Here is a 69916-nt window from a genome sequence, read left to right as displayed (position 1 = left end):
CTCTCAGCCCCACCCACCTCACAGGGTGTCTGTTGTGGGGGGAGAAGATATAGGAGATTGTAAGCCGCTCTGAGTCCGATTCAGAGAGAAGGGCGGGGTATAAATCTGCAATTCTTCTTCTCGCTGGGTGACCTGGGGCCAGTTGTTCTCTTTTTATTTTTTTATTTTTTTAAAATTTACATTAGACTTTTATCCCGCCCTCTCCACAAGCGGACTTTTAGTCTGTACTGTGGATTTGAGGAGAAACTTGGGCTGGGTTCCCCTCAACTCAGACAAAACAGAACAGTTAGAGCAGTTCCTCAGTGGAACAGGCTTCCTCGGGAGGTGGTGGGCTCTCCTTCCTCGGAGGTTTTGAAGCAGAGGCTAGAGGGCCATCTGACAGCAAGGCTGAGCCCTCTGCTCACGACCTGAGTTCGATCCCAGCAGAAGCTGGTTCAGGTAGCCAGCTCGAGGTTGACTCAGCCTTCCATCCTTCCGAGGTCAGTCAAAGGAGTCCCCAGCTTGCTGGAGGGGAAGTGTAAAAGACTGGGGAAGGCAATGGCAAACCACCCAGTAAAAAGTCTGCTGCGAAAACGTTCTGAAAGCAGCGTCACCCCAGAGTCGAAAACGACTGGTGCTTGCACAGGGGACTACCTTGACCTTTTCTATTTGTGAATTTCCTGCATCGTGCAGGGCGTTGGACGAGATGACCCTGGAGGTCCCTTCCCGCTCTGTGATTCTATGAAAAAGGTGTTAGGGGCTTTGCGAAATGGGGGCTCCTTCCTGTTCCACTTGGACACCTGGACTCTCTTCCCCGCAGGTGCCAGGAAAGCCTTGGTTCTGAAGTCATAGGAGAAAAGCACTCTTCACACGTTCAGAGGAAAACTGATTTGGGGAGAAAGATGAGGAAGGAAACAAACGCCAGGGTTGGCAGGAATGAGGACTGGGGGTTGCTGGGAAGCGGAGGATGTTTCCAGGCAGGTTCTGAACAAGCTCAGGAGTCTTTGTGGGCCAGGAGTCTTCCTGCTTCGCTCTTCGAGTTCTTTTCGTGAGCAGGGGGGAGAAAGAGGGAGGAACTCTTGGCACCTCCGAGTGACTGACTTTCCCTTCCGCGGCTTCTCCTTCGCAGGGAGCCGGAGCAGTGGCTCGAACCGCAGCGACGGCGGCGGCCGCGGGGCCAGCAAGCAGCAAGAGGAGAAGGCGGGGGCGGATTCCAAGTCAGGCAGCGGGAGCGAGTCTGAGTATTCGACGCGCGGCGGCGGCGGGCAGCGTGGAGGGGCCCTGGCAGGGCCCAGCGGGGAGGCAGCTTCCCAGCGAAGCCAACACAGCCTGCACTCCCACCCCTCTCTGCACGCCGCCTACGCGGCCCCCGGGGGCATGCCGCTGGCCTACAACCCCATGGTGGTGATGATGGTCCCGCCCCCGGGCCCCCCTGCCGCTGCGGCCGTGCAGCCCCCCGGGGCCCCCCCCGTGCGCGACCTGGGCTCGGTGCCTCCGGAGCTGACAGCCAGCCGCCAGTCTTTCCACATGGCCATGGGCAACCCCAGTGAGTTTTTCGTGGACGTGATGTGACGCAGAGGTCGCCTCCTGCCCCCCCCCCCCCGCTTCCCACTCCCCGCCTGCATTTCGTGGGCTCCAGCCACGGAGATTTCCAGCTCCCAGGCTGAACGAAAACTTGAGGTTACCTGACCCCTTGCTCTTCCAGTCCCCCAGCCAGCGGCTGGGCGCTCCTTCTCCCGTCTCTCACCCTGGCCTCCGATTTGGCCTTAGAGCTCCTGCCACACGTACAGCCCGGCAAGCTCCGTCCTCGGCCAGCAGAGATGCCCGCCTCCGTGCAGTGGCGTACCCCTTATGGCCGCCCAACAGCATCACACGTGGCTCCTGCCGCCTTCCCAGATTGCTCGGCCGATCGCCCTCAGTTAATTGCCTTCGACTGGCTCAGCTCGTCACCTGGTGACTTCCGATTCTTGAGCCTCGTTTTTTTTTTATATATCCCAAGGCCTGCTTGGCCACTCTTTAATCATGTGACTCAGGTCTCTAGACTCATGTGACCTCTGCCTTCCTGTTTCCTGTCTGCCTTGACTTTGAATGACCTCCGTGGCCTCTGAACTCTGGCCTCTTGGCCCGCCGGGGCCCTGGGCCCCCTTTCCGGTACCAGATGTTGGACGCACACCACAGCTGCCTGTTTTTCCCTTCCCTTGTCACATGGCCAGGTCACTGTAGGGTTTTTGTGATGGCGGGGGGGGGGCCCTCTTTGCCTTACCTAGTTTCCACTTTAACAGTCCTTTTCTTCCCGTCTCGAGAAGCCGGGGGGAGTGAGAAGTTGACCTTTGGAACTTCTGATTCCCCCCTCCCCTTTCCTGCTCTCCATGGTCACGAAACCGGTATCAATGAAGGTAGGAAACGTATTTGTTTTTTTTTCTAACAGTTTTTTTTTTAAAAGAACACCTTTTTTAAAGTCATGATGTTTTCAGAGTTAAGTTGGTTCAGTTTTTTTTAAAGAAACTTCCTTTTGTATTAAAAAACCTTCCCCCGGTAGCTTCCTTTGAACACTACATTCCCTCTCCCACCCCCCCCCCCACCCTACCCCTCTGGCAACTGGAGTCTGCCTCTTTGCCCTCGAAGGGCCCAGAACCAAAGTCTCACTTGAAACGGCTGACTCCGGGATCACCCGTACGGACCTTCCCACCCACCCCTCCTTTCTCTGATGCCCCTGGCTGCTTCCTCCTGTGTTCTTCTTGGGGGCAAAGGTCACTCAAGGCCAAGTTCCAACACCACCAGCTCTGACCAACGACTTGAGGCGGTTGACGTGGTTGAGGTACGACTGAGACTCTTGGGAATGGAATTCCATGTCTGCAAGAATGGCAGGGTGGAGACTGTCTCGTGCAGCCTCTTGGGGAGGGGCCTCAGCAGAGAAGAAGAAGATATTGGATTTATATCCCACCCTCCACTCTGTAGAGTCTCAGAGCGGCTCACAATCTCCGTTCCCTTCCTCCCCCACAACAGACACCCTGTGAGGTGGGTGGGGCTAAGAGGGTTCTCACAGCAGCTGCCCTTTCAAGGACAACCTCTGCCAGAGCTCTGGCTGACCCAAGGCCATGCCAGCAGGTGCAAGTGGAGGAGTGGGGAATCGAACCCAGTTCTCCCAGATAAGAGTCCGCACACTTCACCACTACACCAAACTGGCTCTCCAAGAGGGACAGAGTTTGTGCTGGGTGCGTTCCAAGCATTGCATGGAAGAGTAGTAAGGAAAGCTCCCCCCACACCTTGACCACTGCCAGTCAGAGAAGGCATTTTTAAACATGGTGGACGAATGGTGACAGGCGGCTTTCGGGGACCCCGGAGGAGCCATTCTGCCCGGGGTGGGGGAGGAGTCTGCCTAGCTTTCACAGCCAGTTTGGTGTCGTGGTTAAGTATGCAGACTCTTATCTGGGAGAACCGGGTTTGATTCCCCATTCCTCCACTTGCACCTGCTGGCATGGCCTTGGGTCAGCCAGAGCTCTCTTATCTGGGAGAACTGAGTTTGATTTCCCACTCCTCCACTTGCACCTGCTGGAATGGCCTTGGGTCAGCCAGAGCTCTGGCAGAGGTTGTCCTTGAAAGGGCAGTTTCTGGGAGAGCTCTCTCAGCCCCATCAGAAGAGAGCCAGTTTGGTGTAGTGGTTAAGTGAGCGGACTCTTATCTGAGAGAACTGGGTTTGATTCCCCACTCCTCCACTTGCAGCTGCTGGAATGGCCTTGGGTCAGCCAGAGGTCTTGTAGAAGTTGTTCTTGAAAGGGCAGCTGCTGTGAGAGCCCTCTCAGGCTCACCCACCTCACAGGGTGTCTGTTGTGGGGGGAGAAGATCTAGGAGATTGTAAGCCACTCTCTGATTCAGAGAGAAGGCGGGGTATAAATCTGCAGTCGTCTTCTTCCCCAGAGACAACCCCCCCCCCCAATGTTCCAGGGAACTGCTAACCTGTTTCCCATGTCCTGATCTAGAAACATTGCCCTGATGGGGGTGGGAAACAGTTGTAGGGGAGTGTGCTCGTCTTCCCTTCAAAGCCAGATCCTTAAAACAAAAGAAACTTGTTATTGGGGAGTCTCTCTTTGAAGGCTCTAATGCTGGCATTGCACTTGGGGACTCTTAACAAAATGTGAATCTCTTCTACGAAGGCAGCCCCATCGGCTCATTTCACTCGGTTTGGCCGGTCCCGATGAGCAGTCGCTCTCCAGGATCTCGGGCAGAGAAAAAAGCCTTTCCCAGCCCTTCTGGCCTGAGTTCTTCAAGACAGGCCATGATGCTGTAAGGGAGGCCTCTTCAGCAGTCAGACAGGTTCCCCCTCCCCAGGGCAGAAAGATGGAAAAGGAGGGACGGTGGCTCAGTGGCAGAGCATTGCTTGGTAAGCAGAAGGTCCCAGGTTCAATCCCCGGCATCTCCAACTCAAAAGGGTCCAGGCAAGTAGGCATGAAAAACCTCAGCTTGAGACCCTGGAGAGCCATGAATGGGCCTGTGGCTGAGTGGCAGAGCATCTGCTTGGTAAGCAGAAGGTCCCAGGTTCAATCCCCGGCATCTCCAACTCAAAAGGGTCCAGGCAAGGAGGCATGAAAAACCTCAGCTTGAGAGCCATGAATGGGCCTGTGGCTGAGTGGCAGAGCATCTGCTTGGTAAGCAGAAGGTCCCAGGTTCAATCCCCAGCATCTCCAACTCAAAAGGGTCCAGGCAAGGAGGCATGAAAAACCTCAGCTTGAGACCCTGGAGAGCCATGAATGGGGCTGTGGCTCAGTGGAAGAGCATCTGCTTGGGAAGTGGAAGGTCCCAGGTTCAATCCCCAGCATCTCCAACTCAAAAGGGTCCAGGCAAGTAGGCATGAAAAACCTCAGCTTGAGACCCTGTAGAGCCATGAATGGGGCTGTGGCTCAGTGGTAGAGCATCCGCTTGGGAAGCAGAAGGTCCCAGGTTCAATCCCCGGCATCTCCAACCAAAAAGGGTGCAGGCAAATAGGTGTGAAAAACCTCAGCTTGAGACCCTGGAGGGCCGCTGCCAGTCTGAGGAGACAAGACTGACTTTGATGGACCCAGGGGGGTCTGATTCAGTAGAAGGCAGCTTCGTAGGTTCATATGACTTCTCACCCAAACGTGATGCTGGAAAGGGTCACCAAGTGACAGCCCACTTCTGGCAACGGCTTCTGAGGTAAAAGATGAGCAGAGGTGGTTTTGACAGTGCCTGCCCCTGCGCGGCAGTCCGGGTCTCCCCTCGAAGTACTGACTGGGGCCAGTCCGGCTTAGTTTCCCAGATGCGATGAGATCAGGCTAGCCGGGGCCATCCAGGTGAAGGCAAGAGAAGGGGGCGGTTTCTCATCTCCTGCTTCTGCGTAGTAAGTCTGGACTTCCTTGGCGGTCTCCCCCCCATCCAAGTACGAACTGGGGCTGACCCTGTTTACCTCCCAAGACCAGGCTAGCCGGGGGCCCCCAGGTCAGGGAAGCCTCTAACGGTCGTGGCAGGCGCCGTCAAGGTACAGCTGCCACATGGCGATCCTGTAGGGCAGGGGTGGGGGACCTTTTTTCTGCCAAGGGCCATATGGATATTTATAACATCATTTGTGGGCCATAAAAAATGATCAACTTAAAAAACAGTGCTCCGCCAAGGGAGAACGATTCAGGCCAGGAAAGGTTAATGCAAATGATTGTTTTTCTATTTGAGGTCGTGTGGGGAGAGGCTAATCTTGGCGCGCACACGCGCACACACACCTGGCCCGCCACCCTAGGCAAATGCATAGGCTAAAAAACTGGCTTTTTTGTAGAAAAAGCCCAGCAGGAACTCAGCAGCATATTAGACCACTTCCCCTAATATTAGCATATTAGGCCACACTCTCTGGGATAATCAAGTGCAAACTGAACGGTGACAGTAACTTTTCCAGGCCCTGCAGCAATTCTGGCCGGACGGCCAGGCCTCAGGGAGGCTGCTGCACAGTACATCTGGGCCCTGTGATCCCTGCCTGGCCCTGGGGAGGCTGCTGCACAGCGCGGCTGGGCCCCACGATCCTCGCTGGCCAGCCAGGCCCCAGGGAAGCTGCCACATGGCTCGGTTCAGTCCAGCAGTCCCCGAGGGCCACACCAAGTGACATACGGCCCTGGGGACGGAGGCGCCCCAACCCCGCTGTAGGGTTTTCAAGGCAAGAGACGTTCAGACGTGGCCGGCCATTGCCTGCCTCTGCAGGCAACCATGGATTTCCTTGGGGGTCTCCCATCCAGATCTTCACCAGTGCTCCCCGTAAGCTGAGTCAGTGTGAGGCAGCTCACAGTTTTTTAGCCTCCAGCTCACGCATTTTGGCCTTCGCTCAGGAGAAGTGGTCCCAGAGCGAGCGGGCGAATGCAGCAGCTTGCAGGTTTAATGCCAGGAGCTTCCAGAGTAGAACTTTTGCTCCCAGGACTCCACCGTTTATAGGGAGCATTTGGTCCAAACCTGCCCAGCTTCCAAGACCTGGCCAGATTGGGCTAGCTTGAAACATCCAAATGTACTCTAGTGAATTTATAAAGCGGGAGAAAATGGTCAACTTCCTACATTGTGAGAGGGAAATCCCAGACGTTGAGGGGGGTAAAGGGGGGCTCTAAGGAATATTTTAGAGGGCGTGGAGGTTATTTTTGGCCAAATTACCCGAGCGGAGTAACTGTTTGAGGCTTTGGGATTTCTTTAGAATTCTCCTTGAAACGCCGAAAGGCAAGTGGGGGGCGCCCGCAGGAAACGGACTCCCAGTCCTACTGTTTCCGCTCCTGCTCCGTCCACGTCGGTGCCGAATAGTATCGAAAGCAGAGCAGATGTTGCCGTTTCCGGATGGCCTCTTGGTCAGCTCTTGGCATTTGGTCTTGAGTGCTTTTGGTTCTGGGTCTCTTGAGGCCCCAGGGCAGCTGCAGCCATGCCCCCCCCCCTTTTCTGGGTCCTTCCAAGTGTCGCCTGGGGGGGGGGGCGAGCGTGGAGAAAGGAGCACGCATTTCCCTCCCATCAGCAGGGTACGATCCCTCTCCCAAGGTGCTATATGTTCCCCACCCAACACACCATCCCAGAAGCAGGGAAGCCGCAGGAGTTTCCCTTCACGATCGGGGCCCTGAGTATTTAGCGCTCCCTTTTGCTTCCCGGGTGGGGGGTGTGGGGATGTGTGTGGGTGAATGTTGTGTGATCTGTAGCAGATAACTATTTTGTAATAACATATTTATTTTTTAGCTCTTCTTATGTACAAAAAAAAACATTCAATAAAAACGATCTAATAAAATCTTACGTGGGTGATTCTGAGTTACCAGGAGACGAGGGTTGCGGACCAGAATTTCGGTTCGGGGTGGGGTTGGGGAGGAGATCATCGCGGGAGCAAACTGGCCGAAGAAGTTCCTCTTTAATGCTCTTGGCTGTTTGCAACGACTGGGCTCCGATAATGCGGGCAAAGGATTTGAGCCGTGAGTATTTAGCGCAGAGTGGTAAAGCAGCAGTGCTGCGGTCTGAACTCTCTGCTCACGGCCTGAGTTCGATCCCGGCGGAAGCTGGGTTTTCAGGTAGCCGGCTCGAGGTTATCTCAGCCTTCCATCCTTTCAAGGTGGGCAAAATAAGTACTCAGCTTGCTGGGGGGGAAAGCGTAGATGAATGGGGAAGGCAATGGCAAACCACCCCGTAAAAAAGTCTGCCGTGAAAACGTGAAAGCAACGTCACCCCAGAGTCGGAAACGACTGGTGCTTGCACAGGGGACCTTTCCTTTCCTTAACTCTGCATCGGAGACTCAGAGCGGCTTACAATCTCCTGTATCTTCTTCCCCCACAACAGACACCCTGTGAGGTGGGTGGGGCTGAGAGGGCTCTCACAGGACAACTCTTGTGAGAGCTATGGCTGACCCAAGGTTGACTCAGCCTTCCATCCTTTCGAGGTTGGTAAAATGAGTCCACAGCTTGCTGGGGGGAAAGTCTAAAAGACTGGGGAAGGCAATAGCAAACCACCCCATAAAAAAGTCGCGTGAAAACGTCGTGAAAGCAGCCTCACCTCAGAGTCGGAAACGACTGGTGTTTGCACAGGGGATCTTTCCTTTCCTTTGCCTTATCGAAGAGCCCCATGGCGCAGAGTGGTAAAGCTGCAGTACTGCAATCCAAACCCTCTGCTCACGACCTGCGTTCGATCCTGGTGGAAGCTGGGTTCAGGTAGCCGGCTCCAGGTTGACACAGCCTTCCATCCTTCCGAGGTGGGTCAAATGAGTCCCCAGCTTGCTGGGGGAGGGAAGTGCAGATACTGGGGAAGCCAAGGGCAAACCACCCCGTAAAAAGTCTGCCGTGAAAGCAACGTCACCCCAGAGTTGGAAACGACTGGTGCTTGCACAGGGAACCTTTCCTTTACCCCCCCCCCCTTTTTTTTTGGCCTGATCTGTATACTAAGAATTATAATGAGACAAATCAAGACGGGTCACTGTGTGAGTCTGTCTGTAGCAGTAGAGAAGAATGAGAGTCGAGGAGCACCTTCAAGACTCACCACGTTTGTGAAATTGGAAGTTCCTCCCCCGGCACGAACCTGGTTAGTCTTTAAGATGCTCCTCGACTTTTGCCCTTTTCTAATGAAACCGAGTTTGCGTCCAGTGGCACCTTTAAGACCAACAAAGCTCCCTTCCGGGTACCAGCTTTTGTGTGCCCGCAGAATGAAGCTTGGCTAGTCTTAAAGACGTCATTCAGACCAACACGTTTGCCCACCTGAATCTAAGAATTGCGAGATTTCTTAAGTGTGGTGCTGGAGTGACACTGCAGTTGCTGTGCTTTTGCCAAAAACGGGTTCTGGAGGTCTGGTCGGGGTCAGTTCAGTGCAGCCTGCTGTCACACGGCAACAGTAGTCGTGCGTATTGATTACGATATAATGTGTGCGCATGAAAGGGAGGGGGTTCCAAAGGAGGCTGTTAACAGCTGGCAGCACAACAGCTCCAACCAAGGCTGGTGGGAGCGAGGAGGACTCTGTGTTCCCAGTGGCTGGCATCTAGGGTTGCCAACTCTGTCCTTAGCTATTCCTGGAGTTTTGGGAGCAGAGTCTGGGGAAAGGATTCCATAGAGCGCGTCCCTGACCTTTTTGAGCCTGTGGGCACCTTTGGAATTTGGAAGAAGACGACTGCAGATTTATACCCCGCCCTTCTCTCTGCATCAGACTCAGAGCAGCAAACAATCTCCTTTATCTCCCCCACAACAGACACCCTGTGAGGTGGGTGGGGCTGAGAGAGCTCTCACAGCAGCTGCCCTTTCAAGGGCAGAGTCGCAGAGCGGCCTACAATCTCCTTTCCCTTCCTCCCCCACAACAGACACCCGGTGAGGTGGGTGGGGCTGAGAGAGCTCTCACAGCAGCTGCCGTTTCAAGGACAACCTCTGCCAGAGCTCTGGCTGACCCAAGGCCATTCCAGCAGGTGCAAGTGGAGGAGTGGGGAATCAAACCCCGTTCTCCCAGATAAGAGTCTGCGCACTTCACCACTACACCAAAATGGCTTGAGAAGGTGCAGTGAGCGCCACCCCAAAATGGCTGTCATGGGCGGCAGATGGCAGCCAATAAAGAACCCTGCCTTACAAAGCCTCTGTCCACTTTCTGAAAAGCTGACCAGGTGCTCACGGGCACCAGGTTGGGGAAACCAGAGTCCACCTTTTGAAAGAGCCCTGTAATTCCAGGACTCCAGGCCCCACCTGGAGGATGGCGACCCTGCGAACGGCATCTGCTCTGGGCCCCATGTCACTGCCAGGGCTTGGCTTGGAGGGAGGGGATTTTGTCTCTGCCTCCCCACAAGTGAAGGGGGGAGAGGGGTGCTTTATCAGAGAGACGCCAGCAACAGGGCTGAAGCAGACGGAGATTTTTATATTTTGTCCAGTCATTCTTTGCTGAGACTCACGGTGGATTCTGTGGTGCAAATCAAACGCGGGCTACAGGATGGTGCATCCAGGGAATAGGGCGATTGGATTTGGACAACAGGAACTGGAAAACAAACACCTCAAAGAGAGCTGGAGCAAAACGTGAGCTTTTCAACATGGGGACAAGGAGTCTAGAGCAGACTTAAAGTGACAGGGGGTAACCCAGAAGCACAGGCCGGAGTCCCTCTCCCTTTGCCCAAGGCAGCTTTCGGAACCGTTTCATTACAGCACAGTCCTTTTTTCCTTGTCTAGTTGCAGCCGCCTTCGGGTAACCCAGCAGGGTTTTCAAGGCAAGAGATGTTCCGAGGTGGTTTGCTTCTGCGGAGCGACCCTGGACTTCCTCGGCGGTCTCCCGGCTGTGAACTGAGCCGCCGTGGCTTCCTGCGATTGATGCAAAAAGGCACAAAGTTGGACGTCGGGCGGCAGGAGCACCACCTTTCATACTGGGCAGAGGCTTCGCGGTGCGTGCACCCTAGGGTTGCCAATCCCCAGGTGTGGGCAGGGCAGGGTAAAGGTACGCAAACCTCCACAAAAACCAACCTCAACATTTTACAAAATTGAACGGAGCTATAAGGAAGAGAAGTGTATTTATACAAAACGGGGAAATCAACCACATTTAAAGATACAGAACACTGACCACGCCTGTATCCAAAGTACTAACTGTGAAAAAATGCTGAATGTCTCAAGTTGAGGGTCAGGCTGCGGTAAAGAAGGTCAATTCTCAAAGGGAGTCCAGCGCTACAATCTTTCTTTGTAGAAGAAGGGTGCGATGATACATTGCAGCAAGGCACAAAGGAGACGCAGCAGGGTTGTATGTGAGTCCCTGTTTCACCCAGAGCTTTTACAAGCTTCAAAATGCCATTATACAACTTTCAAAAGAGAGCAAAACTTCAGAATTCTTAGCAATCAATTCGACAATTGGAAGCGGTAATCACATGATTACATAAAGGTATTACATCACAGCGTTCCTTGAAGTAGCAGACAGCCTCAGACCAATGGCCCCTCCAGTTCAACACTCTGTGTCACATAAGGACAGAAGAGAAGCAATGTTGGATCAGGCCAATGGCCCCTCCAGTCCAACACTCTGGGTCACATAAGAACATAAGAGAAGCCATGTTGGGTCAGGCCAAAGGCCCCTCCAGTCCAACACTCTGTGTCACATAAGAACATAAGAGAAGCCATGTTGGATCAGTCCAATGGCCCATCCAGTCCAACACCCTGGGTCATATAAGGACATGAGAGAAGCCATGTTGGATCAGGCCAATGGCCCATCCAGTCCAACACTCTGTGTCACACATAAGAACATAAGAGAAGCCATGTTGCCATAAGAACATAAGAGAAGCCATAAGAACATAAGAGAAGCACCAAGAAGACAGTGTCTGTGCCTCAGTCATAAGAACCTAAGAGAAGCCATGTTGGATCAGGCCAATGGCCCATCCAGTCCAACACTCTGTGTCACATAAAAACATAAGAGAAGTGACACAGAGTGTTGGACTGGATGGCCCTTTGGCCTGATCCAACATGGCTTCTCTTAGGTTCTTATGACTGAGGCAGTGACGCTCTGTCTTCTTGGTGCTTGGAGGGGGCACAGTTGGAGGGCTTCTAGTGTCCTGGCTCCACTGATGGACCTGATGGCACCTGGTTTTTTGGCCACTGTGTGACACAGAGTGTTGGACTTGGATGGGCCACTGGCCTGATCCAACATGGCTTTTCTTATGTTCCTTTGTCTGGGGCAGTGATGCTCTGTATTCTTGGCGCTGGGGGAGGCACAGTGGGAGGGCTTCTAGTGTTCTGGCCCCACCGATAGACCTCCTGATAGCACGAGTTTTTTTGGCCCCTGTGTGACACAGAGTGTTGGACTGGATGGGCCACTGGCCTGATCCAACAGGGCTTCTCTTCTGTTCTTATGTTCCGTTATACCCTATAGGAATCGGGCTCCATAGGGAATAATGGAGTGCCCCGCAGACCCTGAAGCGCGGTAGTGGGGAGGGCGTCCAAACCGGGGGCTGCCGGCACCGCAAAGCCTCTGCCCGGAATTAAAGGGGGTCGATCCGCATTGCTGCAGGGTCTCCGTTTCTGTGCCGCTTTGCATCGACTGCAGCCGGCCAAGCTGGACTCCTGCGCAGAAAGCGGCCTCGGGGCGGCGGCGGGGGAGCCTGCCAGGAGAGCCACGTCGGCGCCCGGGGAAAACTACAACTCCCAAGATGCTGCGGGGCGGGGGCGGGGCCCGGCCTGGGGGCGGGGAGAGGCGAGGCGGCTGCGGCAGCAGCGGAAGAAGCGGCGACAGAAGCGGCCGGTTCCCGTCCAGTCTCGCCATGCACGCTCTCCGGCTCCCCGCGCCCGCCTGCTGGCGCCTCCTGCTGCGCCCCGCCCCAAGGTGAGTGGCAAGGGGGTTGTGCCCTCTGCAGGGCCTGGGCGGTGGTGGCCCCAGACCAGGAAGGGGCGCTCTGCAGGGCCTGGGCGGTGGTGGCCCCAGAAGCAGACCTGGGGGTGGGAGGGACGCTCTGCAGTGCCTGGGCGGTGGTGGCCCCAGACCAGGAAGGGGCGCTCTGCAGGGCCTGGGCGGTGGTGGCCCCAGAAGCAGACCTGGGGGGAGGAACGTTCTGCAGGGCTTGGGCGGTGGTGGCCCCTGCGGCAGACCTGGGTGGGAGGGACGCTCTGCAGGGCCTGGGCGGTGGTGGCCCCAGCAGCAGACCTGGGGGAGGGGTGCTCTGCAGGCCCTGGGCGGCGGTGGCCTCAGAAGTCGACGTGGGTGGGAGGGACGCTCTGCAGGGCCTGGGCGGTTGTGGCCCCAGCGGCAGACCTGGGTGGGAGGGACGCTCTGCAGGGCCTGGGTGGCGGCGGCCCCAGCAACAGTCCTGGGTGGGGGGAGGAGCTGGGGGCCAAGCCTGGGAATTAAACTCGGGGTGGGGTTCCCTTTGCGCCCCTGGGACTCTTGCAAGGTGGGATGCGAGAGGCCGAGCCTCACCTGTCCTGTCTCCAACTTGCAGGTCCTTGGGGGTCCCTGCTGGGCAGCTCCCGCCTCTGCAGCAGCCGCTCGGGAGGAGGCTCTATGCGGCGCAGGCTGCGGAGGTAAGTGGGAGGGAGTGGGGGGTTGGGTCCCTCCCTGGCCCTTGGCTGCAGGGGAGCCGATTCCTGCCCCAATCCCCTCTCCTTCAAGAGCTCCCTCAGCCCCACTCACCTCACAGGGCGTCTGTTGTGGGGGAGGGAGATAAAGGAGATTTTAGGCTGCTCTGAGGTCGCTTCGTTCGGCCTCCCAGGATAGGCTGACTGTCCCCTGCCCAAAAGATGCCCGTCTTGCCTCTACCGGGGCCAGGTCCTTTTCGGTCGTGGCCCCAACCTGATGGAATCAGCTCCCTATGGAGATCCGGGCCCTACCTGGCTTGCTAGCCTTTCGTAGGGCCTGTAAAACGGATCTGTTCCGCCAGGTCTTCAGGTGAGGTATAAAATTTGGTATTCCGTAAAATTTGTTTGTGGAATAATTGTAATTGCTTTTATTAATATACGGTTTTAATGTGATTTTATTTACGTTGTGCTCCGCCCTGAGCCCCCACGGGGGAATGGGCGGAATATAAATAAACTATTAATAATAGTAACAATAACTCCACACATTACTCAGGATATATATCCTCAGTCCCCAAGTTGTGTGTGTGGAATGCGCCCTCAAGTGACTTAGAGCAATCCCTTAGGATTTTCAAGGCAAGGGATGAACGGAGGTGGTTTGCCTTTGCTTGCCTGTTTGACGACCCTGGACTTCCCGGGGGGTCTCCCAGCTAAGTACTAACTACGGCTGACTCTGCTTGGCTTCTGAGAGCTGATGCGATCGGGTGAGCCTGAGCCATTCAAGCCAGGGGGAAAGACATTCGGAGGTGGTTTGCCGTTGCCTGGCTCTGCACAACTCTGGACTCTCTCGGTAGTCTCCCGTCCAGGTACTGAATGGGGCGGCCCTTCCTAGTTTCCCGGAGCTGATGAGATCGGGCTAGCCTGGGACATCCAGGTCAAGGCAAAAGACAGGCAGAGATAGTTTGCAACCTCCTACCTCTGCGTAGCAACTCCTTTGCAGGCCGGGGTGGCCAAACTGTAGCTCTTTCACACATATTGTGTGACTCTCGAAACCCCCTTGGGCCAGCTTGGAAGAGGCATTTCTCTCTTTACATCACCTCTCCAAGCCAAGTCAGCCAGCAGCTTGGAGAATGCATTTTAAAGTTAAAGTTGCTTTCTTTGCACCATCAATCTTCCTTCCTTCCTTTCCAGCTTCCTCGGGAGGTGGTGGGCTCTCCTTCCTTGGAGGTTTTTAAACAGAGGCTAGAGGGCCATCTGACAGCAATGAAGATCCTGTGAATTTAGGGGGGGGGGGGTTGTGAGTTTCCTGTATTGTGCAGGGGGTTGGACTAGATGACCCTGGAGGTCCCTTCCAACTCTATGATTCTGATAGAGCAGTTCCTCAGTGGAACAGGCTTCCTCGGGAGGTGGTGGACTCTCCTTCCTTGGAGGTTTTGAAACAAAGGCTAGAGGGGCATCTGACAGCAATGAAGATCCTGTGAATTTAGGGGGAGGGGTTTGTGAGTTTCCTGCCTTGTGCAGGGGGTTGGACTAGATGACCCTAGAGATCCCTTCCAACTCTGATTCTATGATACAATGGGTTGAAATTAAATCAGAAGAGTTTCCCACTCAACCTTACGAAGAACTTCCTTGGGAGGTGGTGGGCTCTCCTTCCTTGGAGGTTTTTCAACAGAGGCTAGATGGCCATCTGACAGCAATGAAGATCCTGTGAATTTAGGGGGAGGTGTTTATGAGTTTCCTGCATTGTGCAGGGGGTTGGACTAGATGACCCTGGAGGTCCCTTCCAAGTCTATGATTCCTTCCTTCCCTCCCTCCCTCCCTCCCTCAAACATCTCATGTTGATGTCTTCTGGCTCTCAAACATCTGACATTTATTCTATGTGGCGCTTACACATAAGTTTGGCCACTCCTGTTTGGGCGTCTCCCCTCCAAGTACAAATCAGGGGTGCTGCCCCTGATTACCTTCTGAGATGGGCCTGGCCTTGGCCGGCCGGGTCAGGGCCCCGTTTTGTGCCGTCATTGCTAAAAACAGAAGAGCCCGCAGTGATTTCCTGTGGTCCCGGATGCTGCCGCTTGGGGGGCCGGGTCCAAATGACAGCTGCGCCGGAGCGTCTCTGCTCTTCCGATGAATGAGTCTCTGCCCCCTCCCCAGATGCGGTGCCCCCTAAGCCACGGCTCCCCCCCAGCATCAGCTGCTCTCAAGCATGACTCTCTAGGGTAAAGTTCATGTTATTCCAGCCGTAAGTAGGGCAAAGGTACTGGCAGGAAGTTTGGCAGGTTTTTCCTAGGGAACAATGGCAGCCCGCGGCCTCAAATATCCCAGTCCCGGGATCTTTGCCAGGATCTCAAATACTTTTTTAGTAATCGTGCAACCCCCTCCCCCAGCTGCTGCGGCCTGCCAGAAATTTGGATTGGAGACCTAGATTCTGCAGGACGGTTCTCCATGCCCTGGCAGTTGCTAGATGGGCCCTGCTGGATTAGTGTTCCAAGGTAGACAGTACTAAGCCCTGGAGGCTTCATCTATCAGTGTGGGTGGGGTGGGAGCCACTGATAAATCCATCCTCTGTCAGTTCAGAGATCCAGTTTGGTGCGCGAACTCTTATCTGGGAGAACTGGGTTTGATTCCCCACTCCTCCACTTGCACCTGCTGGAATGGCCTTGGGTCAGCCATGGCTCTCTTATCTGGGAGAACTGGGTTTGATTCCCCACTCCTCCACTTGCACCTGCTGGAATGGCCTTGGGTCAGCCATAATTCTGGCAGAGGTTGTCATTGAAAGGGCAGCTGCCGTGAGAGCCCTCTCAGCCCCACCCACCTCACAGGGTGTCTGTTGTGGGGGAGGAAGGGAAAGGAGATTTTAGGCCGCTCTGAGACTCTGTCCTTGAAAGGGCAGCTGCTGTGAGAGCCCTCTCAGCCCCACCCACCTCACAGGGTGTCTGCTGTGGGGGAGGAAGATAAAGGAGATTGTGAGCCGCTCTGAGACTCTTGAAATTCGGAGTGGAGGGAGGGATATAAGTCCAGCGTCGCCGTCGTCTTCTTTAGTGTCTCTGGCTGTCCTCGTATCATGTAATAATGAGTTCCGTAAGCTGCTTCTGCGCTGTCAGGAAACTGGGTTTGGGGTTAGAACGAAGTAGGAGTCAAGTGGCATCTTTAAGACCAACAAAGTTTTATTCAGAACGGAAGCTTTCGTGTGCTCTGGCCACACTTCATCCGACGAGGAATCAGGTACAGTGAGCAGAGCTACACATAGCCAGTAGGCAGTGGTTTAGAATGCAAAATGGTACAAATTTAAGATCCAGTGACAGAATAGTAAAAATTAACAAATTGAGCAAACCTTTGATCTGGGTAGCATGAGGGTGAGAAAGCGATAAAACAGCAACGTGTCAAAATGTGAGAATGTCTGTTAATCGCGTTATTGCAGGGGTGGCCAATGGTAGCTCTCCAGATGTTTTTTCCTACAACTCCCATCAGCCCCAGCAAGCATGGCTAATGGCTGGGGCTGATGGGAGTTGTAGGCAAAAAACATCTGGAGAGCTACCGATGGCCACTCCTGCTCTATTGAATAAGCCTGGGCCAAAAAGAGGGTGTTCCTTTCTCAGAAGTTTTCCCCATCCAACTAATTCACCTTTTAACATGTAACAAACATATAGTTTGCCATTAGAAGAAAAATGCATTAAAATATAGTGGAAGATGGGTTTAGTATATGTAATGAGATAACAGCCAATATCCTACTTGAATATGTCAGTACAGCTAAAAGAGAAACACTTTGGATAGTGACGTTCTTGTCCACCTAATTTACTTTCTAACATGTAAACATCATCCTAGTTTGCCATTAGGGAAAAAGGAATACAATAAAATATAGTGAAAATGAGTGAAGTATATGTAATGGGATAAACAGCCAATATCCCTATTTTGAGTATGTCAATACAAAAAATTAAGAACATAAGAGAAGCCATGTTAGATCAGGCCAATGGCCCATCCAGTCCAACATTCTGTGTCACACAGCGGCCAAATATATATATATATATACACACACACACACAAAATGTGGCTAATAGCCACTGATGGACCTCTGCTCCATATTTTTATCTAAACCCCTCTTGAAGGTGGCCATGCTTGTGGACGCCACCACCTCCTGTGGCAGTGAATTCCACATGGTAATCACCCTTTGGGTGAAGAAGTACTTCCTTTTATCCGTTTTAACCTGTCTGCTCAGCAATTTCATCGAATGCCCGCGAGTTCTTGTATTGTGAGAAAGGGAGAAAAGTACTTCTTTCTCTACTTTCTCCATCCCATGCATTATCTTGTAAACCTCTATCATGTCACCCCTCAGTCGACGTTTCTCCAAGCTAAAGAGCCCTAAGCGTTTCAACCTTTCTTCATAGGGAAGGTGTTCCAGCCCTTTAATCATTCTAGTTGCCCTTTTCTGAACTTTCTCCAATGCTATAATATCCTTTTTGAGGTGCGGCGACCAGAACTGCACACAGTATTCCAAATGAGACCGCACCATCGATTTATACAGGGGCATTATGATACTGGCTGATTTGTTTTCAGTTCCCTTCCTAATAATTCCCAGCATGGCGTTGGCCTTTTTTATTGCAAACGCACACTGTCTTGACATTTTCAGTGAATTATCTACCATGACCCCAAGATCTCTCTCTTGGTCAGTCTCTGCCAGTTCACACCCCATCAACTTGTATTTGTAGCTGGGATTCTTGGCCCCAATGTGCATTACTTTGCACTTGGCCACATTGAACCGTATCTGCCACGTTGACGCCCACTCACCCAGCCTCAACAGATCCCTTTGGAGTTCCTCACAATCCTCTCTGGTTCTCACCACCCTGAACAATTTAGTGTCATCCGCAAATTTGGCCACTTCACTGCTCACTCCCAACTCTAAATCATTTATGAACAAGTTAAAGAGCATGGGACCCAGTACCGAGCCCTGCGGCACCCCGCTGCTTACCGTCCTCCACTGCGAAGACTGCCCATTTATCCTCACTCTCTGCTTCCTATTACTTAGCCAGTTTTTGATCCACAAGAGGACCTGTCCTTTTACTCCATGACTCTCAAGCTTTCTAAGGAGCCTTTGATGAGGAACTTTATCAAAAGCTTTCTGGAAGTCAAGGTAAACAACATCTATCGGGTCTCCTTTGTCCACATGTTTGTTCACCCCCTCAAAGAAATGTAACAGGTTAGTGAGGCAAGATCTTCCCCTACAGAACCCATGCTGAGTCTTCCTCAATAACTCGTGTTCATCAATGTGTTCATCAACATAAGAGAAGCCATGTTGGATCAGGCCAGTGGCCCCTCCAGTCCAACACTCTGCATCACATAAGAACATAAGAGAAGCCATGTTGGATCAGGCCAATGGCCCATCCAGTCCAACACTCTGGGTCACATAAGAACATAAGAGAAGCCACGTTGGATCAGGCCAATGGTTCATCCAGTCCAACACTCTGTGTCACATAAGAACATAAGAGAAGCCACGTTGGATCAGGCCAATGGTCCATCCAGTCCAACACTCTGTGTCACATAAGAACATAAGAGAAGCCATGTTGGATCAGGCCAATGGTCCATCCAGTCCAACACTCTGTGTCACATAAGAACATAAGAGAAGCCACGTTGGATCAGGCCAATGGTCCATCCAGTCCAACACTCTGTGTCACATAAGAACATAAGAGAAGCCACGTTGGATCAGGCCAATGGCCCATCCAGTCCAACACTCTGGGTCACATAAGAACATAAGAGAAGCCACGTTGGATCAGGCCAATGGCCCCTCCAGTCCAACACTCTGGGTCACATAAGAACATAAGAGAAGCCACGTTGGATCAGGCCAATGGCCCCTCCAGTCCAACACTCTGTGTCACATAAGAACAGAAGAGAAGCCACGTTGGATCAAGCCAATGGCCCTTCCAGTCCAACACTCTGTGTCACATAAGAACATAAGAGAAGCCACGTTGGATCAGGCCAATGGCCCTTCCAGTCCAACACTCTGTGTCACATAAGAACATAAGAGAAGCCCTGTTGGATCAGGCCAGTGGCCCCTCCAGTCCCACACTCTGTGTCACACAGTGGCCAATGTGTGTGTGTGTGTGTGTATATGCACACACACACATACATATATATACACTGTGGCTAATAGCCACTGATGGACCTCTGTTCCATATTTTTATCCAACCCCTCTTAAAGCTGGCTATGCTTGTAGCTGCCACCACCTCCTGTGGCAGTGAGTTCCACATGTTAATCATCCTTTGGGTGAAGAAGTACTTCCTTTTATCCGTTTTAACCTGACTGCTCAGCAATTTCATGGAATGCCCACGAGTTCTTGTATTGTGAGAAAGGGAGAAAAGGACTTCTTTCTCTGCTTTCTCCATCCCATGCATAATCTTGTCAACCTCTTATCATGTCACCCCGCAGTCGACGCTTCTCCAAGCTAAAGAGCCCCGAGCGTTTTAACCTTTCTTCATTTGGAAAGTGTTCCAACCCTTTAATCATTCTAGTTGCCCTTTTCTGCACTTTTCCCAATGCTACAATATCCTTTTTGAGGTGCGGTGGCCAGAATTGTACACAGGATTCCTGCAGCCAAGTCACGCTTTTGGAGGCGGGGCTGTAGCCGGGACATCTGGCAGGATCCAGAAGCTCCTATTCAGACCCTGCCAGCCTATCCAGAAAGATGCCATGGCTGGTGTGACAGGAAGCCACCAAGAGGTCCGGCAGAATCAACCGGGTGGCACTCTCCCAGTGCCCGAATTTTTTTTCATACCAAACCCTGAATCTGGATTGAAAAGGAGCTAGATGTTTCATCTCTTCTGGGAGCACAAAACCGCCACCACCCTTTCAAGCGTTTCGCCCAAGAGTGGAGTGTCGACCGCTAGGGAGTAATTACGCAGGTCACTGAGATCCACAAACGTGTTCTTCAGGAACTGTCTGTGGACCACCTCTTTATAAGTGCCTTCCCACAGGGAGGTGTTTAAGGTCCCTGCCCTGCCAAGACAAAAATGCTGCTTGACTCTGCTTTCTTCTACTGCCAAATACCTTCTGCCCCCAGCCTTGTCTGATCATCCGGCCTCACCAACTGGAAGGGATCCAGATTGCATTGTGTGCAGTCGTTATGAACCAGCTTGGTGTGAGAGCCAGTATGGTGTGTAGTGGTTAAATGCACGGGCTCTTATCTGGGAGAACCAGGGCTGACTCCCCCCTCCTCCACTTGCACCTGCTAGCATGGCCTTGGGTCAGCCAGAGCTCTGGCAGAGGTTGTCCTTGAAAGGGCAGCTGCTGTGAGAGCTCTCTCAGCCCCCCCCCCCCCCCGCCCGGCCTCACAGGGTGTCTGTTGTGGGGGAGGAAGGAAAAGGAGATTGTAGGCCGCTCTGAGACTCTGTCCTTGAAAGGGCAGCTGCTGTGAGAGCTCTCTCAGCCCCACCTGCCTCACAGGGTGTCTGTTGTGGGGGAGGAAGGGAAAGAAGATTGTGAGCCGCTCTGAGACTCTTCAGAGTGGAGGGCGGGATATAAATCCTATATCTTCATCTGCCTCACAGGGTGTCTGTTGTGGGGGAGGGAAGGGAAAGGAGATTGTGAGCTGCTCTGAGACTCTTCAGAGTGGAGGGCGGGATATAAATCCTATATCTTCATCTGCCTCACAGGGTGTCTGTTGTGGGGGAGGGAAGGGAAAGGAGATTGTGAGCCACTCTGAGATTCAGAGTGTAGGGTGCGGTATAAATCCAATATCATCATCATCTTCACATGAAGCTGCCTTATACTGAACCAGACCTTTTTAGTCCATCAGGGTCAGTACTGTCTACTCAGACTGGCAGCAGCTCTCTCTCCAGGGTTTCTGACTAAGGTCTTCCATGTCACCCTGTGAGATCCTTGAAGTGGAGATTCCAGGGATTGAACCTGGGACCTTCTGCATGCCAAGCAGAGTCTCTACCACTGAGCCACAGCCCTTCTCCTTTAGTCTCCAGGGTCTCAGGCAGAGGTCTTTCCCATCACCTCCTGCCTGGTCCTTTAACTGGAGATGCTGGGGATTGAACCTGGAACCTTCTGTATGCCAGGCAGAGGCTCTGCCACTGAGCCACAGGCCATCTCCTTTAGTCTCCAGGGTCTGAGACAGAGGTCTTTCCCATCACCTCCTGCCTGGTCCTTCTAAGGGGAGATGCTGGGGATTGAACCTGGGACCTTCTGCACACCAGGCAGAGGCTCTGCCACTGAGCCACTGCAGCCCCTTTCTTTAGATTGATTGATTAAATTTAGGGATTGCCCCATCCCTGCCATAGCAGGGCTCTGGGCAATGTACAAATTCGACAGTTTCAGTAAGACAGTTACAATAAATACATAATTAAAACATAGAAAAGATTAGAACAATGTAAAACCAGATGGCCATTGATATATCCAGTTAAACTGCAGGCTGCCAGCTACTCCATGGGCAAGGTGGGAGGGGGAAAGTGAGCTGAATCGAACAAACGGGCGGCCAGTTTGAGATGAAACCATCACTGTCCTCGGTGTGAAGCACTTTTTATTTTAGCAACATATGATGTTCAATTTCAATAAAACATTAATAAACTCACTAGCTATCTCGTACATTGCTATTTCCCCCCCTTCCTTCCCCCCTATAGCTTGACTCCGGCCGGTGTCATTTGATTAAAATATAAAAAGAAGGTAACCTTATCTCTTAAGAATCTTATAACATAAAAATAGAAAAGAAAAATATAAAATTGTTATTTTACAAAAAAAACATATTTCTAATAATACTAATACCTAACCCTAACTTCATTGTTATAGTACACCTTCGTTCTTCGTTTTAATATTTTTAACACTGAATTGTTATCAAAAATTGCCCAATGTCCTTTTATCTTCCATTCTTTTTCTATATATCTTCTGTATTTTCCCTAGTCCATTTTAAATCCATCCAACTCATAGTCTTTTAAGATTCTTGTCCCGTCACTGTTCTCAGTTGAAAGCCCCTCTCTTGTAAAGATTGTTGGTGTTGAAAGACATAAGAATATAAGAGAAGCCATGTTGGATCAGGCCAATGGCCCATCCAGTCCAACACTCTGTGTCACATAAGAACATAAGAGAAGCCATGTTGGATCAGGCCAATGGCCCATCCAGTCCAACACTCTGTGTCACACAGTGGCCAAAATTTTTTTATATATATATACACACACACAGACACTGTGGCTAATAGCCACTGATGGACCTCTGGTCCATATTTTTATCTAAACCCCTCTTGAAGGTGACCATGCTTGTGGCTGCCACCACCTCCTGTGGCAGTGAATTCCACATGTTAATCACCCTTTGGGTGAAGAAGTACCTACTTCCTTTTATCCGTTTTAACCTGTCTGCTCAGCAATTTCATTGAATGCCCACGAGTTCTTGTATTGTGAGAAAGGGAGAAAAGCACCTCTTTCTCTACTTTCTCCATCCCATCCATTATCTTGTAAACCTCTCTCATGTCACCCTGCAGTCGACTGGGTGGAGCTTCACCGTTATGACTTGGGGCTACTGCTCTGACTTAGCAGTGGTTTCCAGAGGGAATATTTGTTCAAGGGTGATCAATGCTGTAGACCAGGGGTGGCCAACGGTAGCTCTCCAGATGTTTTTTGCCTACAACTCCGATCAGCCCCAGCCAGCATGGCCAATGACTGGGGCTGATGGGAGTTGTAGGCAAAAAACATCTGGAGAGCTACCGTTGGCCACCCCTGCTGTATAAAAAGAGCATGAGCATTGGAGGCCTTCTGAGCACCCTCTGCTACAAAGCAGCCGCGCCCCGTGACTTTATCTCAAGCCTTTAATCAATGAAACGCAAGAAAGGTGAGCTACACCCTGTCAGCATTTGCTGTGCCCAATAGACAAATGTTGGGTTGTCAGATCTGGGGATTCCTTCAAACAGCACCTCAGCAGACAGAAATTCAGCAGGTGAAGTTATTTTCCCCATAGAGATGGAGGCAATACAGAGAGCTTCCCTGTTAGACTTTCTAACTGTGTGCAGAACGAAGGTCAAGTCCAATGGTCCTTTGTTTAAGACCAACAAAGTTTCGTTTGGTGTAGTGGTTGAGTGTGTGGACTCTTATCTGGGAGAACGGGGTTTGATTCCCCACTCCTTCACTTGCAGCTGCTGGAATGGCCTTGGGTCAGCCGTAGGTCTCGCAGGAGTTGTCCTTGAAAGGGCAGCTGCTGAGAGCTCTCTCAGCCCTTCCCACCTCACAGGGTGTCTGTTGTGGGGGGAGAAGATATAGGGGATTGTAAGCCGCTCTGAGTCTCTGATTCTGAGAGAAGGATGGGGTATAAATCTGCAATTCTCCTTCTTGCAGCTGCTGGAACGGCCTATCAGCCGTAGCTCTCATAGGAGTTATCCTTGAAAGGGCAGCTGCTGTGAGAGCCCTCTTATCCCCACCCACCTCACAGGGTGTCTGTTGTTGGGGGAGAGAAGATATAGGCGATTGTGAGTCGCTCTGAGTCTCTGATTCAGCGAGAAGGGCGGCGTATAAGTCTGCAATTCTTCTTCTTTTATTCAAGTTATGAACTTTCATGTGCACGCACTCTTCCTCAGATACATCAAAGTGGAAGTTACCGGTACATATATATAGGCGGAGGGCGAGCAGCAAATTAGCACACTGCATAATAAAGGTGTTTACCAGATGCAAGAACCAAACAGGAATAACAAGCTTAGTTGATGTGGTCACCATTTGTTTGGGATTAATTAATTTTGAGGCAAGCCATAGTGATATTTGCTCCTCATGGCAGAGATCTTGGTGCCCAAGTTAGGAGATCTCAAGAGGCACGCCCCTCATGGAGGTGAAAATGTATGAGTGAGTTTAGCAATTGATAGGACCTTCAAGGGACTCCAGAATCTGCAGCTCAAGGTCGGGTTGCATCATTCCGCCCAGTGGTAGAGTCAGCACTGCCAGAAAGAGAGATGGTGCAACTGGATGAGCCAGGCCTGCATTATCTGCCCTGCATTATCTGCCCTGCCTCTCAGTCGAAACCCAGCAAGTTACCGGACAATCAGAAGTGGTCCATCAAGTCTAGCCACTGAGACTCTTCGGAGTGGAGGGCGGGATATAAATCCAATATCTTCATCTACCTCACAGGGTGTCTGTTGTGGGGGGGAGGAAGGGAAAGGAGATTGTGAGCCACTCTGAGACTCTTCGGAGTGGAGGGCGGGATATAAATCCAATATCTTCATCTACCTCACAGGGTGTCTATTGTGGGGGAGGAAGGGAAAGGAGATTGTGAGCCGCTCTGAGACTCTTCGGAGTGGAGGGCGGGATATAAATCCAATATCTTCATCTACCTCACAGGGTGTCTGTTGTGGGGGGGAGGAAGGGAAAGGAGATTGTGAGCCACTCTGAGACTCTTCGGAGTGGAGGGCGAGATATAAATCCAATATCTTCATCTACCTCACAGGGTGTCTATTGTGGGGGAGGAAGGGAAAGGAGATTGTGAGCCGCTCTGAGACTCTTCGGAGTGGAGGGCGGGATATAAATCCAATATCTTCATCTACCTCACAGGGTGTCTGTTGTGGGGGAGGAAGGGAAAGGAGATTGTGAGCCGCTCTGAGACTCTTCGGAGTGGAGGGCGGGATATAAATCCAATATCTTCATCTACCTCACAGGGTGTCTATTGTGGGGGAGGAAGGGAAAGGAGATTGTGAGCCGCCCTGAGACTCTTCGGAGTGGAGGGCGGGATATAAATCCAATATCTTCATCTACCTCACAGGGTGTCTGTTGTGGGGGGGAGGAAGGGAAAGGAGATTGTGAGCCACTCTGAGACTCTTCGGAGTGGAGGGCGGGATATAAATCCAATATCTTCATCTACCTCACAGGGTGTCTGTTGTGGGGGAGGAAGGGAAAGGAGATTGTGAGCCGCTCTGAGACTCTTCGGAGTGGAGGGCGGGATATAAATCCAATATCTTCATCTACCTCACAGGGTGTCTGTCGTGGGGGAGGAAGGGAAAGGAGATTGTGAGCCGCTCTGAGACTCTTCGGAGTGGAGGGCAGGATATAAATCCAATATCTTCATCTACCTCACAGGGTGTCTGTTGTGGGGGAGGAAGGGAAAGGAGATTGTGAGCTGCTCTGAGACTCTTCGGAGTGGAGGGCGGGATATAAATCCAATATCTTCATCTACCTCACAGGGTGTCTGTTTTGGGGGAGGAAGGGAAAGGAGATTGTGAGCTGCTCTGAGACTCTTCGGAGTGGTGGGCGGGATATAAATCCAATATCTTCTTCTTCTTCTAACTAGTAGTCAGGGGCCCACTGCCTTCGAATGTGGCAGCTCCTTTTACCTCTAAGCAAATAAAAATAAATTCTCCCCTGTGAGCCTTGCCTAGTCTCCTTTTAAAAATGCTGTGACAGTCGCTACAACCGGTGTTTATTAATCCAACAAGCAAATTACTTGTGGGCTGATAAAGTGTCTGCGTTCCAGTCTTGTAAGAGAGCGAGGAAAAGTTTGTTTGCTTAAAGCATTTATTATTCACCTTCTTTTTGGTGCTCAAGGGGGCTTACAGTGTAGCATAAAGCATATTAAAAACATAAAAATCAATATTTTAAATCACCATTTTAACCAAGTGCAGCCTTAAATAATACTGTCTTCAGATGCCACCTAAAAATCAAAAGGGAGAGGGCCGGCTGCACCTCCCTTGGGAAGTTCTTCCACAGTTACGGGGATGCCACCAAAAAGATCCTGTCTCATGTACCCACCAAACAAGTTGCCTCAGGCCAGCTCCTCCCTGTGATCGTATTCCTGGGCAGAAACAAATAGGACAGGGGTATCAACCATGCTGCCGAGGGGCTGAATCAGGCCCCCAGAGGGCTCCAATCAGGCCCTTGAGCAACTGGCTCTTGTCCGCTTCCTTCTCCCTCTCTCTTGCTTCCTTCTGCATCTCAGCTGGCTTTGCAAGGGTTGCTCAGTCGCACAGCAGAGCTACAGAGCAAAACCTCAGTTTTCTCCATTGATTGAGGCTCCTCCACCACCTGGTCCCTGTCAGAACTCAAGAACTTCAAACGGATCCCATACTTAGTTACAAAGCTAGGATTTTATTGAAGAGAACTAGGTGCTGGAAAAGGCAAGATAACAGTAATGGCGAGAGCCAGCATCAGCTTGATTTTATACACGTAAAGCAAACATCTCACAAAGCCACAATTCACATTGTAGGGCGCAGCTGTCTTCTCACCATCACTATCAGTAGAGAGGATGCCTCCCTACTCCGAAGGCCATGCTGTTCGGCTTCAAAGGGTCTCAGTGTGAGAATGTGCAGAGACAAGACATAATTCATTCTACAGCCCCAAATATTTTGGATACCAGTGGGGCAAGGTTAATTACTATTCAGGCACTCTGGGTTAAGCAGAGGTTACAACATGGAGTCAGTTTGGTTCAGTAACAATACAGCTCCAAGCCACAATAAAACTACCATACAGCATTGGTCACATTATAGAGGACCAGCAGCAAAGATACAAGTTCTGACATACTGCCCCCCCTAAGCGCCCCCTCCCGCGGGGCCGGCCTTGGGCTTGTGCGGGTACAGTAGGTGAAACTTTTTCAGCAGTTGCGGTGCCACTACATTCTGAGACTCGACCCACTCGTCACAGCTCGGGGGGAAGTGTTTCCACCTGATCAAATAATACAGTTTCCCCCGTTTGACTCTGGAGTCCAGTATCTCCTGGACTTCATGGTGACTCTGACCCCTCACTGTCGTCGGAGGGGGCGGTGGGGCCCTGGGATGGAAGGACGTAGCACCAGGGTCTTTCCGAAGCAAGCTGCAATGAAAAACAGGATGGATCTTACTTAGTGATTTGGGTAGTTCGAGTTCTACCGTTACTTTATTTATCACCCTTTTGATTTTGAAAGGTCCTAGGAACTTCAGTGCAAGTTTGCGGCAGGACTGGGGAAGGGGAAGGTTCTTTGTCGACAGGAAAACTGTATCCCCCACCTTCAGATCCCACTCCGGGGAGTGTTTTTTGTCAAACTGTTTTTTGTAGGCTTTTTTCGCTTCCTCCAGGTTTTCCTGAATTCCCTTCCAGCCTTCACGAAGTCCCTCCCACCATTGTTGGCATGATGTTGGCTGGGATGGGCTGGCTGGGAGGGCGAGCGTAGGGAACGGCTTGCCCTCGTAGCCATTGATGATTTGAAAAGGGGAGGTTTTGGTTGAGCTATGGAGGCTATTGTTGTAGCCGTATTCTGCAAAGGGGAGGAGATCTACCCAGTTGGACTGTTGGAAATTAATGAAACAGCGGAGGTATTGCTCTAGAAGGCCATTAACCCTCTCCGTCTGTCCGTCCGACTGGGGGTGGTAGGCAGAACTCAGTCCTTGCTCAATGCCAGCTAGTTTGCAGAACTCCCGCCAGAAGTTGGCAACGAACTGCGTTCCGCGGTCACTAATGACCTTGTCTGGGAATGAGTGTAGGCGTACAATGTGAGTAAAAAAGAGCTGGGCAAGTTTTTTGGCTGTAGGTAACTGTTTGCAAGGAATGAAGTGAGCCTGCTTTGAAAAGGTGTCGACTACGACCAAGATGACTGTCTTGCCCTGTGAGGGCGGGAGCTCTACAATGAAGTCCATGGAGACTACCGACCAAGGTCGGGTGGCTGTAGGGAGGGGAACCAGGTGGCCCGGAGGTTTGCCCCCCCTTCGTTTTGCCATGAGGCAAGTGGGGCATGAGAGTACAAATTCTGAAACATCTTTTTTCATTTTCGGCCACCAAAATTGGCGGGTGAGCAAGTTGAGTGTTTTGACATAGCCAAAGTGGCCGGCCAAGCGACTTGAGTGGCAGCGGTCCAAAACCTCCTTCCTGAGGGGATCGGGCACATAGATTTTTTCATTATGTAACCAGAGCCCGTTCTCGGCCTTGACCAAGTTGGGGGGGCGGTCAGTTTCTTGTTTGTACTCTGAGAGGAACCGAGAAAGTAATTCTAAGTCCGGTGGGTTGGTCTGTTTACCGGAGCGGGTGGTGACCCCCCCCGCGATGGCTGAGGGGGAAATTAGTGAGTCCACCACCTCCTCCCTGAGACTGTCGTGTTGGGGCAGGCGGGAAAGGGCGTCCGCTAAAAAGTTCTTTGAGCCCGGGATGTGTTTCAACACAAAATCAAACTTAGCAAAGAAGCCTGCCCACCGGATCTGTTTTGCAGTCATTTTGCGACGCCCAGTGAGGGCTTCCAGGTTTTTGTGATCGGTCCAGATTTCGAAGGGGACTCTCGCTCCTTCAAGCCAGGAGCGCCAGGTTTTTAAGGCAAACATGACTGCAAATGCCTCTTTGTCCCAGACCGACCAGTTTCTTTGTTCATTGGAAAATTTCCTGGAAATATAGGCACAGGGTCGGAGCGCCCCATTTTCTCCCCTCTGCATTAATATGGCTCCTACAGCGGCGTCGGAGGCGTCGCATTGGACCACAAAGGGCTTAAGTTCGTCAGGATGAGCCAGCACAGGTTCGGAGGTGAAGAGGCGTTTTAGCTCAGTGAAAGCTTTTTGACAGTCAGGCGTCCACGTTAGGCGTGCGCCGGGTTTTTTAGCCTCGTCACCCTTCCCTTTAGTTTTGAGGAGTTCTGTAAGAGGGAGCATGACCGTGGCGAACCCCTTTATGAAGTCGCGGTAAAAATTAGCGAACCCGATAAAACTTTGTAACTGCTTGCGGGTTCGAGGGGGTTCCCAGTCTAACACCGCTTGGACCTTTGCGGGGTCCATGGACAATCCCTCCCCCGACACCCGGAAGCCCAAGTAATCCAGTTCGGTCTTGTGGAATTCACATTTTGACAATTTGGCATACAGTTTGTGTTTACAAAGGGTGCTTAACACTTTTCTGACCAAAGGCACATGAGACTTTAGATCTTGTGAATAGATAATGATGTCATCAAGGTACACCACCACCCCCTTGAACAGGAAGTCCCGCAGCACTTCATTAATAAAGTTCATAAAAACACCCGGGGCTCCCTGTAGCCCAAACGGCATGACAAGGTACTCAAATTGTCCCAGTGGGGTGTTGAAGGCTGTCTTCCACTCGTCCCCCTCTTTGATGCGGACGCGGAAGTATGCGTCTCGGAGGTCGAGTTTGGTAAATACTTTCCCCTTTGCTACAGTGTTTAATAAGTCCTTTATCAACGGGATCGGGTAGGCGTTGGACATGGAAATCCCGTTTATCGCACGAAAATCTGTGCAAAGCCTAAGAGACCCGTCCTTCTTCTTTCGGAACAGGACAGGGGCGGCATGGGGAGCTGTGGCGGGTCGAATAAAGCCACGCTTTAGATTTTTGTCCAAAAACTTTCGGAGTTCAGCTTTCTCCGCCCAACCCATGGAGTACAGTTTCGCTTTGGGAAGCTGCTGCCCTGGGATTAGCTCAATGGCACAGTCTGTAGGGCGGTGGGGCGGTAGCTCATCCGCTTCCTTCTCGCTAAATGCCAGCTTTAAGTCTCGGTACTCCTTGGGGATGGAGGCGACTTCCTCGAGTGTGAGGCACGCCCGCATGTTTTGGGGGGGAGCGTGCGGCCCCCACTCGGGGCGCCAGTGGTGATGCTCGCACCTCCAATCCGGGAACCGGACGAGCTGTTCCTCCCACCTTATGTCGGGTTGGTGGCGGGCGAGCCAAGCTGAGCCTACTACCACGTCGAAAGAGCAGGAGGGGGCGATTACGAAAGTCTCAATTCCCCAATGCTCCTCAGTCCCTACCGGGACCGCCTGAGTTTCTAAAGTACATGGTTCCCCTCTCATGGGCCCCCCGTCCATTTGCTGGAACTGCATCGGTTGTGGCAGGGGCGAAGTGGCTAATCCCAGCGCCTCAACTAGGCGGGGGGTGATCAAGTCCCTGTTACACCCTGAGTCGATTAGCGCTCGGGCGTGCATGAATCTCTTTAGGTTCGGGTTAAGGAGGGTGACGGCCATAAAAAGTAAACCCCCAGTTGCTCTCACCGTGAGGAGTGCCGGCTGTTGTTGGACCTGCTTTGCGGCACCCATTAAAGCAGGTCGCTGTCGTTTCCCGCCGACTCGGTATCGTCCGACTCCTCGGTCGATTCTTCGACTGCCGCCAGGCTGGTGGTAAAATCCTCGTCAGTCGCCAAGGAAGTGGCGACGGAGCCCCGACTGGGCTCCTTCGATCGGCTGCTCTTCTTCTTCTTCGGGCCCGGGGTGGTTGGCCGCGCCGTGGGTGGTGTGGATCCCGCTTTCCCAGGGCAGTTAGCAGCAAGATGATTTGGGTCCCCGCATTGGAAGCACTTGCGGGCGGGAGACGGGGTGGAGGTCGTCGGAGCCTTCTTCCCTTCAGATTTAGTTGGGGTGTGTTTGGCTCCCTTCCTCGCTAGTTGCTGTCTCCTCATCCCCACGTGTTGGAGGTTGGTCTCCACTTCCCCGGCCAGTTGGATCCAGCCGACCAGCGTGTCGGGCCTTCCCTGACTGTAACAGCGGTCGAGGATGCTCGGATTCAACCCGTTGATGAACGCGGTGTATTTCATGACCTCGTTCCATCCCCTCGCTGCCGCACAGTACCCCAGGAATTCGGTGGCGTACTCGCGGGTGGAGCGGTTGCCCTGTTCGATGCGTTGGAGGGCAGCGACCGCCTTCTCCTCCCGCAAGGGATCTCCATACTGGCGGAGCATCGCGTGCAGGAACCCTGCCACGGTAGCTAATTCGGGCTTTCTTCCCATGAAAAGCCCCACGTACCATTTGCGGGCCGCCCCTCTCAGTCGAGACGCGATGTGGTACACCCGGCTGGCCTCGGTAGGGTAGTCGGCGCCCCAGTGGGTGAAGAACGTGTCGCACTGAATAGTAAAGTATTCCACGTCCTCCGGATTCCCATCGAACGTAATCTTCAGCTCTCTTCCCCGTCCCTCGGCCCCTCCTGGCGCTCGCGGCGCCCCAGGCGGCGGTGCTGGGCCCGGTAGGGCCGGCGGGATCGGACCGGGTAGTGCAGGCGGCGCCGGCGGAGCCGGAGGTGCCGGGGCCGCTGGGGCCGGCGGAGCCGGAGGTGCCGGGGCCGCTGGGGCCGGCGGCGCCGGGGCAGCTGGAGCCTGCGGGGCGGGGGCCGGCGGGGCGACAGGCGGTTGCCCCAGTGGCAACACTCCATACGGTATCCCCAGGACCGCGGTTTGCAAGTTGCGGAGCTGGTCGTGGATAGCGCCCAGGTTCTGCTGCATCTCCTCGGCCATCGTCACGCGGGAACGGTGCACATCGCCGTGGATTTCCCGCACCCAATCGAATAATTCGTTGCGGAGGGTCCGGATCGGGTCTTCCCCCCCTCGGGGCTCCGTGCCCTCCGCCTGGCCCTCGTCGTCGTCTCCTGCCCCTCCTTCGCCCAACATGCTTCGATACCGCTGCTCCGCGGCGTCGATTGCTGCCGTGGACTTCCGCGGGCTCCAGGTTCGCGGGGCCGGGAAGGCGGCGTCGACCGAGAAGGGCGCTGGAACCTTAATTTTGCGTCGGACCCCCGTCACGTTTGGGTCGAGCGGCGGGTCCTCCGATGGGGTGGTGGGCTCTCCGTCGTCTGGTACTTTTGCCGCCATCGAGCCAAGCCTCCAGTACAGATAAGCCACGAACAATGGGATTACTGTTATAATGTCAGAACTCAAGAACTTCAAACGGATCCCATACTTAGTTACAAAGCTAGGATTTTATTGAAGAGAACTAGGTGCTGGAAAAGGCAAGATAACAGTAATGGCGAGAGCCAGCATCAGCTTGATTTTATACACGTAAAGCAAACATCTCACAAAGCCACAATTCACATTGTAGGGCGCAGCTGTCTTCTCACCATCACTATCAGTAGAGAGGATGCCTCCCTACTCCGAAGGCCATGCTGTTCGGCTTCAAAGGGTCTCAGTGTGAGAATGTGCAGAGACAAGACATAATTCATTCTACAGCCCCAAATATTTTGGATACCAGTGGGGCAAGGTTAATTACTATTCAGGCACTCTGGGTTAAGCAGAGGTTACAACATGGAGTCAGTTTGGTTCAGTAACAATACAGCTCCAAGCCACAATAAAACTACCATACAGCATTGGTCACATTATAGAGGACCAGCAGCAAAGATACAAGTTCTGACAGTCCCCTGGGGAGGGAGGGAAAGAGCCAGAGCTTCCTTTGCCCAGTTCCCTCTTGTGCTCGGCTCCTGTCGAAGTCATCCCTTGCGAAAGCACTTGAGATACTCGTCCGTGGTGTGGTAACGGGGCCTTTTGTCTTCCTTTGCAGGCCGTGCTGGATAAATCGGGCACCCGCGTGGCTTCCCCTTCTCAAGCTGCCACAGAGAGGAAATCATTAGCTGCAGTAAGTGCAGGGAGAAATGGAGGGTCATTTATTAAAATATCGACACCTCGCTTTCCCCCTGGAAACAAGGCTCTGAGGCAGGAATTTTCTCAGCCAGGAGAACCCAACTGGTGAATTGTGACTGGCACATGAGTTCATGTAAGGGGAGTTCTAATGAGGTGGATTCCAGTTTGCATGGGACTTCCCGTGCGAGAATCACTGTGTGTCAACTTGAGCTTGGCATCAAATGAGCAGTCGTTACAATTCCTTCAGAGCCAGGTCTTCCTTGCTCCCCTGGATCAGCCCCCAGAACTGCTGGAGTGCTTTGTGCCCCCTACACCCTGCAGTTTCCTAGTTGTCTTTCACACTTCCTCTTGCAAAGCACGTTCCGAGAACGCAGACTCTGAGGTTACCAAAACAGCCCTCTCTGATTAAAGTACTGCTCTGGTAAGACCTCACCTGGAGTCTTGTGTTCAGTTTTGGGCACCACATTTCAAGAAGGATCTAGACAAGCTGGAACGGGTCCAGAGGAGGGCGATGAAGATGGTGAGGGGTCTGGAGACCAAGTCCTCTGAGGAAAGGTTGAAGGAGCTGGGGATGTTTAGCCTGGAGAGGAGGCAGCTGAGAGGTGATAGGATCTTCAAGTACTTGAAGGGCTGTCCTATAGAGGATGGTGTGGAATTGTTTTCTGGGGCCCCAGAAGGTAGGACCAGAACCAATGGGTTGAAATTAAATCCAAAAAGTTTCCGGCTCGACATTAGGAAGGACTTCCTGAAAGTTAGAGCAATTCCTCAATGGAAGAGGCTTCCTCCTTCGGAGGTGGTGGGCTCTCCTTCCTTGGAGGTTTTTCAACAGAGGCTAGGTGGCCATCTGACAGCAATGAGGATCCTGTGAATTTAGGGGGAGGGGTTTGTGAGTTTCCTGCATTGAGCAGGGGGTTGGACTAGATGACCCTGGAGGTCCTCTCCAACTCTATGATTCTGATAGAGCAGTTCCTCGATGGAGCAGACTTCCTCGGGAGGTGGTGGGCTCTCCTTCCTTGGAGGTTTTTCAACAGAGGCTAGATGGCCATCTGACAGCAATGAGGATCCTGTGAATTTGGAGGGAGGTATTTGTGAGTTTCCTGCATTGAGCAGGGGGTTGGACTAGATGACCCTGGAGGTCCCTTCCCACTCTTTGATTCTATGAAAGATTTTTGTGTGGTGGAAACGGAAGATGTGGGTCAGGTGAGGCGTTGCGAGCTGTCTGGCAGACGGCTGAGTCCGTGTGATAGTTCAGAATGTTCACAAACATTCTAGCCGCTCAGGGGCAGTGAAAGCAAGGGCAAGTGGCTGCTAGCCAATTAGTTATTTACAGGTGTGCCTCCAAAGTGTCTGCCCTTTTTCTCCCACACACCAGAGTTAGTGCAGCTCCTAGATCTGCCTTCTACTGAGTTAGACCATGGGTTGCCAGGTCTGACTCAAAAGATATCTGGGGACTTTGGGGGTGGAGCCAGGAGACTTTGGGGGTGGAGTCAGGATCAAGGGTGTGACAAGCACGGCAACTCCAAAGGGAGTTCTGGCCATCACATTAAAGGGGCAACATGCCTTTTAGATGTCTTCATTTGGAAATCATGAAGGATGGGGCACCTTCTTTTGGGGCTCAAGGAATTGGATCTCCTGGTCCAATCTTTTTGAAACTCGAGGGATGTTTTGAGGAGAGGCACTGGATGCTACACTAGAAATTTGGTGCCTCTACCTCAAAAAACAAGCCGTCCCAGATTCCCATGTATCAGTTCTCCGTTATGCCCTATGGGATGTCTCTATGGAGTATAATGGAGTGGCCAACAGACATTTGCCTGCACCGCCACTTTCTGATGACTCTAAAGCAAGGGGATCAAAACCTGGGGATCCTCTGCCCCCAACTGGAGATTGGCAACCTTCGTTAGACCCCTGTGGTATGCCCAGACCAGTCTTGTCTCCTCTGACTGGCATCTGCTCTCTAGGGTCTCGGGTGCGAGGTTTGTCTCATCGCCTCTTCCTGATCTTTCGTGTGGAGATGGCAGGGATTGAACCTGGGATATTCTGCATGCCAGGCAGAGGTTCTTACCACTGAGCCACACAGCCCCATTAATAACTTAAGCCTTTTCTTTTTAAAGAAAGTGTTTCCTTTTAGATTATGCTTTGGAAAGCGTATTTCATTTGTCGCTATTAAAACAGGCATAAGTAGCCACAGCAAAGACAGACATTGCAAATAAAGCTGGGAGCCGTGGACTGTCGTGTCTGGAGGTGGGGTTTTGTGTAACCCCGAAGCATCCCTCCCACCACAGCAAGAATAAAATGGGAGTCGATAACTTTCCTAATTTTTGAGAAAATCTAGATTATTAGCGTCTACGCTTCTGTCTTCTCCCTTGAGCCTGGGGTGCAGCTACGCGCGAGCAGCTAGATGTGGTTAGTCTGGAGGGGAAGGGGGGCAAAGCACCTGCCTGTCTCTTCTCTCTTCCCCCCCCCAGGAGTCCAAGTCGTTTGCGGTGGGAATGTTCAAGGGCCAAATCATCACCGAGCAAGTCTTCCCTTATCCTTCCGGTAAGTTGGGGGCCGTAGGCATTGGGGTGGGATTTCTGCAACCGCCAGATGTTTCCTGAAACTTTGGTAAATTCTGCCCATCTGAACAGAGACTAGAGGGTCATCTGACAGCAATGAGGATCCTGTGAATTAAGGGGGAGGTGTTTGTGAGTTTCCTGCATTGTGCAGGGGGTTGGACTAGATGACCCTGGAGTTCCCTTCCAACTCTAGGATTCTGTGACTCTGGTAGAGCAGTTCCTCAGTGGAACAGGCTTCCTCGGGAGGTGGTGGGTTCTCCTTCCTTGGAGGTTTTTCAGCAGAGGCTGGATGGCCATCTGACAGCAATGAAGATCCTGTGAATTGAGGGGGAAGTGTTTGTGAGTTTCCTGCATTGTTCAGGGGGTTGGGCTAGATGACCCTGGAGGTCCCAATTCTAGGATTCTATGATTCTTCAGGAGGTGGTGGGCTCTCCTTGGAGGTTTTTCAACAGAGGCTAGATGGCCATCTGACAGCAATGAGGATCCTGTGAATTTAGGGAGAGGTGTTTGTGAGTTTCCTGCCTTGTGCAGGGGTTGAACTAGATGACCCTGGAGGTCCCTTCCAACTCTAGGATTCTATGCCTCTGATAGAGCAGTTCCTCAGTGGAACAGGCTTCCTCCTCGGGAGGTGGTGGGCTCTCCTTCCTTGGAGGTTTTTCAACAGAGGCTAGATGGCCACCTGACAGCAATGACGATCCTGTGAATTTAGGGGGAGGGGTTTGTGAATTTCCTGCGTTGTGCAGAGGGTTGGACTAGATGACCCTGGAGGTCCCTTCCAACTATGATTCTATGAACACTTGAAGCTGCCATACACCAGATGAGACCAGGGATCCATCGCAGTCAGTCTTGTCTACTCAAACTCGCAGTGGCTCTCCAGGGTCTCAAGCTGAGGTCTTTCCCATCCCCTCCTGCGTGGTCCTTTTTACTGGAGATGCTGCTGGGGATTGAGCCTGCGACCTTCTGCATGCCAAGCAGAGGCTCTACCACTGAGCTGCCATGGTCCCTCCCCAATCTTATGAATGTTGGATGCTCTAGAATTGGTTCTGCCAGAAAACCGTGTAAAAGTAGCAGAGTGTTTAACGCAGCAATTCTGGGGCTAGGAGTGGAAGCAGACTTAAGCACAGTTACAGAGTCAGCAATTAGTTCAAAGACTAATAAACAACTTTTATTAAAGGAAATGCATGCATGAGGGTGCAGGTAAGAGATAGAGTACTTATTCTTGCCAACTAGGTGGTGTTGGATGCTGGCTGTGTGTCCAGCCTCCACGGTGCAAGACGGAGAGAGAGATCCTGCACCTTCTTTGTGCATGCGAGAGGGAGGAAGTGTGAGAACAGAAAGGAGGAAATCTACTCCTAAGGTTGATGAAGAAGATGATGGTATTGGATTTATATCCTCTGAATCACAATCTCATAGTGGACTGGATGGACCCTCCCTGGTCTGTTCCAGCAGGGCTCTTCTGATGTTCTTCTCAGGGGAAGGCCTCGGCCTCTCTGCCCTGTTGTTGGCCCTCCAGAGGAACTGGTTGGCCACTGTGAGACAGGAGGCTGGACTGGATGGACCTTCCCTGGTCTGATCTAGCAGGGCTCTTTTGGTATTCTTCTCAGTGGAAGGCCTCAGCCTCTCTGCCCTGTTGTTGGCTCTCTGGAGGAACTGGCTGGGCACTGTGAGAGACAGCAGGCTGGACTAGATGGACCCTCTCTGGTCTGTTCCAGCAGGGCTCTTCTGATGTTCTTCTCAGGGGAAGGCCTCGGCCTCTCTGCCCTGTTGTTGGCTCTCTGGAGGAACTGGCTGGCCACTGTGTGAGACAGGAGGCTGGACTAGATAGACCCTCCCTGGTCTGATCCAGCAGGGCTGTTCTGAGGTTCTTCTCAGGGGAAGGCCTCAGCCTCTCTGCCCTGATGTTGGCTCTCTGGAGGAACTGGTTGGCCTCTGTGTGAGACAGGAAGCTGGACTAGGTGGACCCTGACTGGTCTGATCCAGCAGTGCTCCTCTGATGTTCTTATGGTGGTGACAAAATGAGTTTTTTCACTCGTTGAGTAAAGAAGAATTATCCTTTTGTCTGTCTTAAGCATCAGACAAGCCCTGCTGGATCAGACCAGTGGTCTCTCTGCTCCAGCATCCTGTTGCCCTGAAGGGCCAAACAGACAGGGCAGAGAGGCCTTCCCCTGATGCTGCCTGCTAGCACTGGGATTCAGAGGTTGATTGCCTTTGTATACGGAGGCTCTTTTTTACGTACCTTGGCTAGTAGCCTTTGATGGAGCTCTGCTCCATGAATCTGTCTTAATCCCGTTTTAAATCCATCTGTGCTTGCGACTGTCACTACCACCAACTGGAGCCAAGTAGTCAATATAATTCCTCATCTGGTAAAGGAATACGGCCTGCTCTGAATCTTTCGCTCGTCAGTTTTGTTGAGTGAAATTGCACTGTTGAGTTCTACTGTTTGGGGAGAGGGGGGGGAAGTTCTCTGCATCCGTTCTCTCCATCCCATGCATACTTATTAAAACTTCTGTCATGTTCTGTTTAGAAAAGTTGTCCCTTTTTTAAAGCAAAACGTCCCAGAGTCTCCAGCCTTCCCTCCTAGGGAAGGTGCTGCAGCCCCCTCAGCATCTCAGTTGCCCCCTTCTGCCCTTTCCCCAACTGTGCCATTTCTTTTTTGAGAATTCCACAAGCGCCATTTTTGAGCATTCCACAGGCCATGCCGTCACTCTGTCCAGGGGCGTGACTGTATTGGCAGTTTTATTTGGGCGGGAGCTCATAGAAGCAGAGTTCCGGAACCTCTAAATTTTATCGTGTCGTTTCTTTCTCACCCCCTCACCCCTCCATTGTTCCAACCCCCTGTGAGAATTTTGCTGAACCTAAGATTTGACAAATGTTCTAATATTTTCCCACACACAAAAATGGGAAAATAACTGAATATCAAGCAGACAGGTGGAAATCTTCCTCATGCCGCTGTGGCCACAGAGAAGACGACGAAGACATTGGATTTATATTCTGCTCTCCTCTCAGAGCGGCTCACAATCTCCTTTATCTTCCTCCCCCACAACAAACAAAACAATGGAGGCTGGACACACAGCCAGCATCCAACACCATCTAGTTAGCAAAAATAGGTATTCTATCATCCTACCTGCATTCTCATGCAAGTATTTCCTTTAATAAAAGTTGCTTATTAATCTTAGCACTAATTGCTGACTCTGTGTAACTGTGTTAAGTCTGCTGCCCCAACAAACACCCTGTGAGGCGGGTGGGGCTGAGAGGACTTTCACAGCAGCTGCCCTTTCAAGGACAACCTCTGCCAGAGCTATGGCTGACCCAAGACCATGCCAGCATCTGCAAGTGGAGGAGTGAAATTGAAATTGCTGAGCAGTCGGGTTAGAACGGATAAAAGGAGGTACTTCTTCACCCAAAGGGTGATTAACATGTGGAATTCACTGCCACAGGAGGTGGTGGCGGCTACAAGCATAGCCAGCTTCAAGAGGGGGTTAGATAAAAATATGGAGCAGAGGTCCATCAGTGGCTATTAGCCACAGTGTGTATATATGTGTGTGTGTGTATATAAATTTATATAAATATAAATTTTTGGCCACTGTGTGATACAGTGTGTTGGACTGGATGGGACAATGGCCTGATCCATCATGGCTTCTCTTATGTTCTTATGCTCTTATGAGTGGGGAATCGAACCCATTTCTCCCAGATAAGAGTCCGCATACTTAACCGCTACACCAAACTGTCTCTCTAAGAAGATGATACTGGATTTATATCCCGTCCTTCACTCTGAATCTCAGAGTGGCTCACAATTACCTTTCCCTTACTCCCCCACAACAGACACCCTGTGAGGTGGGTGGGGCTGAGAGAGCTCTCCCAGAAGCTGCCCTTTCAAGGACAACCTCTGCCAGAGCCATGGCTGACCTAAGGCCATTCCAGCAGCTGCAAGTGGCGGAGTGGGGAATCGAACCCGGTTCTCCCAGATAAGAGAGCTCTGGCTGACCCAAGGCCATTCCAGCAGCTGCAAGTGGAAGAGTGGGGAATCGAACCCGGTTCTCCCAGATAAGCATCCACACGCTTCACCACTACCCCAAACTGGAAAAAGTAATTTTAAAAGTACGATGGGAGTAAAGTTTTATTATGACAATTAGAATTCCAGAAGCATTTTACGGCAGATGGTGAGCTGATATAATTTAGTGCACCTTCCAGTGATGACGGGGTGTGTGGCAAATGCACATGAGGTGTGCTAATGAACTCTAGCACCTCTTTTTTCAACAAAATGATCCTGCTTGGGTGCTTTTGCGGGGGGGGGGGGGGTTGCAAATGGCGGGGCTGACCCTTCAACCTTCTCTGCAGCCCTCAGTGAAGAACAAACCCAGACGCTGCAAGAGCTGGTGGGGCCGGTCTCTCGCTTCTTTGAGGTGAGCATTTGGAGGGGAGTGCAGTGCTGACCCCTTTTTGGGGGGGAGGCTCTGAATGGCTGTAGGCGGTGAGACTCGGTGGCGCAGTCCGCACCAGGGTTTGAGGGAGACGGAGGGGGCAGAACTGGCTCCCCACAGTGATGCTTTGTCCCGTTCTCTCCACCCCCCACAGGAGGTGAACGACCCGGCTAAGAACGATGAGTTGGAGAAAGTGGAAGAGCGGACGATGCAGGGGCTGAAAGAGCTTGGCGCCTTTGGCTTGCAGATCCCCGTTCACCTGGGGGGGTTGGGCCTCAGCAACACCCAGGTGAGACTCACATCTCCTCTAGCTCTGGTGGGCTCTCTAAATCCCTCCGCCTACCACCCCCCCAAGCCTTGGGGGACTGCAAAAGGAACCCACAAATTCAAAGGCAGCTAATTTGCAGGAGAAGAAGACGATGATATTGGATTTATCCCGCCCTATACTCGGAATCACTCAGAGCGGCTCACAGTCGTCTTTCCCTTCCTCCCCTACAACAGACACCCTGCAAGGTAGATGAAGATATTGGATTTATATCCCGCCCTCCACTCCGGAGAGTCTCAGAGCGGCTCACAATCTCCTTTCCCTTCCTCCCCCACAGCAGACACCCTATGAGGTAGATGAAGATATTGGATTTATATCCCGCCCTCCACTCCGAAGAGTCTCAGAGCGGCTCACAATCTCCTTTCCCTTCCTCCCCTACAACAGACACCCTGTGAGGTGGGTGGGGCTGAGAGAACTCTCACAGCAGCTGCCCTTTCAAGGACAACTCCTATGGGAGCTATGGCTGACCAAAGGCCATTCCAGCAGCTGCAAGAAGAAGAAGAATTGCACATTTATACCCCACCCTTCTCTCTGAATCAGAGATTCAGAGCAGCTTACAGTCTCCTATGTCTTCTCCCCCCACAACAGACACCCTGTGAGGTGGGTGGGGCTGAGAGGACTTTCACAGCAGCTGCCCTTTCAAGGACAACCTCTGCCAGAGCTGACCCAGGGCCATTCCAGCAGGTGCAAGTAGAGGAGTGGGGAATCAAACCCGGCTCTCCCAGATAAGATGGTGATGATATTGGACTTATACCTCACCCTACACTCCGAATCTCAGAGACTCAGATTATGATATTGGATTTATATCCTGCCCTATACTCTGAATCTCAGAGTGGTCACAATCTCCTTTACCTCCTCCCCACCCCCCCTACAACAGACACCTTGTGAGGTGGGTGGGGCTGAGAGAGCTCCCCCAGAAGCTGCTCTTTCAAGGACAACCTCTGCCAGAGCTATGGCTGACCCAAGGCCATTCCAGCAGGTGCAAGTGGAGAAGTGGGGAATCAAACTCGGATCTCCCAGATAAGAGTCCTGCACTTCACCACTGCACCAAACTGGAGCCCTCTGTTTCTGCCAGCCCGGGGTTCAGCTGCTGTTGCGGGGTTATGGAACGCTCACAAACATTCTGCCTTCTCAGGAGAAAGAGTCTCGGTCTCCCTCCCTCCCTCCCTGTTGAGGCCAGCAGAGTCAGCCTCTGCTTATTCAGGGTTTAGGGGGTCTCTGCGGGATCACGGGCCCTCTTTGGCTGACTGCCTTTCTTATCTCCCTGCTGCAGTATGCCCGGCTGGTGGAGATCGTTGGCATGCACGACCTGGGGGTGGGCATCACCCTCGGGGCCCACCAGTCCATTGGGTTCAAAGGGATTCTCCTCTACGGCACCCCAGAGCAGAAGAAAAAGTATTTGCCCAAACTGGCAACCGGTATGGAGATATGACTCCCCCCATGGGTGTCCCAAGAAGGGGGTGATGGAGTGAAAGGAGGGGGGGGGACCCTCTGTCCCTGGCAGCTTTTCCATATTGGCACCGGCTGTTTTCTTTCCCCCCGCCCAGGTGAGACCATTGCGGCCTACTGCCTCACAGAGCCTACCAGCGGTTCAGACGCGGCCTCAATCCGCACGACGGCTGAGCTGAGCCCTTGTGGCACCTATTATACACTGAATGGGGGCAAGCTCTGGATCAGGTGGGTGACTTGCTTGCTCCTTTATTTCTTGCCCTGCCTTTCCCCTCCCAACAGGGACCCAGAACAGCTCACGGCCGCCTCCTTGCCTCCGTTTTATCCTCGTAACAACCCCGTGAGGTAGGTTAGGCTGAGAGGACTTGACTGATGGAGCTGGTTAAGAAAGAGAGCGACAAGGATGCTCAGGGGCGTGGAGACCAAGAAGCCCTAAGAGGAAAGGCGGGGAGGGACTTGGGAAGGTTCGGTCTGGACAAGAGGAGTTCAGGGGGTGGGTGGGGAACATGATGGCTTTTTTGAAGTCTTTGAAGGGCTGTCCCTTAGAGAAGGGCAGGGAGCTGTACCTGTTGGGAGCAGAGGAGAGGACTCATAATAATTGTTTAAATTAAGGGCGGGAAGAAGAAGATGATATTGGATTTATATCCCACCCTCCACTCTGAATCTCAAGAGTCTCAGAGCGGCTTACAATTTCCTATATCTTCGCCCCCCACAACAGACACCCTGTGAGGTGGGTGCGGCTGAGAGGGCTCTCACAGCAGCTACCCTTTCAAGGACAACCTCTGCCAGAGCTATGGCTGACCCAAGGCCATGCCAGCAGGTGCAAGTGGAAGAGTGGGGAATCAAACCCGGTTCTCCCAGATAAGAAGAAGAAGATATTGGATTTATATCACGCCCTCCACTCCGAAGAGTCTCAGGGCGGCTCACAATCTCCTTTACCTTCCTCCCCCACAACAGACACCCTGTGAGGTGGATGCGGCTGAGAGGGGTCTCACAGCAGCTGCCCTTTCAAGGACAACCTCTGCCAGAGCTATGGCTGACCCAAGGCCATGCCAGCAGGTGCAAGTGGAAGAGTGGGGAATCAAACCCGGTTCTCCCAGATAAGAGCCCATGCACTTAACCACTACACCAAACTGGCTCTCAGAAGACAGACACCCTGTGAGGTGGGTGGGGCTGAGAGGGCTCTCACAGCAGCTGCCCTTTCAAGGACAACCTCTGCCAGAGCTGTGGCTGAACCAAGGCCATCTCAGCAGGTGCAAGTGGAGGAGTGGGAATCAAACCCGGTTCTCCCATATAAGAGTCCGCACACTACACCAAACTGCATGCATTTATCCAGGTACTGCCTGGATAAAAGGAAAAACTTTTATTACAGCAAGAGTTGCATTCAGTAGTAGAATGATCTGTTGAGAAAGGTCAGGCCTTAATTTTTCTCTAGGGCAGTTTTCCCAGGAATCCTGGAGGGTTTTGGGGGCGTTTTTTTGCCGTCTTCTGGGGTTGGAGCAGAGGTCACTGGGTATGGGTGGGAGAGGTACTTGTGAGTTTCCTGCCTTGTGCAGGGGGTTGGACTAGATGACCCTGGAGGTCCCTTCCAACTCTAGGGTTCTATGATTCTCCTTCCTTGGAGGTTTTTCAACAGAGGCTAGATGGCCATCTGACAGCAATGAAGATCCTGTGAATTTAAGGGGTGGATCTTGGCCTGATCCAACATGGACTGGATATTACGTGACAGAGTGCTGGACTGGATGGGCCATTGGCCTGATCCAACATGGCTTCTCTTACGTTCTTATGTGACACAGAGTGCTGGACTGGATGGGCCACTGGCCTGATCCAACATGGCTTCTCTTATGTTCTTATGTGACACAGAGTGTGGGAATGGAGGGGCCACTGGCCTGATCCAACATGGCTTCTTTTATGTTCTTATGTCCGGTGATGCTAGAAGTGTTTCTGATGTCCACCGTCTGGCTCAGTTCCCAGGGCTGGTCTCTCTGGGCATGCTCAGAGGCCCTGCATTTTAGCTTCATCGCTACCAGGGCTGAGTCCAGGCAGTGGGCAAAGGTCCGGCTGCCCCATTGAGCCAGGGCTGGCAAGGGGGGGGGGGCCTTGAACTTTGTGGGACCTCCCAGAGTGACCCAGTTTTCCTCGGCAGCAATGGAGGGCTTGCTGAGATTTTCACGGTTTTTGCAAAAACGCCCCTGAAGGACGAGGCGACCGGTGAGGTGAAGGACAAGATCACGGCATTCATTGTGGAACGCTCTTTCGGGGGCGTCACAAGGTGAGTGCCCAGGTGGGGAGGAGGAGGAGAAGATGTTTTTTCTTGCTGCAGCCCAAAGCAGAGAAAACAATGGCAACACAATATAAACAGAAATCTAAAAACAATTGTGTCAAGAATGCAGTTCGACAAATTTACAAAAATCTATATATTATATTGTGCAAAAACATCCAAATTTCATTCCAAGACCATAAATCGCATAGAGAGCATGAAGTCCCAAACAGAAGCACCGTTCCTCAGGATGACTCCGAAATATTCTTTTCATAAAGTCTATAAGGAGTACCACTACTCGGGAGTAAATTCCAAATGGAGTCCTTCCACTGTTGTCGGCTTCCGAAGGAGAAAATCTTGCCTTCTCTCAAACGCCCGTATTAGATATTTCAATTGAAGCCGTCGATTGAAATATCTAATACGGGCGTTTGAGAGAAGCCGCTCTTGAGGACCTCTGTCAGTTGGCTTATGAAGAAGCTGCAATTGCAGTGGAATGTGATTTAAGCTGGTGATTGCGTGAAGGCAAGGTTTGGAATACTGTGTAACATTCTGGACACCGCGCCTCAAAAAGGATATTATAGCATTGGAAAAAGTCCAGAAAAGGGCAACTGGAATGATTCAAGGGTTGGAACATTTTCCCTATGAAGAAAGGTTAAAACGCTTGGGGCTCTTTAGCTTGGGGAAACGTCGACTGCGGGGTGACATGAGAGAGGTTTACAAGATTATGCACGGGATGGAGAAAGTAGAGAAAGAAGGACTTTTCTCCCTTTCTCACTACAAGAACTCATGGACATTCGATGAAATTGCTGAGCAGTCGAGTTAAAACGGATAAAAGGAAGTCCTTCTTCACCCAAAGGGTGATTAACATGTGGAATTCACTGCCACAGGAGATGGTGGCGGCTGCAAGCATAGCCAGCTTTGAGAGGGGGTTAGATAAAAATATGGAGCAGAGGTCCATCAGTGGCTATTAGCCACAGTGTGTATATGTGTGTGTGTGTGTGTGTGTGTGTATATATATATTTTTGGCCACTGTGTGACACAGCGTGTTGGACTGGATGGGCCATTGGCCTGATCCAACATGGCTTCTCTTATGTTCTTATGTGACACAGAGTGTTGGACTGGATGGGCCATTGGCCTGATCCAACATGGCTTCTCTTATGTTCTTATGTGACACAGCGTGTTGGACTGGATGGGCCATTGGCCTGATCCAACATGGCTTCTCTTATGTTCTTATGTGACACAGAGTGTTGGACTGGATGGGCCATTGGCCTGATCCAACATGGCTTCTCTTATGTTCTTATGTCTCCTTCGGAAGTCGACAACAGTGGAAGGACTCCATTTGGAACTTACTCCCAAGTAGTGGTACTCCTTATAGACTTTATGAAAATAATTTTTCGGAGTCTTCCTGAGGAACGGTGTTTCTGTTTGGGACTTCATGCTCTCTATGTGATTTATGGTCTTGGAATGAAATCTGGATGTTTTTGCACAATATAATATATAGATTTTTCTAAAGCAGCCCAAAGCGGGGCCGAGCCTTTTGCGAGGAGAAACCTGATTCGTAGATCGCTCCTACCCAGCAGTGCCACAGCAGGGGACCGGCATGAATTCTGGGCCAATCGGAACGGGCCGGGCTGAGCATGGTGCAAACCAGGAAGGAGGCACCTTGACCTCACTTGGGGGTGACAAAAGAGCCCTGGCGGACACCCGCTTGTGCACAGGGCGGGTACCCAAGGCCTCCCTCTGCCCCTCCAGTGGCCCCCCAGAGAAGAAGATGGGCATCAAGGCATCCAACACCGCAGAGGTCCACTTTGATGCCGTCCGGGTCCCGGTGGAGAACATTTTGGGAGCCCCCGGCGCCGGCTTCAAGGTTGCCATGAATATCCTTAACAACGGGCGCTTTGGCATGGCCGCCGCAATGGCCGGCACCATGCGTGGCATCATCAACAAAGCGGTGAGTCCCCCCCGTCCCCCCAAGGGAAGGAGAGCCTGGCCGGCAGTTGCTGCATCCTCCGGCCTTCCTGCCAGCCCTGCCAGAGCCTCTTCCCCACTTCCCTCCTCGTGTCCAAGGTGGCGCACGCAGCAAACCGGACCCAATTCGGAGACAAGATCTGTACCTTCGGAGACATCCAGCAGAAGCTGGCCCGCATGGCTCTCCTGCATTACGTCACAGAGGTGAGCAGCTGGAGGGCCAGGAGATGTGCAGGCCGCTGTGGGGCGAGGGAGGTGGAATCCTGCCCCTTGCTTCTGGTTCACGAGGCTTTGCAGGCATAATGCCAAGCCAAGCACCTTGTGTAGTGGTGAAGTGCGCGGACTCTTATCTTGGAGAACCAGGTTTGATTCCCCACTCGTCCACTTGCACCCGCTGGAATGACCTTGGGTCAGCCAGAGCTTTCGTAGGAGTTGTCCTTGAAAGGGCAGCTTCTGGGAGAGCTCCCTCAGCCCCACCCACCTCACAGGGTGTCTGTTGTGAGGGAAGGAGATAAAGGAGATTGTAAGCCAGTTTGGTGTAGTGGTTAAGTGTGCGGACTCTTATCTGGGAGAACCGGGTTTGATTCCCCACTCCTCCACTTGCACCTGCTAGCATGGCCTTGGGTCAGCCATAGCGGCAGATTTGTCTTTGAAAGGGCAGCTGCTGTGAGAGCCCTCTCAGCGCCACCCACCTCACAGGGTCTGTTGTGGGGGAGGAAGGGAAAGGAGATTGTGAGCCCCTCTGAGACTCTTCAGAGTGGAGGGCGGGATATAAATCCAATATCTTCATCTACCTCACAGGGTGTCTGTTGTGGGGGAGGAAGGGAAAGGAGATTGTGAGCCGCTCTGAGACTCTTCGGAGTGGAGGGTGGGATATAAATCCAATATCTTCATCTACCTCACAGGGTGTCTGTTGTGGGGGAGGAAGGGAAAGGAGATTGTGAGCCGCTCTGAGACTCTTCGGAGTGGAGGGCGGGATATAAATCCAATATCTTCATCTACCTCACAGGGTGTCTGTTGTGGGGGAGGAAGGGAAAGGAGATTGTGAGCCGCTCTGAGACTCTTCGGAGTGGAGGGCGGGATATAAATCCAATATCTTCTTCAGCTTCTTCTTCTTCTAAGCCGCTCTGAGTCTCTGATTCAGAGAGAAGGGCGGGGTATAAATCTGCAGTCTTCTTCCAAAAGTGAATATTGCTGTTATCAGGATGTGTCCCAAATCGGTACCTTTATTTGCCCAGGGAACTGGATTCAAGTGGGTTGGCATGTTGGTCTGAAGCAATAGAATAAAGTTGGGAGTTCAGGGGCATCTCTAAGATCAACAGAGTTTTATTCTGGGTGTTAGTTTTGTTGGTCTTAGAGGTGCATGCTTAGACTCCAACTTTGTTCCCCAGGGAAGTTTAAAACATAAGAACATAACATAAGAGAAGCCCTGTCAGATCAGGCCAATGGCCCATCCAGTCCAACACTCTGTGTCACATAAGAACAGAAGAGAAGCCATGTTGGATCAGGCCAAAGGCCCATCCAGTCCAACACTCTGTGTCACATAAGAACAGAAGAGAAGCCATGTTGGATCAGGTCAATGGCCCATCCAGTCGAACACTTTGTGTCACATAAGAACAGAAGAGAAGCCATGTTGGATCAGGCCAGTGGCCCATCCAGTCCAACACTTTGTGTCACATAAGAACAGAAGAGAAGCCATGTTGGATCAGGTCAATGGCCCATCCAGTCCAACACTTTGTGTCACATAAGAACAGAAGAGAAGCCATGTTGGATCAGGCCAGTGGCCCATCCAGTCCAACACTCCGTGTCACACCGTGGCCAATATGTGTGTGTGTGTGTATCTGCTCCATATTTTTATCCAATCCCCTCTTGAAGCTGGCTATGCTTGTAGCCGCCACCACCTCCTGTGGCAGTGAATTCCATGTGTTAATCACCTTTTGGGTGAAGAAGTACTTCCTTTTATCCGTTTTAACCCGACTGCTCAGCAATTTCATGGAATGCCCACAAGTTCTTGTATACTTTCTCCATCCCATGCATAATCTTGTAAACCTCTCTCATGTCACCCCGTGATGTGATGTCACCCCAGAGTCGGAAACGACTGGTGCTTGCACAGGGAGTCAAACTTGCTTAACGTAAGAGCCGCATAGAATAAATGTCAGATGTCTGAGAGCCACAAGACATGAATGTCAGGGAAGAAGGGAGGGAGGGAAAAAATAGATGGGGGAGAGAACAGGGAGGGAGTGGTGGAAAGAAAGCAACTTTAAATGCATTCTCCAAGCCGCTACTAACTTGGCTGAGAGAAGTGATTTAAAGAGACTTTAAATGCCTTCTCCAAGTTTGCCGACAGGGCGGTGGAGGCTCCAAGAGCCACGTGATATGTGTGAAAGAGCCACGTGTGTCTCCCGAGCCACCGTTTGGCCACCACTGCTTTAGAGTGTTGTTCTAGGATGAGAGAATCCTGGATTCAGATCCTCCAGGTGTTCAAGGTGTGACCTTGTTCTCAGCCGGGCCTACCTCCCAGGGGTGTTGTGAGGACAAATGGAGCAGGAGGACCTGCTGGGTCCAGCCCCTTGAACAACTAGCAGGAACGGGGAGATAAAAACAGGCCGCAGGAGTCTATATGGCCGAGGACCTGCCTACCTTAGGGACCGTCTCTCTTCATATGTTCCCCAGAGGGCACTGCGTTCCAGCTCACAAAATCTTTTGGAAATCCCTGGGCCAAAGGAGGCCAAATTGAAAGTAACAAGGGAGTGGGCCTTCTCGATAACAGCACCCCAGTGGTGGAACCAGCTGCCAGAGGAGGTGCGGGCCCTACGGGATCTTAATCAGTTCCGTAGGGCTTGCAAAACCGTTTTTTTCCAGCTGGCATATCAAGATGGAACCAAAGATTTCAGGTTTTCACGGCTGGTAACATCATTAGGGTTTGTAGAATCTTTCGGGCTCAAGTGCCGTGTTCTACTGGAGAAAGTTTTCCTTCCAGACAGCCAGTTTCCTTATCACTAGCCTTCCAGGAAGCCCCACCAAACAATGGGCACATCCACAAACCAATTGCCCTTTCACCACACCCCCTCCAGCCTAGAAATAGCAGCTCTCCAGCAGCCCTGGCCCCACTCAATGCACAGCAGCCAAGAAGGTCAGAGCGCCTGCTCCGGCTGCAACGCCACTGAGGATGTTCTCCGCAGCCGAGAACGAAACGTCTGGAAGAAAAACTTTCTCCAGTAGAACATGGCACTTGATCCCGAAAGATTCTACAGACCCTAACAAGATGGAACCATCACATCAATAGGCTATGTTTACATGTATATTAAGAATGTAGCACCATTAATTTATACAGTAATTAATTTATACTGTAATTTAAATTTTAATCTAATCGCTGTTTTTAGGAAATGTATTTTAATGGTTATGTTGTATTTATCGTTATATCATGGTGTGACCCACCATGTCCTGTAAGCCACCCTGAGCCTGCTTCGGCGGGGAGGGTGGGGTATAAATAAAAATTTATTGTTATTATTCCTGGGCACAGCTTGACCCCCCCCTCTTCTTCCTCCCCACAGTCCATGGCCTACATGATCAGTGCCAACATGGACCAAGGAGCTTCTGACTTCCAGATCGAAGCAGCCATTAGCAAAATTTTTGGCTCGGTGAGAATTGGGCGAGGGGGAGGGCTGAAGGGTGGCACTGGGGGGAGCAGCCTCGCTACAGGGCAAAGCCCTCCCTCGCAAGCAGGTGGGCTTCTGAAGGAGCTTGCCCGCGTGGCCCAGACCACTGGCAGACCTTCCTCTCCCTCCGCCTTTCCCAGGAAGCCGCGTGGACCGTCACAGACGACTGCATCCAGATCATGGGTGGGATGGGCTTCATGAAGGTAAGGAGGCCGGGGGACATGCGGGCAAAGATCCTGTCTGTTTCTGTCAGTCCCCCATATGCCAGTGGTTGCCAGCCTCCAGGTGCTGGCCAGAGATCTCCCAGAATTAGAGCTGATCTCTGGCCAGACGACATAAATGGCCTATAGAGGATGGGGTGGAATTGTTTTCTGTGGCCCCAGAAGGTAGGACCAGAACCAACGGGTTGGAATTAAATCAAAAGAGCTTCTGGCTCAACATTAGGAAGAACTTCCTGACAGTTATAGCAGTTCCTCAGTGGAACAGGATTCCTCCTTGGGAGGTGGTGGGCTCTCCTTCCTTGGAGGTTTTTAAACAGAGGCTAGATGGCCATCTGACAGCAATGAGGATCCTGTGAATTTCGGGGGAGGTGTTTGTGAGTTTCCTGCATTGTGCAGGGGGTTGGACTAGACGACCCTGGAGGTCCCTTCCAACTCTATGATTCTATGACTCTGATAGAGCAGTTCCTCAGTGGAACAGGCTTCCTCCTTGGGAGGTGGTGGGCTCTTCTTCCTTGGAGGTTTTTCAACAGAGGCTAGATGTCCATCTGACTGCAATGAGGATCCTGTGAATTTAGGGGGAGGGATGACCCTGGAGGTCCCTTCCAACTCTAGGATTCTATGATACAATGGGTTGAAATTAAATCAGAAGAGTTTCCGGCTCAACATTAGGAAAAACTTCCTGACAGTTAGAGCGGTTCCTCAGTGAAACAGGCTTCCTCCTGGGCAGGTGGTGGGCTCTCCTTCCTTAGAGGTTTTTAAGCAGAGGCTGGATGGTCATCTGACAGCAATGAGGATCCTGTGAATGTAAGGGGAGGTGTTTGTGAGTTTCCTCCATTGTGCAGGGGGTTGGACTAGACGACCCTAGAGGTCCCTTCCAACTCTAGGATTCTAGGACTCTGATAGAGCAGTTTCTCAGTGGAACAGGCGTCCTGCTCAGGAGGTGGTGGGTTCTCCTTCCTTGGAGGTTTTTCAACAGAGGCTAGATGGCCATCTGACAGCAATGAGGATCCTATTAATTTAGGGGGAGATGTTTGTGAGTTTCCTGCATTGTGCAGGGTGTTAGACTAGATGACCCTGGAGATCCCATCCAGTTCTATGATTCTAAATTGCATATTTATTATGTTTCTATTAATTTTTTAGACCATTTATTCAACTTCTCTTGGAGAAAATGGTTACTTTGGAAGGTGGACAGCATGGCATTATACCCCACCAAGGCCCCTCCCCTCCCTAAACTGCAGCCTCCCAGGCCCCACCCTCAAATCTCCAGACAATTCCCAGCCCAGAGTGGGGGGGAGGGGTACAGACCAGCCCAGACTCCAGCTGCTTTAAGCCCCTCCTCCTCTGTTCCTGCAGGACGCTGGCGTGGAGCGGGTGCTGCGAGACCTGCGCATCTTCCGGATCTTCGAGGGAACCAATGACATCTTGCGCCTCTTCGTGGCGCTGAACGGGTTCCAGGTTGGTTGATCAAGGCGGGAGGGGATGGAGATGGTGGCCGGGTGGGGAAGAGTGTCGCGGGTTCCAGGGTAGCGACGATCCGTGTTGGAGCTCCTGGGATGGGAGGAAGGGGCCTGGGTCAACCGTCGTGACAGCACAAGGGGGCAGGCTTGAAGAAGAAGAAGAAGAATTGCAGATTTATACCCCGCCCTTCTCCCTGAATCAGAGGCTCAGAGCGGCTCACAATCTCCTATATCTTCTCCCCACACAGCAGACACCCTGTGAGGTGGGTGGGGCTGAGAGAGCTCTCACAGCTGCTGCCCTTTCAAGGACAGAGTCTCAGAGTGGCTTACAAGCTCCTATATCTTCTCCCCCCACAACAGACACCCTGTGAGTTGGGTGGGGCTGAGAGGGCTCTCCCAGAAGCTGCCCTTTCAAGGACAACTCCTGCGATAGCTCTGGCTGACCCAAGGCCCTTCCAGCAGCTGCAAGTGGAGGAGTGGAGAATCCAACCCAGTTCTCCCAGATAAGAGTCCGCGCACTTCACCACTACACCAAACTGATGCCCAGAAGCAAGAGGGGCCATTGAAGTCAGCCCTTTCCAGTTCCAGGAGCCCTTCCCTCTCCACCCTCAGATGGCTCTGGAAGGGGCAGGAAAGCATGTCTGTGAACAAGATCTTGGGGACGCAGGTGGGCTGTAAGCGAAGTATGAGCAGTCAGTGAGGTGCAGCAACAAACAAGGCGAATGCAGTCTTGGGGTAGATCAGCGGAGGCATCACATCCAAATCACAAGATTTGGTCCTGCTGTACACAGCCTTGGTCAGGCTGCACCTGGAGTCTTGTGTGCAGTTCTGGAGGTCTCACTCTAAGAAGGATGTGGACGGAATGGAGCGGGTGCAGAGGGGAGCGACGCGGATGACCAGGGGCCTGGAGACCAAGAAGCCCCGGGAGGAAAGGCTTGGGAATGTCCAGTCTGGAGAAGAGGAGGGGACACAATTGCTCTCTCGAAGTATTTGAAGGGCTGTCACTTAAAAGAGAGCGTGGAGCTGTTCCTTTTGGCAACAGAGGAGAGGACTTGGAATGTTCAAATTTTTGGCAGAAAGATATCAGCTCAATATTGTGGGGAGCGGGGCGGAGAATTGTAAGAGTCGTTCAGCCGTGGAATAGTAGTAGGAGCAGATTAGTAGAGTAGGTCAAGGTGGGTGGCCGTGTGAGTCTGTCTGTAGCAGCAGAAAAGGGCAAGAGTCTAGGAGCCCCTCGGGAAAGGAAAGGTCCCCTGTGCAAGCACCAGTCGTTTCCGACTCTGGGGTGACGTTGCTTTCACGACGTTTCCACGGCAGACTTTTTTAACGGGGTGGTTTGCCATTGCCTTCCCCAGTCCTCTACGCTTTCCCCCCAGTAAGCTGGGGACTCCTTTGACCGACCTCGGAAGGATGGAATGCTGAGTCAACCTTGGGCCAGCTACCTGAACCAGCTTTCGCTGGGATCGAACTCAGGTCGTGAGCAGAGCGTTTGTATCACAGTACTGCAGTACTGCTGCTTTACCTCTCTGCGCCACAAGGCCACTTTGCTTAACATAAAGGAAAGGAAAGGTCCCCTGTGCAAGCACCAGCTGTTTCCGACTCTGGGGTGACGTTGCTTTCACGACGTTTCCACGGCAGACTTTTTTAACGGGGTGGTTTGCCATTGCCTTCCCCAGTCCTCTACGCTTTCCCGCCAGCAAGCTGGGGACTCCTTTGACCAACCTCGGAAGGATGGAAGGCTGAGTCAACCTTGGGCCGGCTAGCTGAACCCAGCTTCCGCCAGGATCGAACTCGGGTCGTGAGCAGAGAGCTCGGACTGCAGCTTGACCACTCTGCGCCACGGGGCTGCATAGGAGCCCCTGAAAGACTCCCCAGATTGCTAGCAGGGTCCGAGCCGTGCAGTCTTTCAGCAGACCCACAAACAGAAAGGCAGATCGAAATAGATAATTAAACCAGTAGGTCGCTTGGGGCTCAGGGTGGGCTTGACACTTTTCCAGCGAGTTTTTAGGCCCCTGTGCAAGCAGGGAGGGGCCGCGAAGAGCAGTTGCGCCTTCTTTGTGACTTCTCCTGCTCCTCTTCTTCCCAGAACGCCGGGAGCCAGCTGCGTGGGTTGCAACAGGCAGCCAAAAACCCCCTGGGGAACGCCGGCCTCTTGGTCAGCGAGGTGGGCAAGCGGATGCGCAGGTAGGGGGTCTTCTGCCCCTGGCAGGGAGGGGGACGTGTGTGTGTTGAATGGGTGTTTGCTGTGAATGGCTGGGGGACTTGACATCTGTGCTCCTAGGAGGCTGTGGGGTTTTCTTCTTTGAATCCGGTGTGTTACAAGGCAGGGTTTTGCAGTGACTTGGACACTGGGATGTCGACAGCTGCCTCTGCTAGTACAAGAAGGCAGAAACAAAAGGCACATCCTTCTTGAAGGCTAAGAGGTGGACGCCTGTCCCTCGGGCTCAGGCACAGGGCCTGCCCAGTCTGGTGATGTCTCATCTGTATTCAGCCAGGTGCCTTTGCTGGGAATTATAAGCAAGCAGAGCCCAGTGGAGTTAGTTAACTGTTGGACCCTGGCATCTGATACGTGGAGAGAGGTTGCCCTGGAAAATGGGGGATCTGTGTTCAGCAGCCACTGAACATCCAGTCCTCTTCCCACGTGCAAGTCTGTGACCCCGGAAGGTAGGACCAGAACCAAGGGGTTGAAATTAAATCAAAAGAGTTTCCGGCTCAACACGAGGAAGAGCTTCCTGACCATTAGAGCGATTCCTCAGTGGAACAGGCTTCCTTCTCGGGGAGGTGGTGGGCTCTCCTTCCTTGGAGGTTTTGAAACAGAGGCTAGAGGGCCACCTGACAGCAATGAAGCTCCTGTGAATTTAGGGGGAGGGGTTTGTGAGTTTCCTGCATTGTGCAGGGGGTTGGACTAGATGACCCTAGAGGTCCCTTCCAACTCTATGATTCTGTGATACAATGGGTTGAAATTAAATCAAAAGAGTTTCCGGCTCAACATTAGGAAGAACTTCCTGACCGTTTGAGCGGTTCCTCAGTGGAAGAGGCTTCCTCCTGGGGAGGTGGTGGGCTCTCCTTCCTTGGATGTTTTTCAACAGAGGCTAGATGGCCATCTGACCGCAATATGGATCCTGTGAATCTAGCGGGAGGTGTTTGTGAGTTTCCTGTGTTGTGCAGGGGGTTGGACTAGATGACCCTAGAGTGCCTTCCAGCTCTATGATTCTTTCCAAGCCACCTTGACCAGTGCCCGTTGCCGCATCTTGTGTCAGGAAGTTCCAAGTGCTAATTGCCCATCACAGCAATGCTTTCTCTGGTCGTCCTCGCTGTCTTTTTCGCTGGACGATTCTGGCAGCGGATGAGAGAATAATTTCCCTCTCTCTGTGCCATTCATGATTTGGTGCAAAATAAGCCTTGGCTGTTCCCTCTTGATTCATCCTTTTTTATTTTCCTAAGCGTGTCCTCTTCCCCCCACGAGTTTGAAATGTGCTTTTCTCGCAATGTGGCCTGGGCTGCTTCCAGGTCCAGCTGACAGGGGGAGGGGCTACTGAAGGAAGCCGGGTTATAATTGGGGGGAGAGTCTCATGTCCTCTCTCTGTTCCCCTGCCCTTGCTAGGAGAGCCGGTCTCGGGACTGGGATTTCGCTGAATGCTGTGGTGCACCCCAGCCTGAGTTCCAGTGCTGAACGGGTGAGTCAATCTTTCCACGAAACCCCCCCTCTCCAGAGCAGGGGTGTCAAACTCATTTGTTATGAGGGCCGGATCTGATATGAGACCTTGTCGGGCCGGGCTGGCGTGTCAGGCCGGGCCATGTGCATACCTATTTAAGGTTAGGTAGCAGAGAGATAAACTTTTTAAAGGACACAGACAAACACGACTAAAGTTTTTAGAAAGATTTAAAAAAAACAACACCTTAGAACATGTTTAAAACATTAGCAGTGGTTTGGTCTTAAAGGTGCTTTCTTTGTATTTCTCCCCTGGGATCCAGGGAACTGGGCAAAGGAAGCTCTGGCTCTTTTGCGCCTTCGCCAGGGGACCAGGAGGGGAGGAGCCTCAGCCAATGGAGGAAATTGAGGTTTTGCTCTGTACCTCCTGTGCGATTGAGCAAGCCTTGCAAAGCAAGCTGAGATACAGAAGGAAGCAAGAGAGAGAGAGAGAAGGAGCAGACAAGAGCCAGTTGCTTGGGGGGGGGGCTGATAGGAGCCCTCCAGGGGCCTGATTTGGCCCCCGGGTGGTATGTTTGACTCCCCTGCTCCAGAGTCTTGCTTTCATCCTGAGGATTTCTCCTCGAGTTTTCTCTCAGTCACAAGCTTGCTGTTTGCTTGCTAGAATCCTTTCCAGCAGGGAGTCCTATAAGTAGCTTTTACTTGGGGGGGGGGGGTCTGCTCAGGGGGGTTACACACGTGTGAGGTCACTGAGGCACAGACCCCAAGGGGGTGGCAGAGCCATTCACTGAGGTGCAGGGAAGAGCCTTCCTCTGCAAGCAAACTCTCGGAGAGCCCCAGGGAACCAACCAAGACGAGACAGAGTCGAGGGGCCCCAGGTCTGACGCTAGCAGGTTACCTTCAGCTGGGGGTTCCGCTGCTGTCAAAGGGAAAGTTTAAAAAAAATCTGCACTGTCAGTCAGAAGAAGACTGTAGATTCATATCCCGGCCTCCACTCCGAATCTCAGAGTCTCAGAGTCTTATCTTTCTTCTCCCCAACAGACACCCTGTGAGGTGGGTGGTGCTGAGAGAGCTCTCCCAGAAGCTAACCTTTCAAAGACAGCTCTGCGAGAGCTATGGCTGACCCAAAGCCATTCCAATAGCTGCAAGTGGAGGAGTGGGGAATCAAACCCGGCTCTCCCAGATTATTGTTATCATTATTAGTTTATTTCTATTCCACCCCTTCCCCCTTTTGGGGGGCTCAGAGCGGAGTACAACACTTTAAATTAAAATCACAATAGGAAAGGAAAGGTCCCCTGCGCAAGCACCAGTCGTTTCCGACTCTGGGGTGACGTTGCTTTCACAACGTTTTCATGGCAGACTTTTGACGGGGTGGTTTGCCATCGCCTTCCCCAGTCTTTTACACTTTCCCCCCAGCAAGCTGGGGACTCCTTTGACCGACCTCGGAAGGATGGAAGGCTGAGTCGACCTTGGGCTGGCTACCTGAACCCTTTCGCTGGGATAGAACTCAGTCAATCAATCAATCAATCAATCAATCAATCAATCACCTTTTATTTATATCCCGCCCTCCCCGCTGAAGCGGGCTCAGGGCGGCTAACAACAAAATTCAATAAACATCGCACAACAACATTATAAACTACAATTAATTAAAATCTATTAAAATTTTAAAACAGTAAAATTAATATTTTGTGCTATTACCTAGATGGCGAATTTACATTAGCAGTTCTAATCAGTGAAGGCCATTTGGAACAAGATGGTCTTGCAGGCCCTGCGGAATTGTTCAAAGTCCCGCAGGGCCCGCATTTCTTCTGGAAGTTGGTTCCATAACTTTGGGGCCATAACAGAGAAAGCCTGGGCACGGGTACTTTGAACTCAGGTCGTGAGCAGAGAGTTCAGATCACAGCACTGCAGGACTCACAATAAAATCATAATAAAAAACAACTTCAACATTCAGTAAAGTGCAGTAGGCTGGTTCAGCAAGGTGATATGAAGCAAGATGGCATAGCTCCACAATACAGTGGTGCAGCGGGCCGTGAGGGCGTAGGGGGAAGCTGGCCGATCTAATAGACAGATAGCTGCCCGCTGCCTCATCCAAAGACCTAGTGGAACAGCTCCGTTTTTCAGGCCCTACGAAAGGCCAGTAAGCCAGGTAGGGCCCGGATGGTGGCTCAGTGGTAGAGCATCTGCTTGGGGAGCAGAAGGTTCCAGGTTCAATCCCTGGCATCTCCAAAAAAGGGCCCAGGCAAGTAGGCGTGGAAAACCTCAGCTTGAGACCCTGGAGAGCCACTGCCAGTCTGAGAAGACAATACTGACTTGGATGGACCAAAGAGGGTCTGATTCAGTAGAAGGCAGCTTTGTATGTTCATATATGTATGTCCACCCAGTCGGGGCCAGCACCAAAAAAGTCCTGGCCCTGATAGAGATAAGAGTCTGTGCACTTAACCACTATGCCAAAGCACCACAGGTCATTTTCTAAATGCACCTGATGGGGTGCCAGGAAAGGTGTTGGCAGACACCATGGTGCCCCCGGGGCGCCCCATTCAGACCTTCGGGTGCCCCATTCAGGCATCCAGCAGCTGAAGGAAGGGCAGGGCTCTCCGCCCTCAGCTCTGGAACATCCCCTCTCTAAAGGGCTTGCCTCTCACGGGACCTGGCTGGCTGCACCCGTTCCTCTCTTTTCTTACAGCTTCCCCTTTCGCCCTCCCCCTCCCCGTTTTTTGCCTTCTCCTCAGACCGTCTGGGCAATCGACCTCTTCGCCGGGACTGTGGAAGAGCAACTCCTGAAGCACGGCAAAAAGATCATCGGTGCGTTTTGCCTTGAACCCCAGCGAAGCCTGGACAGCCCAAGGCCTTGGGAAGGTGGCAGGAGGGAGCGGGGTTCACCTTCCCCCCTCCTGTCCGTATGCTGAAGTGGGGAAGACCATTTCTAGTCTGCCCCCCTCCCCGCCCTGAGTCGAAACAGCAGGCTGAACGCTAGTCTCGCCAGAGATTCTCAGGAGGGGACAAGGAGCAGGGGAGCGGAGAGGCAGCCGCCGAGCACTCCAACTCTGTGAGGCTCAGACCAGAACTGGCTTCGGCCCCTGCTCAGGGTTGCCAACCTCCCGGTGGGGCCTGGAGTTCTGCCGGAATTGCAGCTGATGCCCAGACTACAGAGATCAGTTTCCCTGGAGACAGCCGCAGTGTTGGAGGGTGGGCTCTGTGACATTATGCCCGCTGAGGGTTCCGCCTTTCCCCAGACCCCACCCACATCTCCAGGAGCGTCGTATCCCAGAGCTGGTAACCAGGGTTCCCCGAAAGCCGAGTTGATTGTGAGCCAGCTCACAGATTTTTGGCCTCTGGCTCGCACCTTTTTTTGTCTCAGCTCAGGAAAAATGGCCCCAGAGCAATCCAGCTCACAACTTTAATGCCAGTCGCTCACAAAGTAGGATTTTTGCTCACCAGACTCCGTGGCTTAGAGCAGTGGTCCCCGAGCTTTTTGACACCAGGGACCGGCCGGTCCCAGGGCCCACAGGGTGAGAGCACCGAATTCGGCTTTCCCAGGCGGGGGAAAGGAAGTGGGAAGGAGGCAAGGGCAGCACGGCTTTTTCGGCGGGCTGCTGCCGCGGTTTTGCCTCGCGGTTTCCCCGCTGATCAGCCTTTACAGAGCTCAGAAGGTGCCTCACGGCCCCTTCCCCAGCCTTCACAATGCGAAAACGGAGGAGGCCCAGGGGGGCGGGGGGAAGGCACCGTGGTGGGGAGGAGGCACTGTGGGCCGTTGGGGTGGCAAGGCTGGACGACGCGGTTAATAACAGGCTGTGGCTTGGTACCAGTCCGTGGCACGGGGGTTGAGGAACATGGTAACCCTCCATCTCTCTCTTTCTCTCTCCCCACCCCCTCCTCCAGATGAGCAGTTTGTGCTGAAGCGGATTGCTGACAGCACCATCGACCTGTATGCCATGGTGGTGGTTCTCTCGAGGTGAGCCGGCCCCTGGCTCTGCGACAGCCACAAGGGAGGGGAAGAGATCTTCTGCAGGGGGATACGTGGCCGCTCTCCCCTTGGGGAGGGACTCCACTGCCCCTCCCCAGAACAAGCCCTCCTGCTTTCCCTGAGCTCCCGTCCCACTGTGTCTCTCTCCTTGTGGCAGAGCCTCCCGGTCGCTGGAGCAGGGCCACCCCACGGCCCAGCACGAGAAGGTGCTCTGTGACACTTGGTGTGCGGAGGTGAGCCCGTCTTCCTGCAAGGGATTGTGGGTAACAGAAGGGGGGGTTTCATCGGCTGCTGCAAAGCCGTGAGGGAGGGACGGAGTTTCCTGGGGCTCTTCCTGTGTTCGGCCATCTGTGTCCCCTGTCTGCTGAGGTAATTCTGCTTTGGTTTAAGGGCACAGTGCACGAGGGGACTTTGGGAATCAAACCCAGGATTTGCTGGGAATCAAACCCAGGATCTTCTGCATGCGCAGCAGAGGCTCTGTCCCGGCCCCACTGGTGGACCTCCTGATGGCACCTGGGTTTTTTGGCCACTGTGTGACACAGAGTGTTGGACTGGATGGGCCTTTGGCCTGATCCAACATGGCTTCCCAACGGGGACCCAAAGAGGACGTGCCTTGTATTGTCCTCTTCTCTGCTGTACCCTCACAACAACATCCCAGTGAGGTAGGCTAGGCTGTGTGACTGGGCCAAGGTTCCCCAGCAGGCTTGCATGGCAGACGGGGGGTTCGCACCTATAAGCTTTCGAGAGGCAAGGCTCCCTTTATGAGACACCGTTGACTCCCGAAAGCTCATACCTAGAGAATCTGGTCAGTCTCTCAGGTGCTATGGATTCAAATCCAGCTCTTCTACCGCAGACCAGACAGGGCTGCTGTGCTGAGTGCCCTTGCGGCGGCTGCTATAACTCGAGGCCCGTTTCTCGCCCTTCCCTTCCGCAGGCCTCCGACCGGGTCATTCAAAACCTGACGTCCCTGCGGGCCGACTCCACGCGGCAGCTCTTCAAGAACCTCCGGAGCATCTCCAAGGCAGTGGTGGAGAGCGAGGGGGTGGTCTCCCCCAACCCCCTGGGCATCTGAAAAGCAGCCCTGCTTTCCGGCAGCCTTGGGAAGGAGCAAGCCGTCCGTGTCACGAAACTATTCGGGCCGTTCTTCCCTCTCCCCCACCCCCTTCCGAAGAGGCCTAGCAGCACCTTTGGGGAATATACCTCTTTGCTCTGGAAATGCCTTAATGCACCTCAGGGAGGGGGGAAGAGCTGTTGCAAGCCACCGTTGCCGGTCTCCACTAGCCAATCGCACGGGGGAGCAAATGCAGTCCACCTCTAGACATGGCGCATCTTGAACTCGGCGTTTTGCATCTGGCATTGGCAAGACTTTCCTCAGATTTGGTGGCAGCTTGGGGCCGGTGGCTCCTGAGGTACCCCCCCACACACTTGGTTCTGTGACGCCCCAGAAGTCATTTGGGTGGCAGCCTTTAACCTCTTAATCAGTAGCATGTGCTTCGGTGCTGTTAACGGTATCTTCTGTGAATAATGACATTAAAGGACTTTGGCAAATGTCTGGAGTGATAGAGTGCCATTAAAGGGGGGGGTTGCATGTGAAAGGTTGATTAGAACTCGCCGCCGCCACCACCCGATACGCCACTGTGTGGAGCCCACAAACTTAATGGATTGATTCGCTTGCACCCTGCCCTTTTCCCCAGTGGGACCAAAAGCGGCTGACGTAGTTCTCCTCTCCTCCATTCTGTCCCCACAACCACCACGATCCTGTGATTTCAGGAGTGTGACTGGCCCAAGGGCATCCAGCAAGCTTCCATGGGTAAGTGCAGATTTGAACCCAAGTCAGTTTGGTGTAGTGGTTAAGTGTGCGGACTCTTATCTGGCAGAGCCAGGTTTAATTCCCCACTCCTCCACTTGCAGCTGCTGGCATGGCCTTCGGTTAACCATAGCTCTCTCACAGGTTGTACTTGAAAGGACAGCTTCTGGGAGAGCTCTCTCAGCCCCACCTACCTCACAGGGTGTCTGTTGTGGGGGAGGAAGGTAAAGGAGATTGTGAGCCACTCTGAGATTCGGAGTGGAGGGCGGGATATAAAGCCATTTGGAATACTGTGTACAATTCTGGTTACCGCACCTCAAAAAGGATATTATAGCATTGGAAAAAGTCCAGAAAAGGACAACTAGAATGATTAAGGGTTTGGAACACTTTCCCTATGAAGAAAGCTTAAAATGCTTGGGGCTCTTTAGCTTGGAGAAACGTCAACTGCGGGGTGACATGAGAGAGGTTTACAAGATTATGCCTGGGACAGAAGTCCTTTTCTCCCTTTCTCACAGTATGAGAACTCGTGGGCACTCAATGACATTACTGAGCAGTTGGGTTAGAACAGATAAAAGGAATTAACACGTGGAATTCACTACTGCAGGAGGTGGCGGCAGCTACAAGCATAGACAGCTTCAAGAGGGGATTGGATAAGCATATAGCGCAAAGGTCCATCAGTGGCTATTAGCCACAGCGTATTATTGGAACTTTCCGTCTGGGGCAGTGATGCACTGTATTCTTGGTGTTTTGGGAGAGGACAGTAGTGAGAGGGCTTCTAGTGTCCTGGCCCCACTGGTGGACCTCCTGATGGCACCTGGCATTTTGGCCACTGTGTGACACGGAGTGTTGGACTGGATGGGCCATTGGCCTGACCCAACAGGACTTCTCTTACATTCTTAAGTCATCTACAACATGATGGCACTTTCCTTTGTAGGACCCTTCTTTAACAGTGCAGCTTTCCACACAGCAGGGAGGGAAAGTAAGGCACCTGGGCAATTTCTGTGGCGCACGGAGAGAAGATGATGATGACATTGGGTTCCTACCCTGCCCTCTGAATCTCAGCAGCTCACAGTTTCCTTTACCTTCCTCCCCCACAACAGACACTCTGTGAGGTAGGTGGGGCTGAGAGAGCTCTGACACAAACTGCCCTTTCAAGGACAACCTCTGCGAGAGCTATGGCTGACCCAAGGCCATGCCAACAGGTGCAAGTGGAGGAGTGGGGAATCAAACCCAGTTCTCCAAGATAAGAAGACTGTAGATTTATACCCCACCGTTCTCTCTGAATCAGAATCTCAGAGCAGCTCACAATCTCCTTTATCTTCTTCCCCCACAACAGACACCCTGTGAGGTGGGTGGCTATGAGAGAGCTCTCACAGAAGCTGCTCTTTCAAGGACAACCTCTGTGAGAGCCATGGCTAACCCAAGGCCACTCCAGCAGGTGCAAGTGGAGGAGTGGGGAATCAAACCCGGTTCTCCCAGATAAGAGAGCTATGGCCATTCCAAGGCCATTCCAGCATGGCCATCCCAAGGCCATTCCAGCAGGTGCAAGTGGAGGAGTGGGGAATCAAACCCGGTTCTCCCAGATAAGAGAGCTATGGCTGACCCAAGGCCATTCCAGCAGGTGCAAGTGGAGGAGTGGGGAATCAAACCCGGTTCTCCCAGATAAGAGAGCTATGGCTGACCCAAGGCCATTCCAGCAGGTGCAAGTGGAGGAGGGGGGAATCAAACCCGGTTCTCCCAGATAAGAGAGCTATGGCTGACCCAAGGCCATTCCAGTAGGTGCAAGTGGAGGAGTGGGGAATCCAACCCGGTTCTCCCAGATAAGAGAGTTATGGCTGACGCAAGGCCATTCCAGCAGGTGCAAGTGGAGGAGTGGGGAATCAAACCCGGTTCTCCCAGATGATAAGACTGTAGATTTATACCCCACCGTTCTCTCTGAATCAGAATCTCAGAGCAGTTTACAATCTCCTTTATCTTCTCCCCCCACAACAGACACCCTGTGAGGTAGGTGGGGCTGAGAGAGCTCTCACAGAAGCTGCTCTTTCAAGGACAACCTCTGCCAGAGCTATGGCTGACCCAAGACCATTCCAGCAGCTGTAAGTGAAGGAGTGGGGAATCAAACCGGGTTCTCCCAGATAAGAGTCTGCCCACTTAACCACTACACCAGACTGGCTCAGGAAAGGGAAGCACCACAGAAACAAATACAGAACCTCAGTAAGTCCCAGTCCCAGAGTATACGCCTCTCCAGGCATCCCAGGTGTCTCTCACCTTTTACTTAACTTCATTTATCGCCCACCTTTCTTGCTGAAACTTAAGGCAGGTGGCAAACATTGCCGTGCCAACAGTTATAATCCCTACAGCCAGTGATTATTCCATTGTGATTGTAACCAAGGCGAGAACGTCTTACTCCAAAACCACAAGTCTAAGATGTGTGCTAAAGACCGGTGTAACGTTACATACAACAAACAGTGCATTGACATGGATTACAGAATGAGAGAGCAACGTGATACATGCAGCATAAAATGGCGTTAAATTTCTCTGATCGCGACTATAACCTATGCAGAAATCTCAGACCCTCAAGGCTGGAATTGTATGGTTTTTAAAAGGAGAATACCGTTGGAACATTTTTTGGGGGAGGTGGGAGGGATAGAAGCCAGTTCTCCACATTATCCGTTTCCAAGCTACCTTTCTTTCTCTTCAACAGATTATTTTCAGTGTTCCCAGTTACAGAAACTGTCAGACGGAAGAGTATTTTTTTTTTAATTAAAAACTAGGTGTGAGAGTGTGGAATTCAGCAAGCTGCCACTTAATTCACTAACCGTATTCCTGGTCCCAGTTTTCGAAAAGCCCTCCTTGAAGCTGAATTTTTCAGAAGTGCAAAAAAAAGAGAAAGAAAGAAAAACCCAAGTCAGGATATTTGGAAAGGAGAACTCGGGGCCTGCGTGTCCAACCGGAGTGAAGCCGTTGGTTTTGTTTCCAAAGTGCCGTGAGGCACTACATTTCCCACAATGCTGGATGGAGGGGTAAGGTTTGCGATCTGTCCGGCAAATCTTTTAAGCTGGCAGCTGTTTGGAAGGGAGATTAGGAGATTAGGGTTGTTCAAAGTGCTTCCGAGATGCCCGTCAAAAGGCAAGGTAAGCAGCGGTCTCTCTCTCTCTCTCTCTCCCGGCAGCTGCACCCTTCTTCCAAGTTGTGTGCTTTCGGGGGGTTGCGCCCCTTCTTGGGGGGGCATAGTCTGCCTTCTCTGATCCCTGAGGATAGATCCTTTTGTTCAGCCAAAGGACTGGGGGGATCTGGTAATCCAGGAATGTATCCTTGAGAGAAGATGGCTCCCCACCCCCCTGAACACACCTGTTGTCATGGGGACAGCCTGCAATCTGGACTCTCTTCACCCCTCTGTCGTGTCGGGCCTGACTTGCTGGCATTATGCGGGCTTCTCACGTGCTCCTGGGGTGGGAAGCGCCAGAGGGCAAAGCTGCGTTTTAGAGAGTTTCCAGGTGTGCAGCTGACTCCAATCGAGGGAGGAATGGTGGCTGAGTGGTAGAGCCTCTGCTTGGTAAGCAGAAGGTCCCAGGTTCAATCCCCGGCATCTCCAACTAAAAAGGGTCCAGGCAAGGAGGCGTGAAAAACCTCAGCTGGAGACCCTGGAGAGCAGGGGAGGGGCTGTGGCTCAGTGGCAGAGCATCTGCTTGGTAATCAGAAGGTCCCAGGTTCAATCCCCGGCATCTTCAACTAAAAAGGGTCCAGGCAAATAGGTGTGAAAAACCTCAGCTGGAGACCCTGGAGAGCAGGGGAGGGCTGTGGCTCAGTGGCAGAGCATCTGCTTGGTAATCAGAAGGTCCCAGGTTCAATCCCCGGCATCTCCAACTAAAAAGGGTCCAGGCAAGGAGGTGTGAAAAACCTCAGCCGGAGACCCTGGAGAGCAGGGGAGGGGCTGTGGCTCAGTGGCAGAGCATCTGCTTGGTAATCAGAAGGTCCCAGGTTCAATCCCCGGCATCTCCAACTAAAAAGGGTCCAGGCAAGTAGGCATGAAAAACCTCAGCTGGAGAGCCGCTGCCAGTCAGGGGAGGGGCTTTGGCTCAGTGGTAGAGCATTGGCTTCGTAAGCAGAAGGTCCCAGGTTCAATCCCTGGCATCTCTAACTAAAAAGGGTCCAGGCAAGTAGCCATGAAAAACCTCAGCTTGAGACCCCGGAGAGCAGCTGCCAGTCTGAGTAGACAAGACTGACTTGGATGGACCGAGGGTCTGATTCAATAGAAGGCAGTTTCATATGTTCATAAGGAACGAAGGCAACTTTAAGGGAGGGATGGTGGCTCAGTGGTAGAGCATCTGCTTGGTAAGCAGAAGGTCCCAGGTTCAATCCCCAGCATCTCCAAAAAAGGGTCCAGGCAAGTAGCCATGAAAAACCTCAGCTTGAGACCCCGGAGAGCCGCTGCCAGTCTGAGTAGACAAGACTGACTTGGATGGACCAAGGGTCTGATTCAGTAGAAGGCAGTTTCATATGTTCATATGTTCACAAGGAATGAAGGCAACTTTAAGGGAGGGATGGTGGCTCAGTGGTAGAGCATCTGCTTGGTAAGCAGAAGGTCCCAGGTTCAATCCCCGGCATCTCCAACTAAAAAGGGTCCAGGCAAGTAGGTGTGAAAAAGCTCAGCTGGAGACCCTGGAGAGCCGCTGCCAGTCTGAGTAGACAAGACTGACTTTGATGGACCAAGGAGGGTCTGATTCAGTATAAGGCAGCTTCAGGTGTTCATATGAGCTGAACTTTTGCTGAGGGAATCAGTGCTGGATTCAACCCTGTGGGGGCACCTAGGCCGTCAAAATCTCACAAGGGGCCCCTTGCAAATTCTCTCCTAGTCAGAGCACTCACTCCGCTGCCCATGGCTCCCACTGCAGCCTGCAGACCCCTTCTCCAAAGACCCTTTGGTAAAGCTGCGAGGGAGAGGCAGAGAGGCAAACTCGGCAACAACGGCGGCAGCAGCCGCACCGGGCAAGTTGGGCGAAGGGCGGCTCAGTGGCTGGCTGTGCATGTCACCTCGGAGAGCTGCAAGCAGGGGGGATACTGAGGGGGGGGACTGGCCCAGGGCCTCTAAAGGCATGGGGGCCCATAAACCAGTGCCTACTTGGCCTAATTGTTAATCCAGCCCTGGAGAAAATGGATGGAAGAGGGGATGGTGACTCTGGAAGGAACTGGTCTTGCTTGCGTGGAGTTCAGGTTTGCATCTACGCTTGCTGGGACGCTCTGGCTGTGGAGAGAATCAGAGAATCCTAGAGTTGGAAGGGACCTCTAGGGTCATGTAGTCCAAACCCCTGCACAAGGCAGGAAACTCACAGACACCTCCCCCTAAATTCACAGGATCCACATTGCTGTCAGACAGCCATCTAGCCTCTGTTGAAAAACCTCCGAGGAAGGAGAGCCCACCACCTCCCGAGGAGGAAGCCTGTTTCACTGAGGAACCACTCTAACGGTCAGGAAGTTCTTCCTCATGTTGAGCCAGAAGCTCTTCTGATTTAATTTAAACCCATTGTATCATAGAATCATAGAGTCGGAACGGACCTCCATCGTCATCTAGTCCAACCCCCTGCACAAGGCAGGAAACTCACAAACACCTCCCTCTAAATTCACAGGATCTTCATTGTTGTCAGATAGCTATCTAGCCTCTGTTGAAAAACCTCCAAGGAAGGAGAGCCCACCACCTCCCAAGGAAGCCTGTTCCACTGAGGACCCGCTCTAATGGTCAGGAAGTTCTTCCTAATAGAATCCTAGAGTTGGACGGAACCTCCAGGGCTATCTAGTCCAACCCCCTGCACAAGGCAGGAAACTCACAGACACCTCCCCCTAAATTCACAGGAGCTTCATTGCTGTCAGATGGCCCTCTAGCCTCTGTTGAAAAACCTCCAAGGAAGGAGAGCCCACCACCTCCCGAGGAAGCCTGTTCCACTGAGGAACCGCTCTAACGGTCATCTAGTCCAAACCCCTGCACAAGGCAGGAAACTCACAGACACCTCCCCCTAAATTCACAGGATCCACATTGCTGTCAGACAGCCATCTAGCCTCTGTTGAAAAACCTCCGAGGAAGGAGAGCCCACCACCGCCCGAGGAAGCCTGTTCTACTGAGGAACCGCTCAAACCGTGGGGAAGTTCTTCCTAATCTTGAGCCGGAAACTCTTCTGATTTAAACTCAACCCCCTGGTTCTGGTCCAACCTTCTGGGGCCACAGAAAACAATTCCACACCCTCCTCCAGATGACAGCCCTTCAAGGACTTGCAGAAGGGGAGTCCGTCTTTGCATGTGCAAACGGTTCAGGAAGTGAGGAGTACCGTGGGGGGTGGGGGGGAGAAGGGCCTGAACCACTGCGTGTGCAGCCTGAACCTCAACGTCTGGGGACCTTTGGGGAAGTGGTATAATGGTTGGGATTCTGCATGGCTTGTGTCCCTAGCCTGTGTTCTGCTGTGCTATTGTGGGGTTGTAACTGTATCTGTTTGCCTCCAGCCCTGTAGCTACAGGGGGGGCCAGACCCATCCTTTCCACCCCCCCTTCCAACTGTATGAAGCCTCCATTGGAGGGTCCCCAATTTGTCCCCTTTGCTCACCACCACTCTGAGCGAGTAGTAACATTGCTGCAGGTCCCTTGCTGCATCACTCAAAACACTTCCCCAAAGCCTTCCCCGTCTCTCCCCTTCCCTAACACAGAGCGGAGGGGGGGGGCGGGAGAGTCTTCTTGCAGGCAGACTTCTGAGCTCCCAAATTCGGTTTAAGAGGTCTCTGACTCTCTGAGAGAAGGGCACATAAGAAAGGGGTGGGAGGAGCTGAGCTGCTGTGCCTGCCCAGGCGGAGGGAGGTTAACTTGTGGAACTCAAAACAGCTTACAGTGCCAAGAATTATTAGGAATTGGGAATTATTAGGAAGGGAATTGAAACCAAATCAGCCAGTATCATAATGCCCCTGTAAAAATCGATGGTGCTGTCTCATTTGGAATACTGTGTGCAATTCTGGTCACCGCACTTCAAAAAGGATATTATAGCATTGGAAAAAGTCCAGAAAAGGGCAACTAGAATGATTCAAGGTTTGGAACACTTTCCCTATGAAGAAAGGTTAAAACGCTTGGGGCTCTTTAGCTTGGAGAAACGTCGACTGCGGGGTGACATGAGAGAGGTTTAAAAGATTATGCATGGGACGGAGAAAGTAGAGAAAGAAGTATTTTTCTCACTTTCTCACAATACAAGAACTCGTGGGCACTCCATGAAATGACTGAGCAGTCGGGTTAAAACAGATAAAAGGAAGTCCTTCTTCACCCAAAGGGTGATTAACACGTGGAATTCACTGCCACAGGAGGTGGTGGCAGATACAAGCATAGCCAGCTTCAAGAGGGGATTGGATAAAAATATGGAACTGAGGTCCATCATTGGCTATGAGCCACAGTAAATTACTGCAACTGTCTGCGCAGTGATGCTCTGTATTCTGGTGCTTGGGAGGGGGCAAAGTGGAAGGGCTTCTAAACCCACTTGTGAACCTGCTGATGGCACTTGGGGGTTTTTTGGCTACTGTGTGACACAGAGTGCTGGACTGGATGGGCGATTGGCCTGATCCAACATGGTTTCTCTTCTGTTCTTATGTGACACAGAGTGTTGGACTGGATGGGCCTTTGGCCTGATCCAACAGGGCTTCCCTTATGTTCTTATGTGACACAGAGTGTTGGACTGGATAGGTCATTGACCTGATCCAACATGGCTTCTCTTATGTGACACAGAGTGTTGGACTGGTTGGGCCATTGGCCTGATCCAACATGGCTTCTCTTATGTTCTTCTGTGACACAGAGTGTTGTACTAGATGGGCCTTTGGCCTGATCCAACATGGCTTCTTTAAGTTCTTATGTGACACAGAGTGTTGGACTGGATGGGCCACTGGCCTGATCCAACATGGCTTCTATTCTATTCTTATGTGACTCAGAGTGTTGGACTGGGTGGGTCTTTGGCCTGATCCAATATGGCTTCCCTTATGTTCTTATGTGACACAGAGTGTTGAACTGGATGGGCCATTGGCCTGATCCAACATGGCTTCTATTATGTTCTTATGTGGCACAGAGTGTTGGACTGGATGGGCCATTGGCCTGATCCAACATGGCTTCTCTTCTGTTCTTATGTGACACAGAGTTTTGGACTGGATGGGCCACTGGCCTGATCCGACAGGGCTTCTCTTCTGTTCTTATGTGACACAGAGTGCTGGACTGGATGGGCGATTGGCCTGATCCAACATGGTTTCTCTTCTGTTCTTATGTGACACAGAGTGTTGGACTGGATGGGCCTTTGGCCTGATCCAACAGGGCTTCCCTTATGTTCTTATGTGACACAGAGTGTTGGACTGGATAGGTCATTGATCTGATCCAACATGGCTTCTCTTATGTTCTTCTGTGACACAGAGTGTTGTACTAGATGGGCCTTTGGCCTGATCCAACATGGCTTCTTTAAGTTCTTATGTGACACAGAGTGTTGGACTGGATGGGCCACTGGCCTGATCCAACATGGCTTCTCTTCTATTCTTATGTGACTCAGAGTGTTGGACTGGATGGGCCATTGCCTGATCCAACAGGGCTTCCCTTATGGTCTTATGTGACACAGAGTGTTGGACTTGATGGGCCACTGGCCTGATCCGACAGGGCTTCTCTTATGTTCTTATGGGACACAGAGTGTTGGACTGGATGGGCCATTGGCCTGATCCAACATGGCTTCTCTTATGTTCTTATGTGACACAGAGTGTTGGACTGGATGGGCCACTGGCTTGATCCAACATGGCTTCCCTTATGGTCTTATGTGACACAGAGTGTTGGACTTGATGAGCCACTGGCCTGATCCGACAGGGCTTCTCTTATGTTCTTATGTGACACAGAGTGTTGGACTGGATGGGCCACTGGCCTGATCCAACATGGCTTCTCTTATGTTCTTATGTTCTCTTAGTCAGAAGCCTGTTCTGGGCCCTTTTCCTGCAGCAGTTGGCATGAGATGGACCAGAGTGAGCCCTGGGCAAACGGAGAGGGTGAGCAGCTGCCTTTGGCAGGCCTAGGCCGAGGAAGCAGCACAAGATGACTCCCAAGAGCAAGCCTAGTGGCCTAATGCAGGGGAATGGTCACTAGCCAGTAGGGATTTGGGATGACTGTGTGAACAGCACGGTCGTTGTCCAGAGTGGGGCATGCCACCCTGTTCCTTGTACCTGTCTCCCCTGTGCGATCCCAAAGTGGTTCACATTGATCTCCTCCATTTTATCCTCACAACAACCCTGTCAGGTAGGCCTGGCTGAAAGAGTGTCGACTGGCCCAAGGTCACCCACTGAGCTTCTGTGGCAGAGTCATGATTTGAACCTGGATCTTCCAGATATTAGTCCAACACTCTTAGCTCCCACACCACACAGGCTCTGTCGAATTATCTACAGAGGAATCTGCACAACCGCTGTCCACGCTGTTTGTGTTCATTGTACTTTCTAGAAGTAAAATTGTGGATTATAAATAAAGGGGGGGGAGAACATAAGAACGTAAGAGAAGCCATGTTAGATCAGGCCAAAGGCCCATCCAATCCAACACTCTGTGTCACATAAGAGCATAACAGAAACCATGTTGGATCAGGCCAATGGCCCCTCCAGTGCAACACTCTGTGTCACATAAGAGAAGCCATGTTGGATTAGGCCAATGGCCCATCCAGCCCAATTCTCTGTGTCACATAAGAACATAAGAGAAGCCATGTTGGATTAGGCCAATCGCCCATCCAGTCCAACACTCTGTGTCACGTAAGAACATAAGAAAAGCCATGTTGGGTCAGGCCAATGGCCCATCCAGTCCAACACTCTGCGTCACATAAGAACATAAGAGAAGCCATGTTGGATCAGGCCAATGGCCCATCCAGTCCAAAACTCTGTGTCACACAGTGGCCAATATATGTGTGTATGCACACACACACACACACACTGTGGCTAATAGCCACTGACGGACCTCTGCTCCATATTTTTATCTAACCCCCT

At 52.2% G+C, this 69916-nt stretch overlaps 2 protein-coding genes across 2 annotated transcripts in view; both read left to right on the top strand.

The window, feature by feature from the left end:
* DVL2 (dishevelled segment polarity protein 2) overlaps nt 1–1592 on the top strand; it is a 19257-nt gene extending 17665 nt beyond the window's left edge. The window contains exon 15 of the mRNA XM_060256137.1: nt 1109–1592. Within this exon, the coding sequence (XP_060112120.1) occupies nt 1109–1551 (443 nt within the window). The 3' untranslated portion in view covers nt 1552–1592. The remainder of the gene's footprint in view (nt 1–1108) is intronic.
* A 10532-nt stretch (nt 1593–12124) lies between these two features.
* Nucleotides 12125–59650, top strand: ACADVL (acyl-CoA dehydrogenase very long chain). The gene is made up of 20 exons (XM_060254574.1): nt 12125–12240; nt 12854–12935; nt 32089–32163; nt 34634–34706; nt 39062–39126; nt 39299–39433; nt 40743–40887; nt 41017–41146; nt 43065–43190; nt 44931–45129; nt 45246–45350; nt 48701–48787; nt 48946–49008; nt 50380–50481; nt 52570–52667; nt 54088–54160; nt 56868–56940; nt 58018–58090; nt 58260–58335; nt 59037–59650. Exons 1-20 carry the CDS (start codon nt 12179–12181, stop codon nt 59172–59174), a joined length of 1980 nt encoding a protein of 659 aa, XP_060110557.1. The 5' UTR covers nt 12125–12178; the 3' UTR covers nt 59175–59650.
* Nucleotides 59651–69916: the final 10266 nt, after the last annotated feature.

The sequence above is a fragment of the Heteronotia binoei genome, chromosome 15 (assembly GCF_032191835.1).
Source record: "Heteronotia binoei isolate CCM8104 ecotype False Entrance Well chromosome 15, APGP_CSIRO_Hbin_v1, whole genome shotgun sequence".
Lineage (NCBI taxonomy): Eukaryota > Metazoa > Chordata > Lepidosauria > Squamata > Gekkonidae > Heteronotia > Heteronotia binoei.
The sequence above is the reverse complement of the archived record's forward strand: the minus strand, read 5'-3'. Positions and strand labels throughout refer to the sequence as shown.

Bases quoted from the DNA above. Each gene is read 5' to 3' on its own strand.
- ACADVL (XM_060254574.1), top strand. From the start codon at position 12,179: ATGCACGCTCTCCGGCTCCCCGCGCCCGCCTGCTGGCGCCTCCTGCTG. The intron at 52,668-54,087 runs GTAGGGGGTCTT...TGCCCTTGCTAG, and splicing joins GTGGGCAAGCGGATGCGCAG to GAGAGCCGGTCTCGGGACTG. The intron at 58,336-59,036 runs GTGAGCCCGTCT...TCCCTTCCGCAG, and splicing joins GTGACACTTGGTGTGCGGAG to GCCTCCGACCGGGTCATTCA.